General features: G+C 35.4%; 4 protein-coding genes across 4 annotated transcripts; 3 read left to right on the top strand and 1 right to left on the bottom strand.

Annotated features, from left to right (window-relative positions):
- The first annotated feature begins 2,716 nt into the window (after positions 1 to 2,716).
- Positions 2,717 to 5,786, top strand: LOC123537949 (serine protease inhibitor Cvsi-2-like). Its single transcript, XM_053529434.1, has 3 exons — positions 2,717 to 2,777; positions 4,061 to 4,177; positions 5,596 to 5,786. Exons 1-3 carry the CDS (start codon positions 2,741 to 2,743, stop codon positions 5,703 to 5,705), a joined length of 264 nt encoding a protein of 87 aa, XP_053385409.1. The 5' UTR covers positions 2,717 to 2,740; the 3' UTR covers positions 5,706 to 5,786.
- Positions 5,787 to 20,714: 14,928 nt separating this feature from the next.
- Positions 20,715 to 25,099, top strand: LOC123539290 (receptor tyrosine-protein kinase erbB-4-like). Its single transcript, XM_045323858.2, has 5 exons — positions 20,715 to 21,052; positions 22,433 to 22,549; positions 22,983 to 23,063; positions 23,484 to 23,605; positions 24,189 to 25,099. Exons 1-5 carry the CDS (start codon positions 20,773 to 20,775, stop codon positions 24,312 to 24,314), a joined length of 726 nt encoding a protein of 241 aa, XP_045179793.2. The 5' UTR covers positions 20,715 to 20,772; the 3' UTR covers positions 24,315 to 25,099.
- Positions 25,100 to 32,329: 7,230 nt separating this feature from the next.
- LOC123539451 (Golgi reassembly-stacking protein 2-like) lies at positions 32,330 to 59,743 on the top strand. The gene is made up of 12 exons (XM_045324081.2): positions 32,330 to 32,485; positions 38,100 to 38,180; positions 39,039 to 39,196; positions 40,606 to 40,651; positions 41,025 to 41,111; positions 42,015 to 42,145; positions 44,039 to 44,168; positions 44,783 to 44,846; positions 45,399 to 45,521; positions 52,448 to 52,567; positions 53,281 to 53,379; positions 54,966 to 59,743. The coding sequence occupies exons 1-12, from the start codon at positions 32,423 to 32,425 to the stop codon at positions 55,205 to 55,207; spliced, it is 1,344 nt and encodes a 447-aa protein (XP_045180016.2). The 5' UTR covers positions 32,330 to 32,422; the 3' UTR covers positions 55,208 to 59,743.
- Positions 59,744 to 64,998: 5,255 nt separating this feature from the next.
- Positions 64,999 to 71,134, bottom strand: LOC123538399 (uncharacterized). Its single transcript, XM_045322480.2, has 4 exons — positions 70,991 to 71,134; positions 69,373 to 69,747; positions 68,204 to 68,757; positions 64,999 to 67,722 (listed from the first exon to the last, which is right to left on the bottom strand). The coding sequence occupies exons 2-4, from the start codon at positions 69,729 to 69,731 to the stop codon at positions 66,893 to 66,895; spliced, it is 1,743 nt and encodes a 580-aa protein (XP_045178415.2). The 5' UTR covers positions 69,732 to 69,747; positions 70,991 to 71,134; the 3' UTR covers positions 64,999 to 66,892.
- Between the last annotated feature and the right edge of the window lie 955 nt (positions 71,135 to 72,089).

Below are 72,089 nucleotides of genomic sequence, written 5' to 3'. Positions count from 1 at the left end.
CCCAGACATGGTGTATGTTGTCCGTGACGACTTTACGTCACGTATTACAGCTCTTTTTGCCAATTAATAGATGTGTTCCAAATATCAATCTTTCCCAGTCGTTTATCACAATCAATGTCATTAACGGAAAGTAACGCCTCAAAAATGCACGAAAGTAAACCTAATATATAAAACGAAATGGACAAAAAACAAGTAGGCACCGTGAATCTCTCAGTTCCCTGCATAAAGAGAAATTGAGTTTTAATCCCGTCTGTGACATACCAGTGTCATACTTATACTAGTTCCAAGTAGTTAGACTTGTAGTGGTGACAGTGTAGATAAAGTAATTCCCCATTAGGTTAGACTCTAAGTTAAGTTACAAGATAACAGAAATGACTGAATTGTAGTTTTGCTTTGTTGATGTTTGATAATTCTATGACTAGTCATTGTCCTACAATAAGTTTGATGCTAATTATGCGTCCAATATAGTGCTAATTTATTGCTTTAACCTTAGGAAAAAAATAACTGTAATTCTGCTTTAACTTTTCTGGAGTAAATATAGATTAACCGCATCAACACTTGTTGAAAACAGCACTTTAATTCCAATATATAATGAATCAAAGTGCTGATTTACAGAAGTGTTGATGTGTTTTATCTTACTACAGTAAAGTTATTTCATTTATAAAAATAAAAACAAAAACAACCCTTGCCAGTAATTCGCTGTAGCCAAAATAAGAAAAAGCTATTAAAGTCACACAAACATATTGTTTGAAATTGCAAAACGAACCATCAAAATTGTGGCCAAAGTGGCATTTCATTGGCTACAATGGCTAATGGCAGAGCCTGTCCTGACCTACAATAAGTGTAATGCTGTTTATGCATCCGATATAGTGCTACTAGTAATTTATTGCTTTACTTTGGAAAAAAAATTAACTGTAATACTTAAATTATTAACGACAATTTATACTAATTTAATGCCGAATTTGACCCAGCTTCTGCTAATTTTGTGCTTTACTTTGGAAAAATATTGCCAATAATGCTAATTGAATGCCGAAGTTGACCAATCTAATGCTAATATTTTTATTAGAACAGATTCACTGACGTTTATCGATAGTCTAAAATGTGTCTGGAGCTATGCTTTGGTGCAAGCATCATAACGTCTGTTTGATTAGCATTTAGCTTAGCTTTACGCAGTTCTCTCTTAGTACGCTTCAAGTACTTACTCGTAGTTACTTGAATAACTGGGAATCGTCAACGTAGAAATTATTTGACCGGATATTTATGTATGATTTGTCTTTAAGTTAGCTCTTGTGTTTAGTTAAGTGTGAGGTAGGGGGTCCTTGGCCTGGTGGAAAAGGTCACTGACGTCGTATCACTTACCCCTCACCACTGTGTTTTCGAAACTTAGATTTAGATGTTGAATGTTTCCTACGAAGAATATTAAGCGAAACGACAAGCAACTATCCGTGGTTGCTCTAAAACTATGTAAACCCAATGTGCTAGCCCATGCTTAAAGTCTTTATTATTGTTATGCTTACATTATTTACTTTATAAAATAGAATATAGGAGTGACCTGCTATAAGTTCAAATAGGTACTGAAGTTAGTGAATTATATGTAATACCTGTAGACCTTTATCAAAAATATTAAAGTGTTATTTCATTATACGACTATCTTCATAGTATTTTGCCATACATTTGTTTTGTTTGTTTGTTTGTTTTGGGTTTAACGCCGTTTTTCAACAATATTTCAGTTATGTGACGGCGGACAGTTAACCCAACCAGTTTTCCTGGATTCTGTACCAGTACAAACCTGTTCTCCGCAAGTAACTGCCAACTTCCCCACATGAATGATCAGAGGTTGAAGACTAATGATTTCAGACACAATGTCGTTTATCAAATAGTCACGGAGAACATACGCCCCGCCCGAGGATCGAACTCGCGACCCGTAGACCAACGCTCTTACCTACTGAGCTAAGCGGGCGGGTTGCCATACATTTGTAGTACGTAACTTATATTCTATTATTTTCATGCTTTTATCATATATTAACTTTTTGAAACTTTGTTTATTTACCATCGTATTACAATGTTATATTCCATGTTCTGTAATAAGCATATTGTAAGATTTGGTCTAAATTAAGTATCTCGTAAAAAAGTTCAACTGAATAAATTTAGCGTTTCGTTCATTGCATTTTCTTTGTCTTTTAATATTCGTATGTTTACACATTTTAGCTAAAAGGATTAAATTTCAGAATGGTAAAAGCCATTAATATCCCTAATGCTGAATAACAGCTGTGTGGTAACTGTAATTTCTGTTTGCAAGAAGTATGGTTTAGGACCGCAATGTCGCTTTACAATAATTACCTAAGTAATTTAAAAGCCGAATGCGCTCAGGTTTATCACTCTTTAAACATATATTTTATCATACTCCGTTATATTTTTATATTATTGTTTCCTGTGAAATTACGACAAAACTCGTCATTTTAGTGACACAACGACAGAATGAAACAAAGACGAAATGACGACAAAAAAAGTTTGCCAAAAAAAAAAAAAAAAAATACATACACATACATAGAATCGTACCGAACTGGTATCGATATGAGGTAATAACTAGGTCTTTTCTTATCGTTCAATGTGACAGTGTGCTATGACGCAGGACCTACATGAAGTATACACTTTCCTTTTAAAGATAAAATGTTTTCCATGGTAACATATAAACATTTGAACTCACACCAGAAAGGCACTTCAATCAAAAACAGTCGGCATGAGGATTGCAGTATATTTTGTGTTATTCTGTACTGGTAAGATGTGTTCTTATAGTAATACAAACGTAAAACTGAACTATATATATGAGCCGTGCCATGAGAAAACCAACATAGTGGCTTTGCGACCAGCATGGATCCAGACCAGCCTGCGCATCCGCGCAGTTTGGTCAGGACCCATGCTGTTCGCTAACGATTTCTATAATTGTAATAGGCTTTGAAAGTAAACAGCATGGATCCTGAACAGACTGCGCGGATGCGCAGGCTGGTCTGGATCCATGCTGGTCGCAAACCCACTATGTTGGTTTTCCCATGGCACGGCTCATATATAATATGTTGTTATTATAACCATTAAGATTGTGGGGTACTTAAATAGTAGAGCAGCCATTTAAGTTAAACAATATGAACTTTAAACAATTAATTGGATATAATTAAGGATTAATGTTAAACTAAGATGGGTAAATGTAATTAGTTTATCGCTTTACTGAATACTTGTGGACATCCGTCCATCATATAAATATACTCTTCAAATGTTATCCATATGATATCAGTTGTATAGTCATTGATATATCACCAGCCTCTGTGGCAAAGTGGTTAAGCCTTAACATGCTGGACACGACTGGTTCTACCTTTGCGACCGGTGCAGATCTTGATCAGCCTGCAAGTCTGATTAAGGTCTGCACTGTTCGACATTCTATTTGTATCGTTTTAGTTAGCAACCCTTAAACAATAAATCGTGCTGTCTACTATAATAGAAATACAAGTCTACTATAATAGAAATTTTGCAGGGTAAAGGTTACTAAAAATTGAAAGGTCATTTGAAAGCATTTTGAACGCAGTAAAATGATAGCAGACTCGGTTTGACTTAATCTATTCTAGACCGTAGACTTGTAATTTTACTTGTTTTCCAGCTGTGGGTTTCAAAACTCACCCAGAATCACATTATCTTCAAGTTTAGTTTTCACTTCTTAATTCCATATTTTAAACATTGTTTTAATGGTATGATTTGGTTTGGGTAGGGCGCGGGAGTTTTACTACCATGAAAGCTGGAAAGTGTGTCGGTGCGAAATTAAACCCAACAAAAATAAGTTACTGTAAATAAATTTATAAGTTTAACATTAATCGTCAAGTTATCTCCCTGCAACTGTACAAGTTTTAACAATGTTTATAGTTGTGTATAATATTTTAGCCAAGCTATTATTCGCCATCTATATATTATGCCTACTTCCACCTGTTGATGTACAAAAGTTTCTTTAAGCATGTTAAGCCTTTATAATGAGAATTTATATTATTTCAAATATAACATACCATTTCACATTCAGGATATGCCGCGGGTGAATCATGTTTGAGTCTGCCCGAGTGCACGAATACTTTGTGCAAAAATGGTTTTGAAATGCATTGTGTAGATGCCATCTGTACGTGTTTGTCGCCATCTACAGGTTAGTGAAATGTTTGATTTTTGCGACGAAACGACAATTCAATAGTTCGAAATACAAAAGGGCGTAAAACGACATTTTTCTTATCTGCTAACACATCACCTTGACAAAAATATCTGCCGAGCTGACCTTTATTTTTCATGCCAGATCTAATATCAATGCAAACTTATGATATGTACTTAAGTCATGACTTATGGTGAAAAAAAAAGAATTGTAGAGACACAGAAGTGTAATGTCAAGTAAATTTCATACATTGTGCTATTCATCCTAATAACTAGGCTACAAGAAAAATGCCAGTTTGTTGATAAACCCACGACTTCTTTTTATCAAGAGAAACAGTTTGAATTTTACGTATGGATTTTAGCCAGCTTTCTGTTGCCCATTATTATATGAACAGATAACATATTATCTGCGTAATGGTATTAGAAATATGCACGAAATAAATTTGAGCCGCGCCATGAGAAAACCAACATAGTGCGACAAGCATTGATCCAGACCAGCCTGCGCATCCGCGCAGTCTGGTCAGGATCCATGCTGTTCACTTTGAAAGCCTATCTTAATTAGAGAAACCGTTAGCGAACAGCATGGATCCTGACCAGACTGCGCGGATGCGCAGGCTGGTCTGGATCCATGCTGGTTGCAAACGCACTATGTTGGTTTTCTCATGACGCGGCTCATTTGTTCTTTCTTTCCAGTAGCCTTTAATAAATCGCCACACATTAAATTGGCGTCATATACCCGATAAGAGACTGGATGCCAATAACAATGTTGGAAAAATATTGACGCCTCAGGTCCAATTCTAATAAAATTGACATTGAAAATACGTATGAGGTAATACCCAATGTAAATTACATGAAAAGTTTTTATTATAAACATAATCATAGCAAAATCTACTGCATTTAAGAAAATTCTTTGGTAACAAAGAATACAACCAAGAAAAGTATAGCACGAAGACTCGGTCCGAGTGTTTGTCCGAGTGTTTGTCCATTAACTTAATTTAGATACCGTAATGGAGACTCATGATGCCAAAGTACCATGAAATAGGACAAACTGAGTCCAAAGGATACATACTTTTTACGGCCGCCAAATGGTACACAAAGACTACTGTTTTGATATTCAAGAAAATCTATATGAAGGTTCTTTTTCAACATACATCGCAACCAAGAAAAGTGTTAAAAGAATTAGTTTGGTCAAGTCTATTATTCCTCTGCCACTGTAGGACAACTCTTTATCAATACAAAATCTAAACACTTAAGGAACATTATTGTTTCCAAATGACCAGAAAATATAACTAGTCTAAGTCGCAATAACTAATGACTATTTGAAATTTAAAAAGAAAAAATTAACACTTCTATACAACATACAATCATCAATGCTTTTGCAACGTCCAGTGAACTAACACCGATGTCTTTTTGTTGCAGGATTTTCATGCACTACGAAATACGAATGTTTCGGGAACCCGTTACACGTATCTTGTAACAAAGACGGCACAAACTGGCACTGTGTTGACTCAAGATGTCGCTGTTATTGACGAGAAACAGCGATGAATGTTATACAAGTGTCTAAACTACAGCTGAATATCTGCATTATAATATACTAATTATTTTATCTATTTGAAACTTCTTTGTGAATAAGCAGCCGATACCTGCGTTCAATTTTACTTTCAAAAATCTCTGAGCGTTACAGCCCACCCACTTAGCTCAGTAGAGAGAGCGGAGACCTTTGGACCGCCGGGTCGTGAGTTCGATCCCCGGACGAGGTGTATGTTGTCCGTGACGACTTTATAAAGACATTGTGTCTGAAATCATTCGTTGTCCGCCTTTGATTCGTATGGATAAATTGGCATTTTCTTGCGGATAACAGATTTATACTGGTGCAGAATCTAGGAACACTGGTTAGGTTAACTGTCTGCCTTACACAACTGAAATACAGTTGAAGAAAAGTGCGCTTAAGCCAAACACAAAAAAAAACAAAACAAACGTCACTCATTACAGCAACAGATGTGTTCCAAATGTCAATCTATCCCCGTCATTTATCATTATTTATGTCATTAACCATATAAAAACCTAGTATCTCCTTTGCAGTTCCCCCTCTGCATTCCTCCCATCAATTTTATTATTTGTTTTGGTATATAATGATATGGAGACGTTTACATACTTGAGTATAATAAGATAGACGTGAAAAGCTATCATCAACTGCATAAGGGACAGGGAGCGCGAGGTGTGAAAGGTGGGGGCGCGGTGTCGAAGGCGAAAGTCTTAGAGTATGCAAAAGGGGGCATAAATTGAGGGAAATAAAAATGGGATGAGTAACGGAAAGTAAAGCCTCTAACATGCACGAAAATAAACCTAACACATAAAACGAAATGGAGCTGTTGTCTAGTGGATAAGGTGTCGGCCGCTCAATCAAGGGATCGTGGGTTCGAGCCCCACTGGGGTCACGACCAGTACTGGTTTTTCCAGGAAGCGGACTCGGGAGTGGTTACAATAAGCTTGAAGCTTTCATCACAATCGAGCTAAAACAAATTAGTATAAACTGAACGAAATGGACAAAAAACAAATAGGCACCGTGGAACTGTCAGTGCCCTGCATAAATGGAAACAGGAGATTCAAACGCGTTTGTGGCATGCCAGCCTCACACTTACTCTATTTCCTGGTAGTTAGACAAGACAGTGTAGATAAAGTAGATCCCCTAAGTTTAGTTAAAAAATATCAGAAATGACTAAATTGCAGGTTTGCTTTGTTGATGTTTGATAATTATCAAATTTATAATGCATCAAAGTGCTGACTTCCACAAATTTAAAGTTATTTCATCTATAAAATAAAAACCTCAAACGTGTAGATATATGACATGTGTAATGCTATTTATGCGTCCAATATAGTGCTAATTTATTGCTTTACCTTGGAAAAATAATTAACTGTAATTCTGCTGTAATAGTACCGAATTTGACCCACCTCATGCTAAGAAAGGGTTTTAAATTGGAAAATTATTAACGACAATGCTAATTTAATGCCGAATTTGACCCAGCTACTGCTAATGTGGTGCTTTACTTCGGAAAAGTATTGACGATAATGCTAATTTAATGCCGAATTTGACCAATCTAATGCGATTTTAATGCATTACATTACTTTTACAAGTAACTGACTAAAAGTCTGTTTTCACTGCCATCAGACTCCTCAAACAGTTTGTTGATCTTTATTATAACAGATTCACTGACGTTTATCGATAGTCTAAAATGTGTCTAGAGCTATGCTTTGATGTGAGCATCATTACGTCTGTTTGATCAGCATTCAGCTTCTCTCTTAGTACGCTGCAATTACTCACTCGTGGTTACTTGAATAACTGGGAATCGTCAACGTAGAAATAATTCGTGCGGAGATTTATGTATGATTCGTGTTCACGTCAGCTCTATTATGTGTAGTAAGGGTGGGGTAGGGTGTACATAGCTTGGGGGTTAAGGTCGCTGACATCGTATATTTACTTCTCACCACTTTGGGTTCGAAACCTTTCCTAAGATGTAGAATTTTTTCATATGAAGAAGCCATCAACTGGCCGAAGGAAGGTCGTCGGTTCGACTGTGGTGTAATAATGACCGGATAAGTACCTTCGTTATTCCTACGCTGTCAAAAGCTGGAATGTCACCTAACTACCTATAATTACGTGCGTGGAAAGTTTTACCTAAGGAGGTAGGTTACCTTGTTACCAGGGTAAATTCAGATTAGTTGAGCCACAGCAATTTTTTGTATTTCGTGTAATTTAATGTTTTAACTGCTACAATCTCAATTCCGTTTATCTCTGTCCCTTCAAGTACAAGTTTTATCCAGGTTTGAAGTACATGACCTTCCAAATGTATTTTATATTGAAAGAAGAAGGAAAATACAAATATTTAACAATTTTCAGTGTATTTTGGGTTCATTGCTATCCGTAGAAGTCTGCATAATTGATAATTTTACTAATATGCGCGTTAGCTGTCTAATATAAGCTCAAAATGTATATGTCGCGGGGCTCGTGTTTCCATGGTAAAGCATTTTCTCTCATTTTTAAACAACTAAGTATGAAAACGGGTTTTTCGACGCCTTCAGTGCCATTCTGTTAATGACCAACATGGAATATTTGGGTAAAATAATTAGCAAAATACCAAGCACTGTACCTGGTACCCTATTTTTCTTATATTTTAAAGTAACCATGGCAACAGATATGTTTAAAATAGCTTATATCTTGCTTTTTATCGTAATTTCTTATAAAAAATATTAAATAAAATTATCTTCCTAGTTAATGTAGCTTTAAAACATCTTATTTCTAACGTAAGTAATATTTTCGTGTTTTTTGTATTTATTTAAACAAATTTCACAACTTAAAATACTTACAGCAGTACCCATCGTCTGACATTTTTTATGGAAAAATCGTTCTGCATGCTGCTATTATTGTCATGGACATTGTTGAAATGCAAATAAAAAGCCGAAGCTGTGTTCCTTAAATAGACCAGTATCAACGCTTTTGAATTTTACATTTAGATATATAGGTCACGGGCTTCGTTTCCATGGTATCATCAATTTAATTCAAGAAACCACAATTTTCTACTGAAATTTGAACAATTTTAGAGCTTCGTATAAGTAACAAATTATCAACGGAAACTGGAAAATAGGTATTACAAATCAAACTGCCCAATTTTTATTTGAAAATGGCCGTATTAAATAACCTTTCACCCAGCTATATTCCCAATAAAATCAGTTACCATCATCCATTTTCTTACATTCCGCATAACATTTCGATATAACTACATAAAAGAAGCAAAATATTGATCATTATTCTGAGCGAAATATTCATAAAAGATATTTCAGCAAATATCTGGCTGTTTAAAAATAGTTCAAATAAAGAAAATGCACAGAATTACGTACTTTCAAAATAAAACCTATTCATTTTGCGCGGTAACTGACACGTAACGTCATGACGTTAATGACGTCATTTTAAGGCAACAATGTTTTGAAGCGTTTCTGCGGCAATTTATTCATATTTTCTGCATTATTGAACCATTAATCATCACATTGAAGGCAGGTTCATGATTTTTTCCAGTTCTTTTAAGGATGTTTACCCCTCGCAAATTGATCTCTGATAAAAATGGTGATCGATTAAAAGACTGGTTTAGCCATATGCTTCCAAGTTTTCCTGTTAGATGTTTGCCGGTAGACCAGAAAAATCTGGGTCCCTCTGAATAAAAAAAACGTTTTTGTTTTGAGTAGAGCATGTCTATCAATCAACTAACACATTCCAGTTGAATATGCATTCTCTAGCTTAGACATGTCTATTCCTGACGGAGATATACTTATTGAATTTAAGACTGATATGTCTTGAGAGAATATACGTCAATATAGCGTAGTTTTCCAAAGGACACTGTTTCCCGAACCGGAACTGGTTTGGCAGTCTTTCAAGTCACGTGACATACTGACAGTAAGATCACAAAGGCCAGGGTCATTGAGGTCAACATTATCTATACAAAAAAGCATGTACTTATGACCGGATAAGTCCGCTAACATTATTAGTGGTTGATGCAGTCCTGATCTAAAGGTATATCAAAATGACAATTTAGGTCCGCTACAATGGAAATACCCATATTAATTAAGTGTTTCCAGATTTGGTTTGATTGAGTCTGTTCTCTGAATCAAACTATATCCAACCCACGTTTCTTTTCATACCTAGGTGAATGTTGTGCAATTTATTATGTGTATGCACCGAGCTATATCTCTACAAGCGTGTGGTATTAGTTTACTCAAAATGGAATGAGGTATCACTCAAAATGGAATGAGGTAGCACTCAAAATGGAATGAGGCTGCACTCAAAATACTCAAAATGGAATGAGGCAGCACTCAAAATACTCAAAATGGAATGAGGTAGCACTGAAAATAGAATGAGGTAGCAAAGTGAATATAATTGGATCAATTCTCTTAAAGGTAATTTACAAAGTAATTTCAAAACTATGTTTTCAGAAAAAAAAACGTTATACATATATTCAATGTAAAGAAGGCTTGAAAAAAGTCTTTATTTTACGTTTATCACAAAGGTATATGTCTAGTATATATTGCTGATGAAATAAATTCTTTGTTTGCCTCTACACCTATTGCTCCATATGTTACATAGTTAAAGCTCGCGCTCATGCAATGTAGAATGTACTGACTGAAAGCCAATTTGTTCAATGTTTAATTATGTTTTCAAGTTCTTTGATCATTGCATTCATTACAGTGCACTTGATAAATAAAGCGGTACATTTAGATGTCTGTATCGAAGTGTTTTATTTCATTAGTTTTCATGTTGAAGAAGATTTATGAATCATTACGCTGTAGTTCGTTCAGAACACAACGACATGTAGTTCTGTCCTGGATTTCAGAAAAGATCAATTTTCTGTGCAAGTAAATAACTTTTCCGGATTTAAAACGAAATGTTGCGTTCCAGGCGTAGCCTTTGTCATCCAAGAAGTAAACGAATCGAGCTCTGTCTGGAATCACAGGTGCACGTCCTTCATTCCTGTGCCCATAATAGACTTTCCTCTTTCGTCCCTCCACATGCCACCTGACCCCTCACTCCTACTCCAAAAAACGAAGAAAACGTATTATAACTTAAAAGTTCAGAGATGCACTTATTGAAATATCGTTTTCGTTTCAGTGTTAAAATACCGACATATTTTTATTTGTTTTTAAGTGTTAATACCAACATATTTTTGTTTGTTTGTATTTCTGTTTGGTGGGTCGTTGTGGGTACATTATGAACACAGGTAGTGATCGAGCACCTATACTTTGAACACAACAATTGGAAGGACGTGCATGTTGCATGCACTGTGATTTACGTTAAGGCGGCAATCAAAATTTTCATATGCCTCCACTGTTAAATCTGAGGCAATCGTTTACGTGGCGATTTGCTTAGGGACACTGTATCTGCAGAAAACATGTGACAACATACAAAGGTTAATAACGTTTAAGGTAGTTCTGCGTGTTAAAATCAATGTAGAATTTGATTAAACTACATTTCGTTTGCTCGAACTCGGATAATTTGTACACCATCATCGTCAGGTTCCGGTCAAATCATCTATATTGCTCGATAGATCGAACTACCTATAATTCTAATACATTTTGCCGGTCCCGTCGAGTCCGAGATAACAAAGTTTGGACGTACTGAAAAATCCAAAATAAAATTGATAAGATCGTGCACTTGATTATTTTGCTACACTTACTTGAAACATATTTATACCTCTATCAAGTTTTCATAATGGAAGTCAGTGAGAAATTACAATTTCGGTGACATTTTTGGATACAAAAAAAAATCTCAAAATGTAGATAATGAAACTCCTCACAGTTGTAAATTGACCTGCTGTCTTTCACTTGGTTAAATAAAATGTGTAGGTCCGTTGCCAGCGATTACAGAGATCCGGAGATTTCAAGCTGATTTAACGGCCTGATAGGATTTTTGTTCACCCATCAAATAATTTTTGTTTAATCTATAGAAAGCTAGAAACGTTGCTGTTTTAATCAGTTGGCACAAAGTTTGCCACTGACTCATGGGTAGATTAACTCAATACTTTTTCAAGTATACTTTATAAAATAAAATTATTTCTAGTGACAATCAGCTTGTAAGCTAGATCAAAAGCGTCGAAGTGCCGCTTTTTGTAAAAAAAAAGTTGACTTGCTTCAAACATAATTAATAATGAGCAATGGCGTATTCATGTTCGTGTTTTCGTTATATTAACTGATATATTCCAAAGAAATCGGCTGATCTTATTTAGATGTGTATAATTGAAAACATTCATATTTCAGTGCACGTATTCAACACATGAACCTACGACAGAGTTCGTTTTCTAATTAACTGGTTTAGAAGCCGTGAAATCGATCGTTTGGAACAGATTTAAGTACAATATTGACCTACCTAATCCGAGACTGAAATGAGATATAATATTATTACGCAATAAACAGGTAATGAAAACCTATAAAAATGCAAGCCACGTTGTAATGCTTTTATGGTCGTAGCCCTATAATAACGATCGGAAAGTTACGAATTTCCATATACGCTTTCGGCTGTTTCCACATTTTTACAGCAAGTTATGTGAGTGTTCCAAAGAATATGGACGAAAATACGTTATCGCACGGATATTGCCGAACCACCCCCGGATAACTTTCGAACTTTTTACTTATAGGGGATGAAAATCCCCAAGACGGTAACGTTATTTGTCTTTGTTGTCTGAATATGGATACCGAGGCAATTTTTTCGATGTCTTCCGTTTCCGTTTTATGTCTTTTCCGCAGACTGGTTGTCTGCATGAGTAACAGAGCACACCGAATCAGTTGCAGAAATTCGTAAACCGTGCCAACACGTTTCTGTTATTTCCTTTTCGATTTGAAAATGTATAATATGCAATTGAAAATATTTTTTTAAACAGTAAGGAAGTGTAAAGCCTGTCAAGTTTCTGCGCGGATTGCAAAAAAAAAAAACACACACACACAAACAGTATTATACCGACATCGCAGGTGCTCGGCCAATAGGCCTACAGTAGGTACGTCATCATGATAACGCACGCGTGTTGCCACACTTCCTGTCGCCTGTTTGTTTACAAACAAAAGGATTGCACTACTCACAGCTAACTTAAAACTCCAATCAGTATTCGCTTTGTTATATAAGACGAAGTAGACAACAAGGTAAACTGAACAATGTCTGAATTATCCGAATTTTTTCATGATGAAATTGCTATTGAAAGGTATATCAACGATAAATCCCCATTCTAGGCGGTGCCTTAATATACTGCACTTGTTCGATTAAACAGTTTGTGTCATTTTTTACTTACTTTAATCGAAATACTATTCACTTTGAACAAATCGGATAAATAGTTAAATTTCTATAAATTAGTATATTTTCCAAATAACTTTGTTGAAAAAACTTACTTACCAAAACATTGTTTCTTTTTATTGCTTTTGTTTGCTTTAGTAGCCTGGGAAATCAGAAACGCAATTAATGCCGGTATGATTTATTTTGTAAACCGTATGAACTATCAAAGACTTCGCAGGGCAGAAGTCAAAAAGGCTGCTATCATTGTGTATGTGATCAATTGAATATTAAAGCACCCCTTGATAAAATATAAACTCGTATCTTATACATAATAAATAGAGCGGGAAAAGACTTCCAGGAAAACCTTCTTAGGATGATTTCTACCCAAAGGAGAGGACAACCGTAATAAGCTAACATAGCTTTCTGTTTATAACCTCAGAATTTCAGAGTTGCCCTACATATGTATACATGTCACTTCTTCAGTTGAGTGAACAAACAAACTTCAAATCGATATAATATACAAGTGTGATGCACTGTCTGTCCTTCAACGTCTGTTGTTGATTATAATGATTTTTTTCTGAAATCTCTAATCAGTGATCTAATATCATTAAACCAAATACACGGACATTTTGTTTTTTGATCACTCGTGCTTGTTTATCACATGCTATCCATTCATTGATTTACAAAACATCAATTGTCTCAAACCTTTGATCTAATATACATTACATGGCATTTTCATGCTTCCTTGATATATATAAAAGCAAGCTCTCGCTTTCTGCAGTTTATTTAATTGATAATTTGGTTTTTATTCGTTTTATTACAATTGCCTGTCTGATGTTGTGAGCTTTCGATAAAAAGGTATCAAGATGAAAAAACACCTTTAGCTATTACCAGTCTTACGACTTTTGGGCGTAACAAATCAAAGAGCATAGCATTTTATAACGAAATATTGTAAGTTCCTATGACGGGACTCGATTCCGGGTCGCTCGAGTGCTAGTCCAGTGCTCCAACCACTGAGCCAAAGAGTCGAGTTCTTGACTCAGTTGTCAGAGATTGGCTTTTAAGGTGAAGGCTCTGCGTAAGTGACCGTAACACAAGCTGTGTTGAAATATCATGGCCCTTATGCATCATGGATTCCATTCAATTTTATAACAATAGAATTTCGCTTGAACTGGTGCTAGGGGAGGTGATAAGTGGATCACGTTACATTACCTCACATGGACAGACTCAATGTAAGCGAGTATGCTTACAAAGGATCTTCTTACAGATTTTATTGTCCCTACATTTATATACGAGATGTGTTCGTCTTATCGTCTTATGACTGAACACTTTTGAATTAGAATCTGAAAGACGTACACAATAATTTCAAAATTCGTGCATTGCATTTTTTGTTGTTGTTTTTCTTTTTTTTTTTTTTTTTGGGTTTTTTTTTTTTTTTTTTTTTTTTTTGTTGTTGTTTTTTGTTACAATATCTCATAGATACATGTGCTTTGATTAAAAAAAATCTAGGATGAACTCGCGAAAATAGATGACAAATTAGACAGCACAGCACTGGGGCTTTTCACGTAGTAATATGAAAATAGCGGTAAAGGAGTGCAAATATAACATTTGGCTGTTCAAAATCAACGTCATGGCATTGAGTTGCAGTGCATTAAAATAGTATTGGTGGAATTCAAGAATTATGCCAATTTGAAAGTACCTACAGTTGCAACACCTACGGTTATTAAAATCCATCGCATCTTACGATTTACATACATAAAATGTATGCCAACCAAGTAAGGACTTTCTCCTTTGAACTTTGAATCGTGTTATTTTTAAATTAGGATGCAAAGTTATCGAAATATGCATGTTTTACAACACAACATTGCACAAATGAGTAAAGAAAAGACCCGTTCCTGGAGGTTGTATTAGAAAATATGCAATTGAATTTGGAAAATATTTAGTTCTTCTAATCTTAAAAGTAGGAAAGTCAATGGCATTCATGCCGAGTCTGTGTAGCCAAAAATAACCTACGTATATAAGGAATCCTGGAGACAAAGTTCTTCAGAAGAGGCTTATAAAGACCAAAAGATGACTTAGAATTAATACTAAGGGCATTTGGAAGAATCTGGACCAGTAAGCTATCAATATAGCTTTGACGTCTTGGTATAAGAGTTCCAGAATAGTCTATTACTTCAGCGAATCTCATATAAAACTTTGTTACTATTACACACATATTTAATCAAATATGCACGCATGTTTGTAAAGTGTTCAAATATAAGCAGAACACCTCTCATATTATGAATGCTTTTTTCTTTCAAAATAAAGAAAATAAGACCAAACAATTAGCCCAATATAAACTTTTGCTAATATTTATACAGAAATATTGAGAAAAGTGCCACTTAATTTGGAATTTTTAGTACTTATACACTCGAAGTATGATAATTTGATTTAAATGTATTTTGTAAACAATTTATTTCAACTAAAATAATCGCATTCATTCATTCTGTAACAAAGTGACGATTGCAATGATTTGCTTGACATGCGGAAGGATATTCATAGGTCAATAACATTAGAAAAATAAAATTGTACGTAAAACACTAAATCCTCGGTCGCCAACGCTCAGTGTGGCACGATAATGATGGCGTCATATTTTAGATGAGAAAATCAGCTTATCTCCAAATAATATAATTTTGTACAATTGACTCAAGCTCTGGCAAATATAAAAAAATACTTTCTAACGTTTGAAACAGTGAAATCAGCTTTAAAAAGGGAGGGATGATCAAACGTTTTACCTCTTTATAGAATATACGGTTATCGCATCGAAATAAATCTCCTTTTGAAAGTTGCTTCACAAAGCTACTTTTGCAAACATTCTAGTGTTCTTTATACATCTCAAAATATACACACCCTCAAAATTATAAAAATTATATATATTTCAAAATATACACATCCCAAAAAATATATACATCTTAAAATATACTAATCTCAAAGTTTACTAGTCTCAAAATATACACATCCCCAAATTTATACACGTCTCAAAATACTAGTATACTGATCTCAAAAGTCACTCATCTCAAAATATACATATCCAAAAACTTATACACATCTCAAAATATACTGATATCAAAATTCTCTCATCTGAAAATATACGCATCCCAAAACTTATACACATCTTAAAATATACTCATCTCAAAATAGACACATCTAAAGACAGACACAAAGACGTTGGCAGGAAGTTCTTACAAAGTCAGCAAACTGCCCTTCCTTCAAAGAATACATACAATAAATTGTATTGTATTTGTATATACAAAGAATAAAATTATTTGTAGTAAAGTAAATCTACAATTAGTAATCAATCCATTAAATCGGTACCATAAAATTAAGGTTAATAATAGCGACAACAGCAGGTAATGTAAACAAATATTGATTGAATTTAAATCAGAAACAGACAAATAAATCGTTAGGCATGTCTTATGCAGAAAACAAGAACAAGTATTATTTTCTCAAACTTTCTATTGCGCTAAACAGTTTTTGATAAGCATTAGCCAATGGCATGTATCTGATAATTTTGCTAAATAAAAGTTGTTGTTATTGTTTTGTTTGAACGAAATTGATATATAGATGAATAAGAAATAGCACGAACAATATACGAAGTAATAGAAACAAAAGAAATTTTACATTATGACCACCCCGTTATAAATTCAAAATTTAATAGCTCACTTTTATCTATTGAAACTGCATTTATTTCAAAAGTGAAATCTTTATGTTACAGTGCGTAGAACGGGCTGTTGAATGATGATGTTCAATTGGCTTGTGCACCAGTCCGTTTGTAACATTGAAGTAACATTAACAAGAAAACACCATTTAAGTACAAGTTATAAATTCAGAATATCAAACTATTTAGTATGCTCCATTACCATATATGTATCATACTTCAAAACAAAAATGGTCTTTAAGCAAAGTTTGTGACGATTAACATTCTTTTACGATGCTACGAACCTTTGATTCACAGAGTCAATGATACGACAATTTTAGGAAGTGTATCAGCCAGATAGTATGTCATTAATATTATTACTAAATAATCGAGGCTTGAACAAAGATGATAATAGATACTGGCGTCAGTGTTGACATTTTGCTTCAGATGAAATAGTCTGGTGTTATAAATATAGGCAATATTACAACAAATGGACTATTTTTCGGTCATTTGTGTATCACTACACCATATAAGTGCTAGTCATAATTGCTAGCCAATCGTTGTCTAGCTACTGTGAGTCTCATTGATTTGTACGATAATAAAGTTGACTACAGTACGTAGTTTTAGTGTTTGATATCTGCCGTTGAGTTAACTGAAACGTTGGAATCTCTGAGAAGATTAAAACATACATTAAAAATAAAAATGAAAAATACTTACGATAGAACTTTTTTCAAAAATGGACTAAAATTAATACTTTTAGCAGCATTTGCGGGTTTTGGACTAGCGGCGCAAGAAGGGACACTTTTAAGAGGAAAAGGTATATTTCTTTTTATAAACTAAAAATTATTATCATTTTACAGATTATATACTTCCGATAAAAGATTCACTTTTTCAAATTACTAGAGTTCTGATGTCAACAATGTACTATTTCCAAGCTTTGTGTATCTATAAAATCTTTTTTTCTACATAACTAACAGACATCAAAATAAACATATGTGTTACGTAAAAAGAACTTATATTCTATATTTTTGGGAACATTGATTCTTTGAAGTTATTTAATCTTATTTTAATTTAGCAGACAATTTCGTAGTTTTGGCCAAATCGACTATTCCTTAGGAACAAATAGAGCTAAAATATAGTAAATATATGTATTTTTGAGAAAGATATGGACGTTTGCATGCATTTCAAAGCCTTTTAACATCATACCTATGTTTTGAAAAAAAAGTAGGTACTATCTCTACAAGAGGTAGAGGATTTCGGACATTAAATATATACAGAAATACTGAAAGTAGTAATTCAACTTGTTCATTGGAAATTAATTGTTGTGGACCAGCGAAAGTACGAACTCAATGAAAATTATTCTCCCAATAATAAATAATCAGAAGTAAAACTGCTACAGTAGATTCATGTTAATCAAAATTACAATAGCATTGCTTATCTTTGGTTAGAAAACAAATTAAATATCAAAATGAGAGGTTTGGAAAATAATTACCACACCTTTTATTCTATATACCTCAGACATATTTGAAATTTAGGAGACAGCCATAACAGCATTTAATTTAAGGTAATGGAGCCGTAATGACACTCGTCAATTTCCGTCATCTTCCGTCAATTTCCGTCATCTTCCGTTCGTTTTCTCTGTACTCGGTTTCAGCATAAAAACGAATTTTCTGCTATGACCGAATGATGCCGAAATCTCATACGGAGAATTCATAATCACACGTTAATTGCCGAGCATTGCCTCAAACTGTAGTCCTTTATATACTAAATAAAAGTTGCTGGTTTGAATAAAATCATTTTACGACAAACGCGATTTTACTCTAGAGTATAATACCATTGTTGACAAAATCAATGTAGAACATTAGCTACAGGCTACAAAGAGCAGCGACTGTATGAAGTGTATATATAATGGAACTGGAATTGATAATTTTGATATTTAACGATGTTGTCCACTGAATTGCTCAATTTACTTGCAAGCATATTTGTATGTGCGTGTGCGTGATGAAAGAGTGTAAACTTTTATACTTAGTAATGTCATTGCATCAAACTGTAATGTAACGTTGGCATACAATACACCAAGCAGAATCTTTAATTGCAGCTGCACATGATCTTTGAATCGCTTTGCACCGAAGGCGAATATAAGCACTGCCATACCTATAAAATATTCATTGAAATATTTAATTGAAACTTTTACCTTACATACTTACTTCCTTTGAAAATTTCGTATTAATTTTGATACAGTTAAAACAGAGTTATATTTTGAGTTGGTTGTCGGACTTAAAATTCTTTATTTACTAAATGTTACCAGCTAATAATTTCAATATTTGTTAATTCGAGCAATTTGACAGGATCGTCCGAGACTTTTATACAGTCACGAACCCCTTGTTTTACATTTTTGCCTTCATGGGCATATTTCAACTTTGCGTTAATGAGAGCAGTAATATTCGACAAATGGCGATAACTTTCTCATTTTTGAACGAGACGTCATTTCATTAATAAGATCAATTCATATCCGATTAGCATGATTTCGATTCAAAATTTGATGACAGTTGTTCTCGAAAATTTTGATGTTGAGAGCGAAATCATTAAAAAATGACGTATCAGGGCGGAAACTTATTTACTTGGAATTAGATATAAGGATTAAACCATATTTCTGGTGTTAATGAATATCTAAACCCGGCCTTTTGATATTCAACATAAAACTCCTCGGAGCTTTATGTTTTTTGTTGTTTTTTTTTTTGTTGTTGTTGTTGTTTTTTTGCAATTACAGAGGTAGAGTTTATGAGGCTTCATGTTGAATGTGAACAATCATCAAAGGCCGGGTCTACAGGTCTGGACATCAGAAGAAATGTAATCCTATATTGTGCGATACTTTGTAATGCTACCTAACTCTAAGATAAAAATTACAAACAACATTATTTTTACCTCCGTAATGACAGTACCAGTTTGTTATTATTAATTCGGCAAGTCACACTTGACTGAGCTACTGATATCGAAAGCTGTTGTCATTACAAGCTGGCCAATTAAACTCCGTGACCTTAGAAATAACCTCTGACGTTAAACTATTCTTTCCTAATTGAGGCGACTCTCTGACTGAACGCGTTCCGTGGATTACATATTACTAAACCCGATGATGATTGATTGATTCTTTTATTTCCTCCATTCTTGAAGGACATAACATAATGTACATTCAGTCGACCAGATTGACATATATCAGCAAATTTAAATGTAAACAATTAAATATTATCGTTACCTTCAAATGCATGGTTAATATGTGAAAACAAACCCCATTGCAAAACAAGACCCTCTAATTATGCGCAACAAATTCACGCTTCGAATCGTAATGGATTGACCGGGTAAATGTCTTATTGCCGTATTTACTCTACTGTAGTGGTAACAGATTTACACATGATAGGTCATATGGCGACTTTAACAATGTATGTTAAATAACTAGCGTAAATACTTACTTGACACTTTTTGGCAGTATAAAACAAACATTGCAACCAAAATTTTACAAGATGATCATTTTATATTTATACAGATGTGCCCTAGAAGGAACTTTTGCTATGCTTTAACGTGTAATAACAATGTTTACACCACTTTCTCTCATTTTCCTCACACACAGCATGTATAATTATCATCCTGGAAACAAAGATGAACACACTGGGAGGTTAAGCTGTTAAGGCCGCTCACATCTAAAGCTCCGCTCATCTCTTGTAACTTACAAAATGATGAAAATCTCTTTAAAGATCAAGGTTAAATAGCGGGCAAAGAACTCGCCTGACTTTTTAAGAAATATCGTGTTTAATCTTTTGTTCATCTTACTGTCTATTACGTGCAATATTTCTCGCAAGTGTGACACATATTTGCGTGACTTATACTTCTAAACGTCTAAAAAATGGGAATTAGTTACAGGAAATATGAAGGAAGGTAATAGATCTAGATCTCCAAATATAAATGCATTCGTTTTGTTAAAGCATATGACATTATTCTTTGTTTGTTGTTGTTGTTGTTGTTGTTGTTTTTGTTCGAGCATATGACCTCGTTGGTTTCAGTTTGTTATGGAACAGCAAATGGATTCTCCCGGTCGGGTGGGCTTCTCTATCATTATAGAAGGATGCGACGACTTTATTCTGGCTGCACGTTTGTCCATGGTAACCTGGAAATAACGCACATGGAGAGTAGAGGTGATACGACCTTTGACCTTAGTTTCCTGGAAACCATAGAAGTGGTAACCGGATACGTTCTAATCCTAAACAACGATGCTGACGTCATTCCGCTGACAAATTTGGTTCAGATAAGAGGGGAAAGCCTGTTTCAGTACAAGGGAAATCACTACGCCTTCAGTGTAATACTATCACAGAATAAGGGAGGTTTACAAATGCCTTCTTTGAAAGGTAATTCAATTTTCTTTGTTATAAAGTTAAGGACACGAAAAAACAAAAAATCAAAACAAAACAAACAAAAAAAATGCATTTTGTTGAGCAGTGAATATGCAGACAGCTTAACGGTTGCTTAAGAATACATTGTTGTGTCTTGTAAGGGTTCCAATCGCATATATGTTAGCATCACAAAACAAAAACAATTGTACACAGTTTCGTTTCAAAAATATATATTTATGTACATGCATGATATTGTAAAATACGTTGCACATCATTATCAGTTTCAGTTACATGCAGAGCCATAATAATTTTACGTCTAAGTATATTTTATTTCATTCTAACGTATACATTTTAATGTCGAAATTACTGCGAAACGTTAAATATTCAACGAACCGGGTTCTCAATACTTGTGCTCTTAAAAATACCCATTTTAGACTTTGCAGTGATTTTAAAGCAGACTATAAACTTTTGAGATGCCTATATAGATTTACCATGTGTGTAGTAAAATGACAGAAAATTCTGAGCAAATCTCTCGTTCAATTTTTGCGATGCCTACGTAGTGTATATATATATATTTGTATTTTCTCATTCACATAAACATCATTAGTAAAATTGTATGACTTTCTATTTTTTATTGCCAGGCTTTTTGTTGGTGCTTTAGGAAATCGTCTTAAAATACACTTTGTTTTCTTAAAATTATTTGATATATGAATGGTTGCATTCTTTGGGCGTGTTTTTACCTGTGAGTTTTGTTTGTTTGTTTGATTGGATTCTGAACCAGTACAAACCTGTTCTCAGCAAGTAACTGCCAACTTGCATACATGAATCGGAGGTGGAGGCGATTGATGTCAGACTCAATGTCTTCTATCAAAACGCCACTGAGAAAATACGCCCCGCCCGTGGATCGAACTCGTGAACCTGAGATCCGTAGATCGGCGCTTTCCCTATGGAGCTAACCGGAAGGGCTTTTACCTGTTGGAGATGTATAGTCCTTGTTTTTTTTAATGATATAATGTACATATCAATGACGAAGAAGCATATGAAAGTCAAAATGTTTTACATTCACTAACTGTTACTGTAACAATGACGTTTATATGGTGGCTGATTCGTGCCATTTCGTTATTTCTTTTTGTCGCAGCGGAGAGACGTTCAAAAGTTTAAAAGTACCTTTTGTGATAACTATTTAATACTCATTCGTATGAGTTTTGTAAAATTGCCTGTGAAATTTCATGCTAAGAAGATTATAAAACAAGTCCAGTCACATGAATTTCTGCATAGATGTTTCCACGTAGCTTTTAAGTAACCACAGTTAATTATTGTTTGTCCATTAGACAGACATTGTGATTTGCGTGAGAAATATGCACTACTCAGCTGTTTATTTACATTCGATTGCAGAAATAAATGGTAATGTTATGATATCACACTGGTCTGTCTGCTTTACAAACACAATTGAATGGGATGTACTGGCAAAAGGTTCGGTCACACAAATCTACGAGAGAAAACCCGACGATTGTAAGTGACTCGTTATTTTCTGTAACACACACCGTTATACTCTTAAATTTATTGAGAAAATGCTATAAACAAGGTAAATTTTATTAATACTGTCCTGTAACTTGATGGAAGATGGTGGAGTTTAACAGTCAAGAGTTTGTTTGCAATTTATCGGTTTAATCTCCCAAGGGAGAGAGTTTGGCCACCAACCGTCCTAAAGTGGTGTCCCGGTGTGTTCATTTTATGTGTTCGTTTCTTTGGTTTCTTTCATTATACGTGCTCCCATTGTAATGTTAAACAAAAGTATGGGAATTATTGTATCATTGACTCAGTGCACTAGGAAGAAACAAATGACGTATAAAAAAAGCTCTTTAGATAATACATTTTACCAAATTGATATGATACATTTTACCAAATTGATATGATACATTTTTACCAATTTGATATGATACAGGTGATGAATGCGATGCTGCATGTACGGATGAGGAAGGAACTCGAAGATGTTGGGGACCCGGGCCTGACCTCTGTCAGACTGGTAAATAAGCTGTGGGCTAAACAGAGCAAAAGAAATTTCTTTGAAAATATCATTTTTCGCTAGTTTCATATAAAACCTATAAATAAGCAATTCAAACGTTCGTCGACTGGTATACACAAAATATAAAAACATGTATACAGGCGTATCCAAATGTTACCGACATTTGTACAAATGTTATTTACGAAGACTCGATTTGAAATTTCTAGTATATTCTTATCTCACGGAATAAATAAAAAAGAACGCTTCAGTTACCGTTTCAGATTTACGTCCAGCGAGTTTAGCAATGAGCAAACTTTAAGAGAACGTAATTTTGAGAATTTGAAAAACACATGTCATTGTAATACCAAAAACATGCCTACAAATGACAATATAACAAAAAAATATAATATATAATAATGTATGCTTCACTTTTTTCCCCAGTAAACCGGATGGAATGTGCCTGGTTTTGCCAGAATGGTACTTGTTTTGAGGAGGGCATGCTGGGATGTTGTCATCCGGAATGTCTCGGCTGCAATGATGGGTGGATAGACACGGCGTGTGAGGTAGGTATATCTCAAATTGTCTCCACTGGTCGCCGTATTACGTGTCATTTCCAGTATAAAATTTGCTGTTAATTGTTCAATGACTCATTAAGTTACACATTTTGAGTCCAATACACTATCCTATGTCAAGATGGAAACTTGCTGAGAACAAAGCTTGAATTTTACACAGAAGTGTCCTTTCGGCATTAACGGATTTCAAGATAGTGATGTTGTCAACAGCCAATTAAGACAAAAGTGTCTGTATGTAGTTATTTTCTAACATTTGTCTACACATTCTCATTAACATTAGCTTTCTTTCAACAAGGAAAGGTCTAAAAATCTTTAAATAATTCATTTTAACAACTTTTTCATACATTCATACTTTATGGCATATACATTCATATGTATATATTTGCAATAATAGATTTATCATTTCATATCATAAGCTCATAAATCAAATGATTTTACTGTTTCAAATCAGTTTCAATCAATGTTCCCAAGTCTTCGTCTAAAATTGCAGACTTTTAAAAGTTCATAAATACGGACTCTGATAGTTGTTCTATTAGACTGAACCTGCAGACCTCGAATCATTCCTTTGTTTCAGTACTGCCGGCACTACCGTTACCAGGGACACTGCATCCCAAACTGCCCACCGGAGACCTTCCCCTACATGGACCAGTGTATCCGCTATGAGGATTACTACGAGGCGCATGATATTAACAACACTTAATCTGGCTTATTATATGTATACTAAATCAAGCTAAATATTTGTACGCTGATACTAAATCAAGCTAAATATTTGTACGCTGATACTAAATCAAGCTAAATATTTGTACGCTGATACTAAATCAAGCTTAATACCTGTTAGCTGTTATCAGAGCATGCTTAATACTTGTGAACTTATACCTTTCTAGCTACACTTATACTGAAGCAAACTAAGTACCAACAAACTAATACTAAATCTATCTAAATATATGTAAACTGATACTAAATAGAGACTGTTATAAGAACACTGATACTTAAATATATGTAAACTGATAGTGACTCAAGAGAAGTATAAGTAAACTGACCCTAAATCAGGTTATGTATATGTAAAATGAAAGTAAATTGAGATAAATATATGTAAACTGACAATACATGGAACCAAAGTTTTGTACACTTTACTGATACACTGAAATTAAAAAGATGTAGGCTGATATCTCATCAAGCTAACGGTGAATAAGCAGATACCACATCAACTCTATGTCTGTAACTGATATCCTTTGGAAGAAAAGAATGTATCTTAACAAAATTATATCAAACTTAGTTTGATTTAATTTGTCTTTTGCAAGTAACGAAATTTATACAACATCCGCCATGTCTCTTTTGCGCCAGCTTAAGCTTTCGTAGCGTGTAGTCCTATCAAGCTTAAACTCCATAGAATCATTTTTCCTAAAGAAATTTGTCTAATGAAATATATAAGACTCTATTTGATCAGAAGTAATGAAACGTGTATGACTTCTCATGCGACCTAGCACCGCTGTAAACAAACCCTACTATGGCTTCCGCGATCCCAGTGGACCAGAAAACATTACAACACTAAGTTCGAGTACGGACTGCAAGTGCTTAATCATTTTTAAATGAAATCTTCCGAAGAAAGCTTCTCTTTTTACAGGATGAATGTATTCTCTACGAAAATTTTTACACAGCGCATAATGTATAAATACCGGTACTTACTTTCTTGCATACCGGACAGGATCCCGGGTTGTAAAATGACTCGCTTGCTGAAATTCATAAATGAATGCGTAAAGCCATGTGCTAGTATGTTGAAAAAGGCGCACAAAAGAACATAATTCATTCAATTCCTTCTACTAATTGAAGAATACGGCTAGTCTGTGTTCAGACCGTATGTTTTGTTCATAGGAGATAACTCCGGAGGCTATTCAAATTTTGTATAATTATGTCCCTTTTCTTCTATAAAAAAGATTATCTGGTCGGTAGCCAGACTAGAATACGACATGCGAGAAAGAGAATCTATCAATAGTTGAAGATGCGGATGGAAATTTCTACATCTCGGGTAACTGTTTTGTAGCTAACTCGGCAAAGCCTCGTTACCGCATAAACAGTTTCTATCGAGCCAGATATTTCTGACCTTACCTCCAGTCAATGAAGGATTCTTAAAACGAATAAAGACTCAAAAACCAAACACGTGTTGTCTGTATTGTCTCCCGTTTCATTGATATTAGAAATGACCGATAAAGTTATATTCTTTTCAGTTGTCATATGCTTAGATAATTTTCATGTAACATTTGGATGTGCAAGATGTACTTTTATAGGAGCTTTGATTTTTTATATATATTTAATAAACGTTCCTCGTAATGTATGTTGTTTTCATCAAGGTTGAAGTATTCTTTTGTAAAACTTGTATTAATGAAGTAGTCAACCAGAAAACAAAAAAGTGTCTAAGAGATAGGTTCTAAAACGTAGTAGTAATGCTATTTGTGCATACGTGTAATGAATTGCGCAATATAAATTTTATGTATGCATGTATATGTGTAATAAAGTATACTGTGTGACATACTGTTACAGTTCTTCATAGTATTTTTTATTTGTTTTGCTAGACGTTAATTTTCCAGTGCATTCCAAACTCGCAACACACTTTTTTAAAACGCGTGACAGACTTTATATACTTGCGGGCTTGACTTGGCCGGAACAAAAAAAATGTTACCTAAAAACACACAACGGTGGGAAGATATTTAGCCTAGGCGAGATATATGTTCTATAAGGGAAAAGCTACATCTCTGTTTCGAGGGGACACACCAGCTTCCGTATTTTACTAAAGGCACACAGGCGATAACTCATTAACTTCAAGTAACACATTGGTCAGTAAATGAAAATGTTTTCAAAAGGTTAATATGGTGTAAGTTTGTTAGGCTTTAATGTTGAAAATGTTTAAACAGTTCATAACAAAATGAAATATTTTTCCCACTGCAGTTTGATACAATTCTTGCCTTTTGAATAGGTCAATACATCTTTAAATTGACCAAAATTCTAAAAGGAAACATTTGTTTTATTATTATATCGGTTATTTGAGAAAAAAACAAATATTTGCAGCGGTGAGAAATGTTCACATTTTCACTCGCGCTACGCGCTCATGAAAATATTTCATTTCTCACTTCACAGTGAGATATATTCAATATTCATTCAAGACAAACAAATATCCTCTATGTATTATTAATTATGTGACATTGTTTAGACCAGTTCAAGTGGATATAAATATATATTTTAGAAATGATATACATGTATCCCAAACAGTGATTTGTTGTTGAATAAAATCATTGTTTGAAGTTCAGCATACATGAAAAGCTCGCTTGCGCTCGGTTTTCCGTTCCAAACTGCCCCTTGGGTTTGGGAAAAACCCTTCCTACACAGGCAGTCATATAAAATCTTCATATTCTCTTTCAACGATTCTCCTTTTTTAAATTTTCTGTCCTTCCCGTATATTTCCTGTTGACCAAAACATCCTTTGACGTTCAATGTTGATGTTATAGTGCCCATCTATGGCCATCACAGCATGTGAAACACTCAAAACAACGAAAGTACGATACTAAAATGTTGAAAAGTTGAAACAGCGAAACTAATTTGCTGAAAAGTCGAATCTACGATGGCGAAAAGTCGAAATTGTACGATGGTGAACATTCGAAACAACGAGTTTACTATGGTGAAAAGTTGAAATTATTTAGTATACTTTTATCATCATCATAGTTTCGATGTTTCGTCTTTTCTCCTTCTTGTCTTGCATGTGCAGCTTTGTAGGTTAAGTGAATTATAATATAGCCCAATTGCACGCAAATAACTGTTTGAAGTTTGTTGTCGTATTGAAGGCTGTATACAAAAATGAATAAAACACATTGACGCCCAGATGAACGCAAAAATATTTCCATGTATCATGTAACAAAACTCAAATACAGATCTTGTTTCTACATAATAAAGGGGCTAAAGTTTTAGTGTTTGATTTCTGTAAGAGTGCCCTCGCAGTTCTGTCAATGACGTCCGTATAAAATGATGTTTAGTGTTGAGAAAGTGTAAAAATATTATTATTTAATCTATATTTAAAGTCCATTGGTTAAGATGTAGTCACATGATCAATGATAAAAAGTCATATTAACTAGAAGGCGGAGCCAAGAACACGTATTGACCTCCAGCTGTGACGTCATTTACGGTTTGACGTCAAAACAATGCGACGTCGTACACAATTAATTTGCCACGAAAAATGACCAAAGGCTGCAGATATTTGTTTTTAATGTTTATAAGTAGGTTGGATTTAATAATAAAACAATTGTTGCCTTTTAGGTCCGGTCGATATGTGGATTTATCGACCTGAAAAATCCACATATCGACCTCACCAAAAGGCAATCATTGTACATGTATAATCATTCTACAAGGTTTTGTCTTTTTAATAAAATTACAAAAAGGCGAAACTATGATGTTGTAAATTTAAAACTATAATGGTGAAATATTTGAACCATGATGTTAGACAATCGACAGACTTTGGTAAAAAGTGAAAAACTACGATGGTGGGAAGACGAAACCACGAAACAATGAAACTACGATTGAAACAACGATGGAAAAAACACAAAAAGACGAAACTATGATGTTGAAAAGTGTAAATACGAAACATTGAAAAACGATGGCGAAAATTCAAATATACGATGCTGATGTAACGATATAACTTTGACTTTTCACCACCGTTAGTTTCGATGATTCGTTATTACATCTTCATAATTTCTACTTATACAGCATGATAGACGAAAAACTTAGTCATTGAAAGTGACACTGGGAAAAACGAGGTGTTTATTCAGTGGGCTGAAGTAGATAAAGCCAACAACCTTTTTTCTTTTAGTTTTTCTATAGTAGGGATACATTTCTTGATGGGAATATGCGTTACTGAAAAACTGATATTTTATGTAGAGAATGACGAAAAACGTCAACTTTACAAGAGAATTGAATGACGAAGGAGACCATTGTGGGTAGAGATTGGCACAGTGTAATTAGATTATCCCAAAGAATAAAGAATAAATTTGAAACGGGCATGCACAATGTGTGTGTAACATTCTTCAGGCATACAGACACTAAATGGAGAAATGGCGCAGACAAATGGTAGATTAAAATAATTCCCGGTTACTTTTCCGTGTTTTCCTGCCATATTTGATGAATCACATGACAGATCTATACTTGATATGTAGGTAGCATTTATGTAATGAAATAATTGCATTGTAAAATTTATCATGGCCCACTAGGTCATACATCACCACTCAGTTTGAGGTAACATTTTAAAAAGCATTTTGGATCTTTTCAAATCAAACATTAACATATCCAATGCAGACATTTTTATGAGTTATACCCACGCTTTAGACACGCTTTAAATACATAGCACATCATTCAATCCGGTATTCAAAAATAGTAAGAGTCAAAAATATACGTAGTAAAAGACCTGCCTTCCTTTAACCTTTAGCCTGCTCTTGGCAAGTGATTCTGCCTTTGGGACCAGTAGTTTGCACTGTTCGCTGTTCAGTGGGTAAATTTTCAGTTCAATGAAAACCCGTTCGAATAATATATGCTATTGCCAAACTGATTGATAGATCAGTCCATTTTAGAACTTTAGCAGGGTAAGGGTTGAAAAAAGAATATTAAAAGGCTGATTAGGGCTAGGAATACGATTAAACTTGAATAACTCAGGTCAAATGACTCTCTACACAAAAAGTGCAAATCATTCAAATTACTACTTAAAAGTGAAATTTTTGAAAAAAATCTATGAACATTTCCAGGCAAGATTTTCAGGGTATTGTAACTCTAAAGGGACACACACATCAGTAAAGACAGCACAAATAGCAACAAAACATTGTCGATGTTCATCTGCAGAGAAGTGTTACTAAAAGTAAAAATACCCAATCCCTTGCTCACAAAACCATTGTCCATCCCCAACTGGGTCTCGTCACGTCACTCAGGGTTTTTCAAAAATAAATATTTTGAGTGACCAAGTCTCTCTTTAAAAAGAACACAAATAACCTTGAGATGGTGTGTAATATCATGGATAAAATGACTAATCCACTGATTTCAGTGTTTCCAAGATGCATTTTTTTATTTTGCATTTATTATTTTGGAGGTCCCTTGAAAACCTCATTTTTTGACGTCGTACCGACATAATTCTGGATCATATGGCGACTTTCCAGCTTTGTTGGTGGAGGAAGATCCCAGTTGCCCCTCCTTGCATTATTTCATTACAAGCGGGAACCAGTGTAGAACCACCGACCTTCCGTATACCAGCTGGATGGCTTCCTCGCATGAAGTAATCAACGCCCCGAGTGAGGCTCGAACCCACATCGAGGAGGGGGCAAGTGATTTGAAGTCAGCGACTTTAACCACTCTTAACTACCCTTAGCCCCCCCCCCCCCCCCCCCCCCCCCCACCCCAACACACACCCTTGAAAACCTCAGGAATGATGCTTGGTATAATATGTGTAATAAAATAATTATTTACAAAAGACTTGGTCGCTAAACAACTCCCCCATTATCTCCTATCTTCTGTTAGAATTACTTGCCATTGGCACACTTATTGCCAGATTCATGTTTGCACAGATTATTTCGTATTCATACTTTTTTCAGCCTGTCACATTTCTCTGGAATGATCTGTTTGGTCATGTTACTATTATGCCTAGTTTTAAGTCAGCAAAGTATGCCTGAACTAACACTTTTAACTTCATCCTATTTCTACACATGTACATTATTTAACAATTTTATTAACATGCTCTCTGAATTTATTTTACTTTCTCATATCTACTAGGAATTTTCATACTAGCATTTTGATATTTCCTGTCACTAATCTTGACACGCACTCCTGTTCATAAAATTCGAAAGAGGAGCGTGACGATAAGAAGATAGATGGGTTCAACAGGTTAGAGACCGCCAATGAGGAAAAAGTACAGGAACCTTACTGCATGGAAAGCGTATAGCTTGCCAGGGGAATAAGGTAATGTTTGTCCATTCTGGTTGTTCAATCAAGAATGATGATATTTTTCAAAATTGATTTTTGGGAAGCGAAGCCTTCCCAAAATCGCAAACTACGTATACCGACATTGCTGAAATTGTACTTACAAATGCCATTACTTCCTTCCTCCGTACATACGCTATATAAGTAGTTCAGTGCTTCAATGAAATTCAAGGGTCTGAGAGTAAACAGACCGATGCCATTTATTTAGCATATGCAATAAATAAGAACACTTACAATTTGTAAATGAAAAATATGGCAGGTCTCTGTTATTCTTTTAGATAGCATTAGAAAGTTTTACATATTTTTTAACATAACGAAGGTAAATCAATTCGCACCACAACCCCTGACCCCATGAATGAAACTTTTTCGTCTTTGGTAAGGTAAAAACTCATTGACAAATTACATAGATTACATACAATGTGTAATATGCAGAGATAAAGCTATAAATCATGCGAAATGTAAGACGTATTATCGAATTAAAATTTAATCGAAACACTTAGATGATGTTATTGAAATGGAAACGGGATTCCAGCGACCACTTAGTTATAGCTTATGACCTCGGTCTATTATAGCTCATTTAATCTAACACTGGTTCTGAGCAAAGTGGGCGACACTGGGTGGGGGTGGGGGGATTTGGGAGGGGGATGGGGGGGGGGGAGTTGGTTCCAAGTAATAGTCAGTGGTTGCAGTAATTAACCTATAACTTAGGGAATGGACATAGCGGACACAATGGGTCATTGGGGTCAAGTAATCTACGATTGGGATGACATGGGTAACCTTCCGTTCCTCCGCCTGAAGATCTGCAGTGGGGCACTCATATCACCAACATCTGCAAGAAAGCCAATTCCAACTTGGGCTTCTTACGACGCAACCTTCGAAACTGTCTGCAAGACTGCAGGGAGCTTGCATACATCTCCCTCGTACGCTCTACGTTGGAGTATGGATCTGCCATCTGGGACCCATATCTTGGGAAGGACGTGAACGCATCGAACGAATACAACAACAAGCGGCACGCTTCATCAAGAACTACTATAGATCTTGCGGCGAGGGCTGTGTCACAAGGATGCTTCAGGAGCTACGACTCCCAACATTACAGCAACGGCGAGAGTACAACAGACTGGCGCTGCTTTTCAAGATAGTGGAGGGTATGGTACCGGCAATAGACACCTGTGATTACTTAGTTAGGCTAAAACGCCGACGTAAAAACCAATCCGTGAAATATAAAGACTGTGTGACCAAAAACATTTTGAAAACCATGTTACAAACTTGAATTTGATAATGCGAGCAGTGATCAATATAAAAATTCTTTCGTTGAAAGAACAGTGGTGGACTGGAACCATCTGGAAGAGAGCACTGTATGTGCCGGATCAGTCGAGGCATTCAAGAGTGCCATTCAGGCTCACGATTAGAGCGCACACACTCCCGAAGTCATACGCCAGTATTGGTTTCTGCTTCGTTACCTACAGATATTAATGTTGAATACAGAACTTCAGCGCTATGAGAACCGCCCATGATTTTTGTACAAAACCGTCAAAATTTACAATAATTCTCCCGTTAATACATGGGCAGATCCAGTAAAAAGTAGTTTTTATGCAAGAATGTTTAATGCAGCTAATTTATACGACAAGCTATTTAGTGTGTTCATGCCTACAGCCGTCGGGTGATCTTAGTGTTCTACAGCCTATATAAGAATCTCATGACAAGAATTTCATATGACACCGTGTATCTGCATCCCGTCATGCACTAGCTTGCCACGAATTCACATTTTTCGCCGGCAGTTGTAAATTTCAAAGGTTTTGTACAAAAATCATGGGAGGTTCTCATAGCGCTGAAGTTCCAGGCGGAGGAACGGAAGGCTACCACGTTCTGCGAGTATGTCATTCAATTAGAATGGACGTCTTGCCGTTGCGAGGCTTCACAAACACTTGACAAGTTTTTGCGATTTTTTTGTTTTTTTGCACGTTTGACGGTCATAAACCTTAAGTAAATGTGTAGTCTTATTTGCTTATCAAGCCTGTGTCTAAACGCATATGTTATATTCGCACATGTAGTTATGAATAAAACTCTGATGATTAAATATTTGCAACACTTTGTTTTAAAAAATTCTAGCAGTCCGGTTACCGGATGCTTGGCCTGCGTTGTAGCCATCCGGTTACCGGACGACTAGCAAATTCTCGGGGAATTTTCTAGCCATCCGGTAATTGACTTCTTTATGATTTAGTTATGATTTTGTATAGTTTTAAAAGTTATTTACTAAAGATGTCAATAATTATCTGATTTTTCTGTCAGTAAAACGAATGAGATCGTGTTTATGCATGTATACAAATCCATTGATATTCTATTTTTAGAATTGATAAAACATTGTTCTCCGAACGTCCATGTTATTTTGTAAACGTGATGGTTTTCTAACAGCCTAAACTTTAATTCTTAAAACACAAAATATATTTGTTTCGAAGAATAGAAAGCTTATAAAACAAGCAATTCATTCTCGATATCGACATTATGGATAAAATCCCGTTTTCCGGTATTAACCACTAATAAACGCCCGTTCCCGTTTTTACGATGAGGAGGGTATCGGCCATTACGCTACATGGCGGTAGTGTTAAGATTATCCTTTTTAGCTCACCTGAGCACGAAGTGCTCAAAGGTGAGCTTTAGTGATCACCCTGTGTCCGGCGTCCGTCGTCGTCCGTCCGTCCGTCCGTCCGTCCGTCGTCAACAATTTGACTGTTAACACTCTAGAGGTCACATTTTTGACCCAATCTTAATGAAACTTGGTCAGAATGTTACCCTCAATAAAATCTTGGACGAGTTCGATATTGGGTCATCTGGGATCAAAAACTAGGTCATCAGGTCAAATCAAAGGAAAAGCTTGTTAACACTCTAGAGGTCACATTTTTGGCCCAATCTTAATGAAACTTGGTCAGAATGTTACCCTCAATAAAATCTTGGATGAGTTCGATATTAAGTCATCTGGGGTCAAAAACTAGGTCATCAGGTCAAATCAAAGGAAAAGCTTGTTAACACTCTAGAGGTCACAATTTTGGCCCAATCTTAATGAAACTTGGTCAGGATGTTACCCTCAATAAAATCTTGGACGAGTTCGATATTGGGTCATCTGGGGTCAAAAACTAGGTCACCAGGTCAAATCAAAGAAAAAGCTTGTTAACACTCTAGAGGTCACATTTTTGGCCCAATCTTAATGAAACTTGGTCAGAATGTTACCCTTAATAAAATCTTGGACGAGTTCGATATTTGGTTATCTGGGATCATAAACTAGGTCACCAGGTCAAATCAAAGGAAAAGCTTGTTAACACTGTTGAAGCTGCATTTATGACTGTATCTTCATGAAACTTGGTCAGATTGTTAATATTGATGATCTTAAGGTCCAGTTTGTATCTGGGTCATGTAGGATAAAAAACTAGGTCACCAAGCCAAATCAAATGAAAAGCTAGTTGACACTAGAGGCCACATTTATGACCATACCTTAATGAAACTTGGTCAAATCTTGATGATCTATAGCTCAAGTTCAAATCTGGGTTAGGTGGGGTCAAAAACTAGGTCACTAGGTCATATCAAAGGAAAAGCTTGTTAACACTCTAGAGGCCACATTTATGACTATATCTTCATGAAACTTAGTCAGAATGTTAAACTTGATGATCTTTAGGGCAATTTGAATCTGGGTCATGTCGGGTCAAAAACTAGGTCACCGGGTCAAATCAAAGGAAAAGCTAATTAACACTGTAGAGGCCACGTTTATGACCATATCTTAATGAAACTTGGTCAGAATGTTAATCTTGATAATCTTTAGGTCAAGTTTAAATCTGGGTCAGATGGAGTCAAAAACTAGGTCACTAGGTCATATCAAAGGAAAAGCTTGTTAACACTCTAGAGGCCACATTTTTGACTATATCTTCATGAAACTTAGTCAGAATGTTAAACTTGATGGTCTTTAGGTCAAGTTCGAATCTGGGTCATGTCGGGTCAAAAACTAGGTCACGGGGGTCAAATAAAAGGAATAGTTAGTTAACACTTTAGAGGCCACATTTATGACCATATCTTAATGAAACTTGGTCAGAATGTTAATCTTGATGATCTATAGGTCAAGTTTAAATCTGGGTCAGGTGTGTTAAAAAACTAGGTCACTAGGTCAAATCAAAGGAAAAGCTTGTTAAGACTCTAGAGGCCAGATTTATGACTGTATCTTCATGAAACTTAATCAGAATGTTAATCTTGATGATCTTTAGGTCAAGTTCGAATCTGGGTCATGTGGGGGCAAAAACTAGGTCACCGGGTCAAATCAAAGGAAAAGCTAGTTAACACTTTAGAGGCTACATTTATGACCATATCTTAATGAAACTTGGTCAGAATGTTGATCTTGATGATCTTTAGGTCAATAGGTCAGGTGAGCGATACAGGGCCTTCATGGCCCTCTTGTTTAAAGTTTTAAACAAAGAAAATGAATAAAAAAAGTATTGCAGATTATCATTAAACATTGTTGTAATTAAGATATAGCAAAAATATTATCAAAGTTTACTTTATTTTTAAAATTTTATCTTTTATTCTACACTGCCGCTTCCGTGACTCAATCCGAAGGTGTGAAATTATTTGCATTTTTCAAGATAAACAGATTATTTTTGCAAAAAAATGTTGCCGAAGTCATAGAATAGTATTTCTTATTGTGAGAAAATAAGATCTTCAAAAATTCTAATCTTCTGGCAAAAATAACCGCTAATATTGTACACGGTCTTTATATCGGTTAATCTCGCCAACCCCCCTGACCCTATGTATGGAAATACCGGAAAACAGGATTTATCAATAATGTTGATATGGTCAATTAATTAATTTTGACATTATTTCGAAATAAAATGGACTTATTATAAACGTTAAACTACTGTTTTACTAAAGTTTAAAGTTAGTAAAAGTTTTGAACATCACACTGCTGCTATTGAAATTAAATGTCATTTGAAACAGTTATTCATTAAAAAATATTTGAATACTAAATATAAAAATTGTAAATACAATCTATTTCAATACTGTTTTGATTTTGAAAATCCAGTGAAAAAGTTGTTAAAATTTAAATATTCCGAAAATAAAAGCCATCAGATGAACAGATTTTAATGAATGACGTCACGGCGATCTCGCCATTCCGTTTTAATTATCGGCAGATTAGTGCAGTGATTTATTGTAAATCTTCAATATGTATTCACTCAAAGTCAAAATTTTGTTTACAGATAACTATCGATATCTTAAATAAATAACATTAAGACTAGATCAAATCATTATAAATTTATTCATTCGGAAATCTATTACCGGACGGCTAGAAAATCCCCCGAGGATTTGCTAGGCGTCCAGTTTCCGGACGGCTAGACACTTCCTTTAAAAATTGGCAGTGGCTAAGACTCAAAGTCCGGTACCCAGTCAGGGGTGTGTAACTGTTTCAAGTTATCACAGTTTATAACCCATTTGAGTTTTTGCTTTTACTTTCATAACTTGTTTCAGTTATCATAAAATGTTACAACAGACTTAGGAAAGTTGGAAAAAATGGCCAGACATTTGGTCCAGCAATGCCTAAAAGTCTGCCGGACCAAAAAATGTCAGACCGAAGAAAAACTATATCAGTGTACAGCATATGTTGCTTTTCTTCATTATATACAGTCAACCCTTTAATTTTCGTACATTTGTTTCTTAAAATTCCTTTCACTACGCTTGGGCATTAATTTACGTTTCTTTCCCAGTTCTGCCATGGCATAACTGGTCCTATTAATAACATATTTTGACGTCTATCGGTTATGTCAGGTCGTATTGGATCGCCCTTAATAAAAAACATGTAGTGAGAAGCGAACACACTTCATGTTGCCTTCAATCTTCAAATTATGAACAATATTATAAATTAAACCCAATCGAAGTGAAGAACTCACATTGAAAACAATCCTTTCTCCAACAGCATAATTATGTAAATAGTTACTTTTCATGTATAAATATCGAGTTGTTTCTTTCCATTGTATGTATCGCCGTGTATCTGTGTTATGGTGTGCTACATTACCGGACTATTCCTAATTTGTTTAAACAAAGTTTATTTTGAGAATCAATTTTAGACTAAATATTTCCCCTCTAGATCACTTGGCAAATAGTTCACATGGAAAATTGTTTAACATCCCATTAATGCTTATCAGGTCATGATCAGACTAAAAGAGAATTTGATTAACCACAGTTTGCTACTAATTTCATTTTAAGATCACTTTGTGAGAACAGCAAAAAAACTTGTTTGAATAACTTACCTGAGTTAACTGTATTTTAACCCTAAAACGGGTTATAAAATGCTTAAAAAAAGTAACAGAAATACCCGGTAGGTAACATAAGTTTACTTAAAACAGTTACGCCCCTGACTGGTAACCAGACCTCAAGACCCATAGTATAAAGGTCTGGTTACAGGACCTCTAGACAACCCGTACAAGGCTGGCTAGAGGTCAGCAGGTCAGGGAATCAATATGAATGCTGATTATGATATTTACAAAGAGGAGACTTTATCTTTGAAAACGGGTCCGGAGGTGATTTCAGAGTTTGCTCTCATTCATTTTTCTTGCCCTTTTAAATGCATTGTACTTTTTTTGTAAGTGACAGAAACATTTTGAAGTATTTAGAAAAACGTACAATCTCAAATTCGATAAATGGTGAAAAGCAATTTGTGCACTATAATCAGAAGCTTTTAAAAAAGTTTTATAAATCAAATTCTTGCTTTTCTCATGGCTGATGGATTAGAAGTAACAAACCTATTTTTTTCAGTATGTATTTAAGACATTGATGAACTGTTGAATCCATTTTATTGATTGAGAAAATAAATAACGATGACTACCGAAAATCACTGTTAAAATCTCATAGTCAATAAGTCTAGGGCCGAAGTGACAGCTGATGTCTCCCACCACGCAGTAGTGTGGGAGACATATTGGTTTACTCCAGTCTGTGTGTGTGTGTGTCTGTCACAACGCTTGTCCGCACTCCAAATCCGCCCAGGCACTTTTGAATTATGGCCCTTGAATAACTGATTGAGTTCATTCATCCAAGCCGTCCAATTGGGTCCATTCATCCAATCTATCTAGAGAAACTAGACATTTTTCATAGGGGCAGTTGTGGGAGACATGCGCTTAGGTGCGCAAGATAAAAGAAACTTGAGTATTTACCATCTTTTAACAAAAAGACAATCTTAAGAGCTATTTTAAATCTGCACAAAAAAGCAAAATGTTTACTATTATAGCACATAAAACAGAAGTAAAATATCAGGAAAGTACTTAAGAATTCCATGCTGAGCTCAGGCAAATAAAATGAACAGACACAGCTACAAAAGAAACTGAAAAGATATTTACTCTGAAAAAGTATTTAACCTAAAGTCGTCAAGACTTGTAGGATATTTTTTAAACAACAGGTAAAAAATGTTCTGAATAAACATCAAGTACAGACTACAGTGTTTCAATTCTTTCCTTTTCAGGTGCAAGATAACTCACCAGGTCATGCTGCTGGACTTGAAGCTTTCTTTGATTTTATTGTTGCTATTGGTAACACCAGACTGGTACGTTTATTTACTTGTTGTGTCACAATGTGAGAAGAAATTCAGCCTGACCTGGACTCGAACCTTCGGCCTCTGAATACCCTTATGATGCTCTACCCACGGAGCTACCCAGCCGTCTACACCCTTCACACTTTCTCCCAAATGAAATTTAATTAAGAACAAATGAAAGTGCGCGAGACTTGATTTACAAGTGTCAGGATAAAAATTGATTAAGAACATATTAGTGATCTATTATGATCAGACAGAATGATGTACAAGCGAGAAGAGTAGGTTTAAAATTGATGCCTTGTTACAGTAACACTAACACCAGATTTTCAAATATAATAAGTCATTTTTTTGGGTATTAAACATGTTAAACAGAACACAGTATATTTTTTTTATAGTATTTATAAATTTGTACGTTACAAAAGTTTCCATGGAAACAAAATAGCTGCTCCTTTTGTAAGACTTTTTAATAGCTTTACAATTACTTACTTGCTTTACTGCATCGGTAGCTTAGTGGTAGAGCGTCCCCTTCGAGAGCGGGAGGTCGTAGGTTCGATGCCCGGCCACGTCATACCAAAGATGCAAAAAATGGTACTAGTAGCTTCCGCGCTTGGCGCTCACCATTAGAAAGTTGGGCATTGTGCTCACTGCTACAAGTAGACACCGTCGTTTATATGACTGAAAAATTGTTGAAAAAGACGTTAAACCCGAACACACACACACACACTTATTTGCTTTGCTGATTTTGAGAATTTGTTCAGTATCGAGTTACTTAGGCTCGGTGAAAATAGGACGTAGTTTTGATCAATATTTGCCTTTCCTTTTAAAATGTAACCACTAAAATGTTCCAGCAAGTTCTCAAATATTTTGCAGAATCAGGACAATGATACGCTGAAAGAATTGTTGAAAACAAACTTGGAGAAACCAGTCCAGATGACTGTGTACAGTTCAAAAACACAGTCTGTGAGAGAGGTGTTTATTACACCTAGTCATAACTGGGGTGGACAGGGATTACTTGGAGTCAGCATCAGGTAAAATAACAGCTTGGAATCTTATTTATTGAAAAAGAGGTATATTCTGGCAAAATCTAAAGTTTATTTACAATTTTTATCGCCAGTGTGTGTCTTCAGTCTTGAAATCTCACATGCAGGAAAAATGAGAAGACTGCTTATCTACAATATAATGTACATGTAACATGTGTAATGCAGGCACATGATCGGAATTTACACAGTACTCAATTTTTTTATACGTTTAATTATTATCATCAATGGGTATTTACAGTTGAAACATTGAAAGTCTGCAATCTGACTAAAGTACTTGATCTTCTAAACGAAGATCTGAGAACGGCCTATTCACATTCGTCTTCTGTATATTTTGGATTTCCAATATTGCTATTTTTATTTAAACCAATCAGACGACTTGATCGAATGTCAGTGAATAAGAAAAATGTGCAGTCATTCCAAGGCTCGAACCCAGGACCCCTCGCTTACAAAGCAAGTGGCCTACCGACTGAGCTATCCGGCTATCTGATTCATTACGACATAAGAATTGTAAATATCAAAAGTAAAAGCTACGGGTAGATTTACAAATTGTTGTAAGTTAAGCTCTGATTGGCTAGCGAAAGGGTTGTCAGAACGAGGCCATGAATAGGTCGTTCTCAGATCCTATGCGTAGCGTAGTAGGAGATGTACTTTAGTCAGATTGGAAAGTCTGTTACCCCCTGATACATGTGATGAAATCATACACAGTGGGGCATCTGGTTTCTTCCTCAGTCAACAAAGCTGGAATGTCATATGGCCTACAGTTGTGTCAATGGGACGTTAAAACCAACACAAAGAAAACAGCAAGTCAGTTGTAGGAAGTCTTACAGCTTTCTTTAAAAGAAGAGGAAAGATTTCTTGACAAAATTAATAACTAAAATGCATTCATAAAAACTTTTGCTGGTCTTGTCAGTTGATTAATTTTTATGCCCCCAGCATCTACTGATGTGGAAGGCGTATAGTGATTGTCCTGTCTGTCCGTCCGTACGAGGTTAACCAAATGGGACCGTTTCATCTATGATCTAGCATCAAAACCCCTTACTACAATGACTTGATACTAATGCAGATGTAACCTGTGACCATTCCTTATCTTCAGACATCAGTTTGACCTTGTCATTGACCTCATTTTGGACTTAGGTTGCTTTCAATTGGCCATCTCTTGGTTAACCAAATGGGACCGTTTTGTCTAGCATCATTATCCCTTACTAGAATGAATTGATACTAATGCAGATGTAACCTGTGACCATTCCTCGTCTTCAGACATCACCTGACCTCAGTTTGACCTTCACCTCGTTTTGGACTTGGATGCAAAATCTGTCGACAAGGATGCCACTGTGGGCATCAAGCATTTATTGAATGCAGCTCCTTGTTAACTGTTATATTTACATTGTACCTTTCAGATTCTGTTCATTTGAAGGAGCAAATGAAAATGTGTGGCATGTCTTGGTAAGTAAACAGATTATTCCATCTTAAGGCATTTAAAACCTAATTGGGAGAATTTTGTTATAGCCTTGTATTATTCTGATATGGGCAGATTTTGTTTCCATGAAACATTCCTAATATATTTTTTTGTGATTTAATAGAGGCTGTGTGTTATGTAAAATAGATTTTATTTAAAGACAATATTAGACTGTTGAAAAAATATTTGATTCAAAAATAGATGTGAATGTTTAGATTTATGATTTTGATTTTTTTGTTACATACTTTCTATTGTTCTATTTCCAATAGTTAAATGTTTTCCAGTATCACGATTTTAAATTCTTCCTGACTAAGATACTTTTGAAATATTTCTGAATGTGTTACCTCAATGTTTAAACAGGAAGTGCAGCCAAATTCTCCAGCAGATTTAGCTGGTCTAAGATCAAACACAGATTACATTATAGGAGCCGACTCTGTTTTACATGAGGTAAGTTTATTCCATTGTCATAATTTTGTTTGAGCTGTTCAGTGCACAAGTCCTGAAGATACATTTTAATTATTCACTCTCCAAATGAAGAAATATATGAACTTTATTGATAAAATACAAATGTAGTCTGACAAAACATGGCCGTTTGCAGGTTCGGCCCAACATTAGATTTCTGCTTCAGTATGAACTAGTTATTTGTGTACATAGTTAAGAACATGTTTGATTTCGATACATACATTTCTATTCTTTTTTCTTTGACAAGATACACAAATATGTCAATATTTTTAAGTTTCTGGTAACATACATAAGTAAACAATGACTGAATACAGTATGTGTTAGCCTGACAAACTACTTTAGGTGGTCAGTAGGAGCAAGGGGGAATAGTCTGAAGACTAATTATGTCTCCCACCACACAGTGATGTGGGAGACATATTGATTTACTCCTGTCTGTCTGTCTGTGTGTCACAAAGCTTGTCCGCACTCTAAGTCGAACATTTCTCATCCGATCTTCACCAAACTTGAACGAAAAGTGTTTGCACATAAGTGCTTGACCAAGTTCGATAACTAGCCAAATCGGCCCAGGCACTTCAGAATTGTGGCCCTTGAATTACCGAAAAACACAGATTTCTTGCGAATTTTTTACCTCAAAAGGACCCCTATACTACTTCTAAAAGTAGTATAGGGGATCCTTTTGGTGTCAAAAAAGCACATGCGCATGTGCTCTTAAGTGAACAGTACATAAAGACTGACTTACTATTTAGATGATTAGGCAGTTGTGGGGAGACTTGCGCTTTTCTCAAAAGCATCTCTAGTTTTGGTACTGAATCTATTATGCCATCCAGTTACCTAGGTACATGCATATCTTGTTGCTTTTTTGTTACATCTGTATTTTAAATATTTCAGTCAGAAGATCTGTTCACATTAATTGAGTCACATGAAGGAAAACCTCTGAAGTTATACGTGTATAACAGTGAATCAGATTCCTGTAGAGAAGTTACAATTACACCAAATTCATCATGGGGCGGTGAAGGCAGGTATGTAATAATGGATAAAGGGTCCGCACAGTCTGAAAATGGACATAAAGGCGCTGACCTCCAGATTTGGCTAAAAATAATCTCTTTCAAATTGAAGTTTTGTCTTGTTATGAACATCAGAATTCTAAAATGTAAAAATTCCAAATGAAGAAAAAAGATGACTGCATTGGGAATCGAAAGCCGGACTGTTGCGGCAATAAAGACATTTTCTGGTCCTCATAACCAATAGCGCTATAATGGAACTAGTGAATTATGACTTCAAAATATAGTTTTTTATAATCGAGACAGTTAACCTGGAGTAAAGCATTACAGATGTTTTTCGATTGTCATTGTAAAAAGTAGTAAAAACTGCAAGTTTTCATGTGTTTCAGTAAAAGCCTTCTTAAGAAATGTAGCATTTATAACCAGATATATCTAAAAAAAAAATAAAAGAATTTGTTGTCAAAATGAGCTGGAGGCCAGTCCCTTTAAATTTGATGGCAATTTTCAAAAACGTCCTGAAAATAATTGTCCTGTAAAGGGCTTTTTTGCATAACTATTGAAAATTCTTAAAATTGTCATTAAAACTACAAAAGTCGTTAAGTTTAGTTATATTTAAGTGTTGTAGTCTTGACTGAATTCTTCATTAGGTTTAAATGTATTTTTAGCTCATCTGATTTTTTGAAAAAAAAATGATGAGTTATTGTCATCACTTGAGCGGTTGTCGGCGTCGGCGTTGCCTGGTTAAGTTTTATGTTTTGGTCAGCTTTTCTCCTAAACTATCAAAGCTATTGCTTTGAAACTTGGAAGACTTGTTCACCATCATAAGCTGACCCTGTATAGCAAGAAACATAACTCCATCTTGCTTTTTGCAAGATTTATGGCCCCTTTTGTACTTAGAAAATATCAGATTTCTTGGTTAAGTTTTATGTTTAGGTCAACTTTCTCCTAAACTATCAAAGCTATTGCTTTGAAACTTGGAATACTTGTTCACCATCATTAGCAGAACCCTGTACATCAAGAACATAACTCCATCTTGCTTTTGCAAGAATTATTGCCCCTTTTGGACTTAGAAAATCAGTTTTCTTGGTTAAGTTTTATGTTTAGGTCAGCTTTTATCCTAAACTATCAAAGCTATTGCTTTAAAACTTGCAACACTTGTTCACCATCATAAGCTGACCCTGTACAGCAAGAAACATAACTCCATCCTGCTTTTGCAAGATTTATGGCCCCTTTTGGACTTAGAAAATATCAGATTTCTTGGTTAAGTTTTATGTTTAGGTCAACTTTTTCTCTTAAAACTATCAAAGCTATTGCTTTGAAACTTGCAACACTTGTTCACCATCATAAGCTGACCTGTACAGCAAGCAACATAACTCCATCCTGCTTTTTGCAATAATTATGCCCCTTTTGGACTTAGAAAATCATTTTCTTGGTTGAGTATTATGTTTAAGGCAACTTTTCTCATAAACTATCAAAGCTATTGCTTTAAAACTTGCAACAGTTTTTCACAATCATAAGTGGACACTGTACATCAAGAAACATAACTCTATCCTGCTTTTTGCAAGAATGATGGCCCTTTTTAGACTTAGAAAATCATGGGTAGGACAATATTTCTATTATACAAAAAAAATCAGATGAGCGTCAGCACCCGCAAGGCGGTGCTCTTGTTTTTTAAATATGGTAAACAAAATATTTTGTAATGAAATATGTTATATGTAGTTTTGTACAGGGATTCAAGTAACTGATGGCTGAGCTGGTATATATTGCTTCTGTGGTTATGAAACTGTTTCATGATTGAAAATGTATGAAAAAATCTTTGCTTAACCTTTATCATAGCAATGCAAACAGCATTTAACAATAAAGTTTAATATTGTTTAGTATAAAGTATAGTGGTATAGTGTTTGTTTTCAGCTTGGGATGTGGAATCGGATATGGATATCTTCACAGAATACCAAAATGTCAGTTTCCTTCCTCACACTCGGTTCAGCTTCCTCCACATGTCCATGCACAAACTTCAGCTGCTAAAATGCCACTTACAAATGTAAGTCATATATCTTGTTGTAAAAAATCATTCTTTAATCATGGGGTCCTCCGTGGCCAAGTGGTTAAGGTGACTGACTGCGAATCACTAGCCCCTCTCTGATACAGGTTTGAGCTTCACTCGGGTGTTGAATTCTTCATGTGGGGACTTCATCCAGTTGGCTTACAGAAGGTACGCAGGTGCTCGCTTGTAATGAAATAATGTAGTGGAGGGGTATCTGAGGTTTTGCTCCAGCATCAAAGCTGGAAAGTCACCATATGACCTATAATTGTGTTGGTGTGATGTTTAACACCACAAAAAACAAACAACCAGACTTTAAGATAAATAATCATGCTTTGTTTTTTTTTAAACAGGTAATTCTTTAACTGCCAGCTGTGTTATATGCAGCATTAAAATACTACTTGTAAATTCACTTAGATAGCAAAATTTTTTGATCAGGAATTAATTAGACAATGTACAGGTATTTAATCGTATGTTCAAAATAAAAGGATATTTAGTGTAATAAGATTTTTCATATTTCATAACTTTAGCAACACTTCACATGTATTGGCTGTAAAATGAAAGCAACAGACAAACACTGGGTTGTATTTCATATTGAGTTGTATAATTTACAGGTATCTATGGCTAATTCTGCAGCTGGGGCTACACAAGGAATTGCTAATCTCTCTTTAAATACAGGTAAATTTACTGTTTAAAATATACAGTAAGTGTTACTGCCAGAAATAAATCTTTCTAAACAAAGGAATGAAAGGAAAGTATTGACAGGTCAAGATCACAGAATTTATAATGGTTAAAAGATTTTTCGAGGTATTTAAAGCCCTAATGCTGACCACAGAAATGTTTTTCCCTCTTCCCTAGGATTCTACCAGGACTGAATTGTATCCAGAAGTAGCTAAATGTTAGAATCATTTTAACAAAAAGCAGCTTACTGAATCTAGTAAAACTGACAATAAGTCTGTTAAAAACCACTTTAGAAATCAGTTGTTACAACCTTTATTATCATGCATTTTAATCAATAAATGATGCATAGATGAAAAACAAAGATTTCATGCGGACAACTAATTTGCTGATAAACTTGAGCTGTGATTACTGTGGTAAAATTCCGGCAGAACTTGAAAAATTTTGCTACCCCAAATAGTTAGAAATCTTTCTTAGACCATTTCTCATCTTCATCTGTGCATATTCCATGAGTCATAACTGTTAATAATGTAAATTGTTATAATATTGCAGGAACACCAACTATTCCAGTGATTCCACAGTCGACAGGAGGTCAGGGGTTACCTGGTATGGGTGGTTTACCGTCACAACCGGCACCTTTACCAAATTTCTCACAATCTCCTTTAGGTGGCGCAGGTCAGTCAACAGAAATTATATCTTTATTAATTAGAGACTGTCATTGTTTATCACAATATTGATGATATGATTCAGTCAGTATGTATCAGTGGAGAATTTTTGAATATTGAAACAGTTATAAATAGTAAAATGTAGCCAAAAATTCAAAGATTAACGAAAATATTTCCTTTAATTATTCTATAAAAAGTGATTTTGTTAAAACTTTATACATTTTTAGCTCACCTGTCACAAAGTGACAAGGTGAGCTTTTGTGATCGCGCGGTGTCCGTCGTCCGTCCGTGCGTCCGTAAACTTTTGCTTGTGACCACTCTAGAGGTCACATTTTTTGTGGGATCTTTATGAAAGTTAGAATGTTCATCATGATGATATCTAGATCAAGTTCGAAACTGGGTCACGTGCCATCAAAAATTAGGTCATTAGGTCTAAAAATAGAAAAACCTTGTGACCTCTCTAGAGGCCATATATTTCAAAAGATCTTCATGAAAATTGGTCAGAATGTTCATCTTGATGATATCTAGGTCAAGTTCGAAAGTGGGTGACGTGCCATCAAAAACTGGGTCAGTAGGTCTAAAAATAGAAAAACCTTGTGACCTCTCTAGAGGCCATATATTTCACAAGATCTTCATGAAAATTGGTCAGAACGTTCACCTCGATGATATCTAGGTCAAGTTCGAAACTGGGTCACGTGCCTTCAAAAACTAGGTCAGTAGGTCAAATAATAGAAAAACCTTGTGACCTCTCTAAAGGCCATATTTTTCATGGGATCTGTATGAAAGTTGGTCTGAATGTTCAACTTGATGATATCTAGGTCAAGTTCGAAACTGGGTCACGTGCCTTCAAAAATTAGGTCAGTAGGTGTAAAAATAGAAAAACCTTGTGACCTCTCTAGAGGCCATATATTTCATGAGATCTTCATGAAAATTGGTCAGAATGTTCACCTTGATGATATCTAGGTCAAGTTCAAAAGTGGGTCACGTGCCATCAAAATCTAGGTCAGTAGGTCAAATAATAGAAAAACCTTGTGACCTCTCTTGAGGCCATATTTTTCATGGGATCTGTATGAAAGTTAGTCTGAATGTTCTTCTTGATGATATCTAGATCAGTTTCGAAAGTGGGTCACGTGCCATCAAAAACTAGGTCAGTAGGTCAAATAATAGAAAAACCTTGTGACCTCTCTAAAGGCCATATTTTTCATGGGATCTGTATGAAAGTTGGTCTGAATGTTCGTCTTGATGATATCTAGGTCAAGTTCGAAACAGGGTCATGTGCGGTCTAAAACTAGGTCAGTAGGTCTAAAAATAGAAAAACCTTGTGACCTCTCTAGAGGCCATTCTTGTGAATAAATCTCCATAAAAATTGGTCAGAATGTTCATCTTGATGATATCTAGGTGAAATTCGAAAGTGGGTCACGTGCCTTCAAAAAGTAGGTCAGTAGGTCAAATAATGAAAAAAACGTTGTGACCTCTCTAGAGGCCATATTTTTCATGGGATCTGTATGAAAGTTGGTCTGAATGTTTATCTTGATGATATATAGGTCAAGTTTGAAACTGGGTCAACTGCAATCAAAAACTAGGTCAGTAGATCTTGAAATAGAAAAACCTTGTGACCTCTCTAGAGGCCATACCCTTGAATGGATCTTCATGAAATTGGTCAGAATGTTCACCTTGATGATATCTAGGTCAAGTTTGAAACTAGGTCACGTGCCATAAAAAACTAGGTCAGTAGGTCAAATAATAAAAAAACCTTGTGACCTCTCTAGAGGCCATACTTTTCATGGGATCTGTATGAAAGTTGGTCTGAATATTCATCTTGAAGATATCTAGGTCAAGTTTGAAACTGGGTCAACTGCGGTCAAAAACTAGGTCAGCAGGTCTAAAATTAGAAAAATCTTTTGACCTCTCTAGAGGCCATATTTTTCAATGGATCTTCATGAAAATTGATCTGAATGTTCACCTTGATGATATCTAGGTCATTTTCGAAACTGGGTCACGTTTGGTCAAAAACTAGGCCAGTAGGTATAAAAATAGAAAAACCTTGAGACCTCTCTAGAGGCCATATTTTTCATGAGATCTTCATGAAAATTAGTGAGAATGTTCACCTTGATGATATCTAGGTAAAGTTCAAAACAGGTTCACATACCTTCGAAAACTAGGTCAATAAGTCAAATAATAGAAAAACCTTGTGACCTCTCTAGAGACCATATTTTTCAATGGATCTTCATGAAAATTGGTCAGAATTTTTATCTTGATAATATCTAGGTCAAGTTCAAAACTGGGTCACATGAGCTCAAAAACTAGGTCACTATGTCAAATAATAGAAAAAACGATGTCATACTCAAAACTGGGTCATGTGTGAAGAGGTGAGCGATTCAGGACCATCATGGTCCTCTTGTTGTATTTATTAGGAGTACTGCAAGTCAGTAATTTCCGTGGGGTGCTAATTGTTGTGGATTTTTTGGTTACATCAATCCATGAAATTGAATACTTAAGAAAATGTAAAAGATCTAAATAAGTTTTCTGTTTAAAATTTAAAGTGCAGAAATTCATTTTGCCATGCAGTAGCCATTATTACCCAACCCACCAAATTTAAAGCGCGCAAAATTAAATGATTCCAGAGTCTCCCCTTACATTTTACCTGGAATTATTATTAGCTCACATGTCACAAAGTGACAATGTGAGCTTTTGTGATCATGCAGCGTCCGTCGTCCGTGCGTGCGTCCGTGCGTGCGTAAACTTTTGCTTGTGACCACTTTAGAGGTCACATTTTTCATGGGATCTTTATGAAAGTTGGTCAGAATGTTTATCTTGATGATATCTAGGTCAAGTTCGAAAACTGGGTCAACTGCGATCAAAAACTAGGTCAGTAGGTCAAATAATAAAAAAAACCTTGTGACCTCCTAGAGGCCATATTTTTCATGGGATCTGTATGAAAATTGGTTTGAATGTTCATCTTGATGATATCTAGGTCAAGTTCGAAACTGGGTCAACTGTGGTCAAAAACTAGGTCAGTAGGTCAAATAATAAAAAAAAACCTTGTGACCTCTCTAGAGGCCATATTTTTCAATGGATCTTCATGAAAGTTATTCAGAATGTTCACCTTGATGATATCTAGGTCAAGTTCGAAACTGGGTCCTGGTGCCGTCAAAAACTAGGTCAGTAGGTCAAATAATAATAAAACCTTGTGACCTCTCTGGAGGCCATATTTTCATGGGATCTGTATGAAAGTTGGTCAGAATGTTCATCTTGATGATATCAGGTCAAGTTCGAAACTGGGTCAACTGCGGTCAAAAAGTAGGTCAGTAGGTCAAATAATAAAAAAACCTTGTGACCTCTCTAGAGGCCATATTTTTCATGGGATCTGTATGAAAATTGGTTTGAATGTTCATCTTGATGATATCTAGGTCAAGTTCGAAACTGGGTCAACTGCGGTCAAAAACTAGGTCAGTAGGTCTAAAAATAGAAAAACCTTGTGACCTCTGTAGAGGCCATACTTGTGAATGGATCTTCATGAAAATTGGTCAGAATGTTCACCTTGATGATATTTAGGTCAAGTTCGAAACTGGGTCACATGCCATCAATAACTAGGTCAGTAGGTCAGATAACAAAAAATACCTTGTGACCTCTCTAGAGGCCATATTTTCATGGGATCTGTATGAAAATTGGTCAGAATTTTTATCTTGATGATATCTAGGTCAAGTTCGAAACTGGTTCAACTGCGGTCAAAAACTAGGTCAGTAGGTCTAAAAATAGAAAAACCTTGGACCTCTCTAGAGGCCATACTTTTCAAGGGATCTTCATGAAAGTAAGTCAGAATGTTCACCTTGATGATATCTAGGTCTTGTTCGAAACTTGGTCACATGTTTTAATAACTAGGTCAGTAGGTCAAATAACAAAAAAGCCTTGTGACCTCTCTAGAGGCCATATTTTCACGGAACTATATGAAAATTGGTCTGAATGTTCATCTTGATGATATCTAGGTCAGGTTTGAAACTGGATCAACTGCGGTCAAAAACTAGGTCAGTAGGTCTAAAAATAGAAAAACCTTGTGACCTCTCTAGAGGCCATACTTTTGAATGGATCTTCATGAAAATTGGTCAGAATGTTCACCTTGATGATATCTAGATCAATTTCGAAACTGGGTCACGTGCCTTCAATAACTAGGTCAGTAGGTCAAATAATAAAAAATCTTGTGACCTCTCTGGAGGCCATATTTTTCAGTGGATCTTCATGAGAATTGGTTAGAATTTTTATCTTGATGATATCTAGGTCAGATTCAACACTGGGTCACATGAGCTCAAAAACTAGGTCACAATGTCAAATAATAGAAAAAAACGACATCATACTCGGTTTAAAACTGGGTCATGTGGGGACAGGTGAGCGATTCAGGACCATCATGGTCCTCTTGTTATATTACAGGGACAAAAATATTTCCTACTAGCACTTTCTTTCTGTTAAAATTTCTCATTAAATTTCCTTTACGAGAGTCATCTTGATATATCCATGTATTGTTGACATACGCTAGTCGTTTAGGATTCATATTGCTACTTTGCAAATATGAATAGTTTAATAGATCCGCATTTACTTCTGTAGGCATTTATAGGACCTTTCCTTGAACAAAGGATATCACATCTAATTATATTTTGTTAGCCCACCATCATGATGATGGTGGGCTATTAAAATCACTCTGCGTCCGTGGTCCGTCCGTCCGTCATTCCGTCCGTCCGTCCGTCCGTCCGTCCGTTAACAATTTCTCGTTATCGCATCTCCTCAGAAACTACTGGAGGGATTTTGACCAAACTGTGTCAGAATGATGTATTGGTACCCTAGTTGTGTCCCCCTGAAAAACAGACTGGTTCAACAATTTATGAGTGAGTTATGGCCCTTTGTTTATTTCTATAATTTATATAGATTTATATAGGGAAAAACTTTGAAAACCTTCTTGTCCAAAACCACAGAGCGTAGGGCTTTGATATTTGGTATGAAGCATCATCTAGTGGTCCTCTACCAAGATGATTCAAATTATTTTTCTGGGGTCAAATATGGCCCCGCCCTGGGGGTCACATGGTTTATATAGACTTATATAGGGAAAAACTTTGAATAACCTCTTGTCCAAAACCACAGGGCCTAGGGCTTTGATATTTTGTATGTGACATCATCTAGTGGTCTTCAACTAAGATTGTTCAAATTATACCCCAAAGGTCAAATATGGCCCCGCCCTGGGGGTCATATGGTTTACATAGACTTATATAGGGAAAAACTTTGAAAATCTTCTTGTCAAAACCACAAAGCCTAGGGCTTTGATACTTGTAATGTAGCATCATCTAGTGGTTCTCTACCAAGTTTGTTGAAATTATCCTCCTAGGGTTAAATATGGCCCCGCCCCGGGGGTCACATGGTTCATACAGACTTATATAGGGAAAAGCTTTTAAAATGTTCTTGACAGTAACTACAACATTCAAACTTGGACCACATGTATATTTTTGAGTGGCAAGATGAACCTTGACATGAGTTGACCTTGATTTTGACCTAGTGACCTACTTTCACATTTCTGTAGCTACAGCCTTCAAATTTGGACCACATGCATAATTTTGTGCACTGGAAAAAACTTTGACCTTTATTTTGACCTAGTGACCTACTTTCACATTTTTGAAGGTACAGGCATCAAATTTGGACCATATGCATAGTTTCCTGTTTCAAAATGAAATTTGACATTGATTTTGACCTAGTGACCTACTTTCACATTTCTCAAGCTACAGCCTTCAAATTTGGACTACATGCATAGTTTTGTGTACCGAAAAAAACTTTGACCTTGACATTGACCTAGTGACCTGCTTTCACATTTTTGAAGGTACAGGCTTCAAATTTGGACCACATGCATAGTTCTGTATTCTGAAATAAAATTTGACCTTGATTTTGACCTAGTGACCTACTTTTACATTTCTCAAGCTACAGCCTTCAAATTTGGACCACTTGCATAGTTTTGTGTACTGAAATTACCTTTGACCTTTACATTGACCTAGTGACCTACTTTCACATTTTTAAGGTACAGGCTTCAAATTTGGACCACATGCATAGTTTTGTATTCCGAAATAAAATTTGACCTTGATTTTGACCTAGTGACCTACTTTTACATTTCTCAAGCTACAGCCTTCAGGTTTGGACCACATGCATAGTTTTGTGTACCGAAACAAACTTTGACCTTTACATTGACCTAGTAACCTACTTTCACATTTTTGAAGATACAGGCTTCAAATTTGGACCACATGCATAGTTTGTATTCCAAAGTAAAATTTGACCTTGATTTTGACCTAGTGACCTACTTTTACATTTCTCAAGCTACAGCCTTCAAATTTGAACCACTTGCATAGATTTGTGTTGTGTACGGAAATGAAATTTGACCTTGAGCTAGTCAGTAAGTCTTGAAATTTGGAACACTCAAAAATGGCACATTGGTGGGCGCCAAGATCACTCTGTGATCTCTTGTTAGACTTGAAGTTTCAGAAAGAATTCCAAGAAGTTGTCACTTGATTGGCATAAATGAATTGTTTTCTTTTAGTAACGATGATACATACATGTTTATAGGCAAAATTTGGAGAGTTGAAGTTACATGTAGTTTAATTGTTTCTAAAATTAACCACCAGCCCGGGTGTCGAAGACCCTTGAGGCAAACGATATCCGTCGTCCGTCGGGCCTTCACCGTGATAACTGTCAGTTTTAGTTCCTTTTACTGTTTTCATTCAAATCAAACAAAACTTGATGTAAATTATTTTTTTACAATTTTTTCTTTTTACAGTTTTCAAGAGACGCCTCCACAGTCAACTAAGTTTGTTTCTAAAAAAGGAATAAATGCAATGCAAAATTAAAATAATGAGTACTTGTTAATATGCAAAAGTTTTATATTTTACTTTATATTTTATATTGTTTCAGGAGCGCCTCCACAGTCAACATTACCAAATTTAGGAACAATTCCTGGGCCGTTGCCACCCTTACAAGCTCCAATATCAATACCTGGGATGCCACCAATCTCATTGCCTCCTTTTAATCCAGGTAATATTTTATAACTCGACTATTACATTACTGCAGCTATTTGGTGTCAGTCTTTACTGGCGTCTGTAACTGGGTCACAGAAATTTGGCATATAAGCTTGTTAACTATTGGATGGGTTATCCCTAGTCTGCAAGAGACATGTTATGGTAACAAGTCAATTTAGAGGTGCTTCGGGGGATAAAGTGTCATAGCAGAAGAGAGGTTGGGCAGAGCTGTGCCTTTGAAATTTAGCCAGGCAGTATCCAACAAGGAATTCCAATTGTCACAGGATGCTAAATACAGACATATATGCTAAGTATAGACATAATTATAAATAAAATGGAATACTTATACTAAACACAGACTAGAAACAAAAAACAAATTTATTGGGCTTCTTTGCCTGTTTTGCTAAGGTCACAGACTTCAAATCACTTGCTCCTTACTGCTGTGGGTAAGAAACACTACTTACAGTGTAGCAGCTTTAGGTTACAAAAGGTTGTTAGCTCCACCCAGGTGTCCTTCATTAAAAGTTTCAGTTTGACTTAAAACCCAGTAAGAAAGAATTAAAACTTTGAGGAGGAAATACTTGGTAATCGAGATACATTTATTTACATTACAAGCATTAAAAGTTTCAGTTTGACTTAAAACCCAGTAAGAAAGAATTAAGACTTTGAGGAGGAAATACTTGGTAATCGAGATACATTTATTTACATTACATTTATTGTTGATTTTAGGTACGACAGCTCCGTTACCTGCTGGCTTTACTTTACCAATGAATTTAGCTGGACCAACATCTTTACCAACTTTCCCCACAGGTGAACCGGCTCTTTCAGGTATGTATCTACGGTATCTAATATTTATTTTCTGTCAAGCCTACCAGTTCCGCTTTTTGGGAGTTTAGAGATTGCAGTCTGCATGCTTGAAGTATATTCGCTGAAGACATTACATTGGTCCTCTAACCTATGATTTATGTGTGGATTTATCCGTTACTTGTGTAGGACAATCTGTTGCAGAATCCAGTAACATTGAATAGGTAAACAGTGCTTTCAGGAATGAAATACTGCTGAAAAATAAAGTTCACCCATTCATGCAATCAGATACAATGCAGTAAGTTGGAAAAAGTGTAAAATATACTTTGGTTTCCATCACCGAATCATATGCAGATAATGTCAGTTACATATAAGCTACAGTCAACAAACAAGATACAGTGAAACACCGCTCGCTCGAGCATCGATGACTCAAGCACCCGGGGTCGCTCGAGCAATTCATGTGGTCCCGGCCGATTTCCTTCTATCTTCTATGTGAAAATACCATAGCTGGGTCGAGCATCGATAACTCGATCGCTCGAGCATGACACCTGATCCTGTGTATTAATTTATTCTGCGTCTCTTCTGGCAAACTTGAGCAGAGGTGTCAAAATTTTTCACACTTTCGGCGGTCAGAATGTATCGGTTAATTAAACATTTTCACACACCGTGAGAATTGCGTGGTCTACTCCCCAACTATCTTAGATGTTTGTTTGTCGGTAATTTCATCTTATAAAGAGATTAATTATTAATAAAAGGTTGAAGAAAAGTTTTATTGATCAATTTCGATTTCAGTTACTGATTACTTAAAACATCTTTTCTTCTGGATGATAGTTATGAGATCTTAGTATTTTAATCAGCAGTTATTTGCATGCAAATGAAGGAAATAATAAAGCCTTTTCATACAATTGAGACGATAATTCTAATATGCACTTGTTGATGAATAAAAATAAAAAAAGTCTTAGTTGTTTCTTCACATGTGCCATTTACAAATTACATATTGAAACGTCTGTCATAGATAACGTTTGTAATACATTTTTTTTTTTAAATGTCACAAGTATGTTATTATTACGCATCACCGTTTGCAAATGGTCCCAATTACAATTAGTAAAGCAAATTTTCTTCGTATGTTGGTCAATGTATGTGTCGCTCGAAACCATGGATAACTCGAGCATTTTGCTCATCCCCTTGCGACCTCGAGCGAGCGGTGTTTTACTGTAGAACCAGCTCCACATGGGATGGTGCAAAAAAAAACTTGATAAATGGTTACTAACATTAATCATATCTTTTCTACAATAGTGGTAGCCTTTCATTATAGCTTTATTGGTAGTTCATTCGTATACCAGTATATTTAGGGAGTATACATCAGTTTGCTGATAGCTCTTGTTTTAAGTTGTCAGACTCAAATATGAAGAAAACTTTTGTGTTTAAGTCACTGAAACTTGTTTTCTTCCTATCTTAACTAATTTCAATGTCTTCCCAGGTCCAGTTGCAGGTATCAACATCATTTTCCTATTCTTTCAAGGTTAAAGGACAGATGTTCACACAGTTTGCTTTTTCTCTCCAAGCCCAATGATAAATATCCCAATAATTACTTTTTGTTTTCTTCCCAGGTCCAATGACAACTACTCAAGTGCCTGGTCAGTCTGTGGGTGCAGCTGCTCCTACGACAGTGACCCAAGGAACACCACTCCAAAACACTGCAATGCAAGGGACATCATTCCCAGTAAATTCCATTCAAGGGACATCACCATTAACAAATGATAGCCAAGGGGCGCAACTGCAGAATGCCTCACAGGCAGGGGAGAACACTGAAGCAAAGCCTGTTCAAAGTGAAGATGCTGCAGCGTCTTAACAGTTTTGAAAACAAAAAACGCTTTAGGATGTAATATAATTATAAAATGAAATAAATTATTAATATTTGACAGAAAACTGTTACACAGTGACATAGTTTTCGTCGTGGGATTCTTTCATTTGAGATTGACAAAAAACAAGATGTAAAAAAGAAAAAAGGGTATATAAACACGAGAGATTTGACAAGTGAATTAATGGTATGGACAGACTCCAAATGTTGCTATATATACAAAGATCGCAATGCAGAGTGTTATGGAGCAGAATTGACATACATAAGCATCGTACTGTTACTCTAGATTATTGTGATAATTTTTTTATGAATATTTGATGCATTTAAAGCTATGATCAGTAGTGTCAGTGTTGTTCTAATTGTGTATTATTTTTGGGGGAATTTGTGTAACATTCTACAAGCAATGGAAATAGATCATGTTGGATATGCATTAGGTTTTTTGTTTCACTTCAAGACCAGAATGATTTCACATGTGACTGCCTAATTTTCAGTTTTTAAAGTTTAAAGTGTCTAAATGTTTTACACCAACTGTACATAGGTGGTTTGCAGAAGGTTGATGGTTAAGCCCAGGTCCTCTCTTGTACCTGAAGTAATGTCTGGAGGGAGACCTAGGGTTTGTCTCCACCATTAAAACTGTAAAGTTGCATCTATGTTTTGTAGGTGCGATAATCTGTAAAAGCAGAAATGTTCGCGAGGGTTTAATTTTCGCTATAATCAAGAAACCCTACATCTCGCAAAAGTTAATCTTTGCGTAAATATTCACCTTCAGTATAATTCAAGTAGTGACCAGTTTTACCATCTCGCGGACATACTCAAAATTTCAAATTCGCAAAATTTTGACCCAGCGAAAATATGTGCTTTTACAGTAACATTCAGCAAGCAAAGAGATTAGTTGTCAAAACCATGTCAGCAGTGCGAACTCAATATGACATTTAACTTAATAAAGGAGATTTCAATACAAACAGTGAAGATGTTGGGAGTCCTGATCAATTATATTGTTATTTCATGTATGACGAAGGGGTTACAATTGTTGCCTCCAAATTACTTGCCCTTCATCTTTAGTTTACACTACTACTTGTGTAATAATGTAAGTAAACCATCATGGCTTGAGGAAGTTGGTGGTTTGTCTCAGATGCAGAAGTGCCAGAAAAAAATGCCCTAAGAGGCACCTTAAGTGTTCTATCAATGCTGCAGCTGTAAAGTTGCTATATAACTTCAGTTGTGTTGGTGTAACCTTAAACACTCTTGTGCGGGAACGTTATCAGATACTTGCTGGTTACACTATAAAGTAACAGGGAATAACCCATGGAACACTGGTAGATTCATATATACATTTATAGAAAATGAAAAATATTTATAGCGACTCTTATAACATATTTCAGGTGAAATGGATTCACTCTCAAAAATGTGACTGACCTGTGGTACAAACTTACTGGCATACATGTATGAATTCTGCAAAATATCCCGATGAACAATTAGTTACAAAAATATTGTTCAGATTGGAATAAATTGTTGTAGCACTTTTAAAATAATTGAGAACATCAACATTCTTGCTTTTTTACCAATATCAAACACTTATTTTCACTTCTTTATCATTTTTCAGTGTCATTTATACATTCTTTGCCAAACTGTTTTGTTCTTATTGTAGAATCTCTATTCAGAAGTTTGTGAAGCAAAGTAGTCTATAAAACAGAAAAAGCAAATATATTGTAATTTTCATGAATTATCAGTTTTTTCTCTTGACAAGCAAAATTCTATCTTCTTTTAAAAAAGCAATGACAAGTATTTCTGATATATATATTAACCTGTAACCTGTTAAATTTCAATAATGAACTTGTCCATCTTCCAGTTTGGACAGTACCATTAATGTTAAAAGGGATGCTTACCAAAAAGATAATGACTGCATAGCAAACAGTGCAGATCATGATCAGACATGCACGGATGTGCTGACTGATCTTGATCCACTCTGGTTGCAAAGGCAAAATCGGTTATGTCCAGCATGGTATGAGTTAAGTACAAGAGAAAGATGTCAAATAAATCTGCAGGGAGAGGTGGTCTTAAGCTGACAAAATCTTGGCAGCTCAACACTGGTGGTCCATTTAATTTGAAATCCTACTTGGTTCACAATTACACCAGTTATGCAACAGAAACTGTGATTTTCAGAAGTGATTGAAATTTGATGAAAACTATTATTGATAAATCTGCTGTTCTTTCTTGAATGAGCTGCAGTAACTTTGTTGATACATGTACTTGAAATAAAGTAGACTTAAAAGTTTTTCTTTGCATGGAAGGCTTGTTATTGTGTGTGACACTTGTAAAAAGAAAATATATTGTTGGTTTTATTAAGACACAACATCACTGGGTATCTTTTTGTTACATATATCATGTTTTGGTTGTATTTCTTAGTGTTCAGTTACATTAAGTATATTTCTTATACTGTTAACTACGAGTGCTCTTGAGGGCAATATTTTTACGATTATTTATCCATTTTGACCTGTTGGAGACTATTAATATATGCATTTCGACAGTGGTAGTAATAAGGCATTGGAATGAATTGTTTGGACGATACAAGTTTGCCAATATGCTGACCTCAAGAATTTCGCAACCTTTAAAGCCGGAAAGAATTTCTGGTTTTATTGTTATTGCTTTAGTAAAATATACTGTCCTCTTACCATGTGTACCATAATGTTTAAATAACTTTTTTATGACTGGTTCATATTTTCCGAGAGTTTGTGCAATATAGTAAGTTTAAAACAACTCGAGCTTGAATGTCTCATTAAATCTTGTTGAATTTCACAATGTTTTGAAGAATTCAAATCTTTCTTTTGACAAGAAACTGTAAATATTCTCTCACTCTCTGTTTTTCTTGCAAGTTTTTCTTTAAAAAAGTTCACTGTTAGTATGATACATGTTTGTTAACAGTTTGTCATACAGTTTTATACATATCTTGACATTTTTACCTGTCATATGGAGTACTCTCGTATTGCTTTATCTTAATTCTGTGGTGTAAAAACTCCTGTTTTGTAATCAAGATTTCATCATTCCATTGGCAGCAACTGTATATCTGTTCATCTTTAACATTTGCATATTCGAATAAGACATAATAATTTCCTTGTTAACAGTGAATAGTATAGAATATCTGTAAATTATAGTGGCTTATGAATACACCCTGATGTTTGTGAAGCTTAAATTGATAGAAAAGCTTTAAATTAACAGTGGAACAACAGTTACAGTGTTTCATTACCTTATGCATCATTACCTTATGCAAGTGTAAGCTGTTTAGAAGTTGTATATTAACATCAAAATTTATTTGTGAAACCAAAATTTGTAAGCCTGTTTGGCGCCATATAACTTATACTGTGTTGGTGTGCCCTAAAACCCAAATTGGGGCATCTGCGGCTAAGTGGTTAAGGTCACTGATTTCAAATCACTTGCCCCTAATCAATGTGAGCTTGAGCCTCACTCGGGAGTTGAATTCTTCATGTGTGGAAGCTATCCAGCTGGTTTACAGAATGTCGGTGGTTCTACCCAGGTGCCTGTTTGTGATGAAATAATGCACAGAGGGGCACCTGTGGTCTTCCTCCACCATCAAAGCTGGAAAGCTGCCATATGACTTAAAATCGTGTCAGTGCGACGTTAAAACCAACAAAATAAAACCCAAATCAATTCCGTCAATTAGTTTACATACATTAAACATTTTCTCACCTTGTGTCAGCAGAATTGGTTCGAATAAAGTCTGTTCTTTAAGACAGCAAAGAAGTAAGCTTTTTTAAGGTATTATGAAAATTCGATGATATGTAAAATTCTAGAAATGATTACTTGTGGAAGTTGGTTTTTTTGAATCTCCTGTTATGATTAACCCTTCCTGTACAAGAAAGTTGATCAATTGATGTACAGCACTACACATAATTTTAGCCTCTTCACTTCAGTTACAATGTAAATTGAAACATTTGACATGTTCTTAGAGAAAAAAAATCAACATTTTAACAGTAAACATTCATTTCACCTAAATACAATTACTGTGTTCATATATTATATAGTCTTCTCATATACTGGTTTAAACATCGCGACAGTCTTGTATAGTCAGTTCTAATTAAATACTGCAATTTTTTAAGAGATAGCACATGTATTGCTATTGTATATTACTGTTAACAACTTTTGATACTAGTGGGATGTGTAATATTTCCATAAGCAAAGAGAAGAGCTTTGTTAAAGAAAACAGATTGTTCCTATAAATGTTCAGTTAGTGACCAATTGATGAAATTGAAATTGACCTATTGAACTATGTTCAGTTTCTAGATAAAACAAAATTGTATTTTCGTTCCAGTTTTAAAAAAGAAACAACAAAAAACACTATTTTATGACATTTTGTTAGAATTTGCAGTGTTGTCTTGTGTGGAAGTAACAAAAAATTTCACTCTGAAAATTTACAGTTTGCTTTATTGAACATGTTATTTCTAATAACCATCTGTGCAGCTTTCAGTTGTGAGTATTTGTTATCTTCAAATGAATAAAATATTTGAAATGAACTCTGCTTTAAATTTATATTTTCAGGGTAAATAAAATCCTATTGAATTCACGTTTTTAGCTCACCTGAGCCAAAGGCTCATGGTTAGCTTTTGTGACCGCTCAATGTCTGTTGTGCGTAGTGTGTCGTGTGTCCATCAACAATTTCTAAATAAAAATCTTGAAAACCACTGGACAGAATTACACCAAACTTTACAGGAATGATCCTTGGGTGGTCCCCTTTCAAAATTGTTCAAAGAATTGAATTCCAAGCAGAACTCGGGCTGGCATGACAACCAAAAGGAAAAGCTTAAAAAATCGTCTTGTCCAAAACCACAGGACCTAGGGCTTCGATATTTGGTATGTAGCATCATATAGTAGTTCTCTACCAAGATTATTCAAATTATTCCCGAAGGATCAAATATGGCCCCGCCCCGGGGGTCACATTGTTTATATAGACTTGTATAGGAAACAACTTCTCATCTGAAACCATAAGACCTAGGCCTTTGATATTTGGTATGTAGCATTGCGTGATAGTCTTCTACTAAGATTGTTCAAATTATGGCCCTTGGGTGAAAAGAGGTCCTGCCTCGAGGGGGGGCGGGGGTACCAAGATATGCATAAACTTCTATTAGGCATAGGAAATAGAGATCAATATAATTGCACCTTTACTAATCCTACCAGGTGTTCTGTATTACAAAAAGTGGATCTATTGTGACATTTTGATACAAGCAAAACTGTATTATCTGCACTATTATTTACCTACAGGTACTTCGTTTTATTATTGGCTTGTTAAAAGTTAATTTTTTACCATATGTAAGTTGACAGAATCATAGGAACCATGTCTTGAGGGGTAAATCAAACACAAATGAATAAATCCTTAATGATTTTGTTGTGCAAAAAAGTATGATATTGTGTTTAAAACAGTTTTCATTTTCCACTCAATTGTGTAATTGCAAGGGAAGTAAACTAATAGATCTCTACTTATAAGTACTAGCCTAAGGCAAGAGTTGTCATTTTTTGTGGATCACAACTTTAAATTAAAAATTAAAACTTCTGTTATTGATAATAACAAAACTATCATAAACTCCACATTTGTGAAATCATTTTTGGTTATTTCAAGGACTTGGAAGTTACTTTCTAGACTTTATTTAATATAATATTATCATTGGAAATTTTAGGGCCTATCTCTACTTCTATAGGAAAATCTTTAAAAATCTTTTTGTCTGGAACTGCAAGGCCTAAGCTTTTGATATTTGGTATGTAGCATTGCCTAGTCGTCCTTTACAAAGATTATTCAGAATATGCCTCTGAGGTGAAAAGAGGCCCTATCCAAGGGGTCCCAAGTTTTACATAGACTTACATAAGAAAAAAACTTTAAAAATCTTCTTGCCTGAAACTGCAAGGCCAAGGCTTTTGATATTTGGTATGTTGCATTGCCTAGTGGTCCTGTACCACAATTGTTCAGATTATTCCCCTGGGGTGAAAAGAGACCCTGCCCCGGGGCCACCAGGTTTTACATAGACTTGCATAGGAGAATTTTTAGCTCATCTGATTTTTAACTCTACTATTCAAAGTCTAGCTTTTCTACTCACCCTGGCGTCGGCGTCACACCTCGGTTAAGTTTTTGCATGCAAGTACATACAGCTATCATTTAAAGGCATATAGCTTTGAAGCTTATTTTTTTTTTTCTAGGTCAATTACCAACCTCACTGGGTCAAGTTCCAGAACTAACATGTATTTTGAGCAAATTATGTCCCCTTTTGGTCATAGAAAATTCTGGTTAAAGTTTTACATGCAAGTCACTATCTCCAAAACTAATGCAGATATTGAATTTAAACTTCACGTGTCCCACAACTCTGACCTTCATTTTGGGCAAATTATGCCCTCTTTTGGACTTAGAAAATACTGGTTAAAGTTTTGCATGCAAGTACATACAGCTATTACCAAAAGGCATATAGCTTTGAAACATATTTATTCGTTTTCTAGGTTAATTACTAACCTCACTGGGTCAAGTTCTATAACTCTAACATGTATTTTGAGCAAATTATGCCCCCTTTTGGGCTTAGAAAATTCTGGTTAAAGTTTTACATGCAAGTTACTATCTCCAATACTAATGCAGATATGGCATTGAAACTTAACATCGAGGGCTGAGCGCGAAACTATTGTATCTTGTTCTTTATTTATATACAGTTACAATAGTTTCGCGCTCAGCCCACGACATGTTTCCTCGGGGTTATAAAACTAATTGATAGCATCAAGTCCCATAACTCTGATATGCATTTTGGTCAAATTATGTCCCCTTTCGAACTTAAAACTCTTGATACTTAACATTTTGGGTAATAATTTCCTGCTTTTGAGACAATATTTGGAATAGTCGCGCTTGGCTGTCTTAGGACAGCTCTTGTTTGAAAAAAAAATTATGAGTTATTGTCATCACTTGATCGGCATCGGTGTTGCCTGGTTAAGTTTTATGTTTAGGTCAGCTTTTCTCCTAAACTATTAAAGCTTTGAAACTTGCAATACTTGTTCACCATCATAAGCTGACCCTGTACAGCAAGAAACTTAACTCCATCCTGCTTTTTGCAATAACTATTGCCCCTTTTGGACTTAGAAAATCAACGGTAGGAATGTATTTCTATCATACAAAAAAAAACAGATGAGCGTCAGCACCCGCAAGGCGGTGCTCTTGTTTAAAAATCTTCTTGTCTGAAAGTTCAAGGCTTAGACCTTTGATATTTGGTATGTAGCATTGCTTAGTGATTCTCTAACAAGATTATTCAAATTATGCCCCTTGGGTGAAAAAAGGCCCCACCCCGGGGGTCAGATGTAAATGAGTTATATAGGAAAATACTTAAAAAATTATCTGATCATATTTCTGTTTAATTATAATTACCTGATGACCCCAAGTAATTAGGAGTCCCTTGACCTACTGACCTACATTTTTGTTTTTTAAGATACAGCCTTGAAATTTGGATGACCTATACAGTTTTGCACACCGATCTTAACAGCATAGAAATTCGGACCACGTCAATAACTTTCGATAAAGATTTCAATACTCATCTTTAATGTTCTTAGTCCTCCCCTACTGACCTACTTTCTTGTTTTTGAAGCAACATCAAAACGATTTGGACCACATATATAATGTTTGATACAGATTTCAATACTCATCTTGAATAGTCTTAATAGACCTGACCTACTTTTTGAAGATACAGCATGGAAATTTGGACTACATGCAAAACTTTTGATACAGATTTCAATACACATCTTAATATTATTAACCCAGACCTACTGACCTACTTTCTTGTTTTTGAAGCTACAGCAAAGAGATTTGGACCACCTGTATAATTTTTTAACAGATTTCAATACTTATCTTGAAGCATCTTTTTTGTTTGTTTTTGAAGCTTCAGCAAAGAAATTTGTTCAAGCAAGCAATTAAACTCAGGTGAGCGGTATAGGGCCATCATGACCTTCTTGTTTAATTCATTGTTTTTGTTGTGTTTATATATGAACATTATCAGAATTCAAAGGACTTAAAAGTGAACTATGACGGGTATAACTTAGCTGAATTATTATGAAATAACTGGCACACAGAAAAGTGCTTTGTTTGAAAATTGTTTAGAAATATTAATCAAGGTTGTTTGAACGGTGCAGAGCTTGTGTTATATTGTTGTGATATCCGACACAGGCACGGGTCCAGTGATTTTTTGTTTAATATAAAAAAAAGGTTGTTTTTTTTATATTAAACAAAAAATATACACTGGACCCGTGCCTGTGATATCCGACTTTAAATAAATTTTGCTTGACTTTACTTGAACAGGGGATAGACCTTACATGTAGTTTAGTTTAGTTTAAATGTTTATTATAGTCTCATCTATGTACAAACAACGTCAGAAACATAATATACACTACATCAATACATTGTATATAGCCATTCAATATAGAAGAATTATAAAAGACTTATCACAGTAAATATATCCACATCGCATCATATAACAGTAAAAGGTATATACAGCATAAAAATGTATATGCTGCTCATCACTATAATCTGACAAGTCTCTTCTTCATATTTCAATCATTTTAGTGACCCCTTAATTCTTTTGATGGGGGTATACTTGAGAGTTGCACTGTTACACCAGCTTGTACGTCCGTACGTTCAAATTTTTGTTGTTCATATCTCTAAATGTATTTGACCGAGAGACGTTGAACCTCGCAGGATTGTGATTCAACATGTGAAATTATGCGTGTGACGTTTTAATTAGATTTCACACAACCATACTAGAGTCATGGCCCTTGATATGCATAAAAAATACCAAAATGTTTGTGTCGTATGTATCTCAAAAAGTATTTTACCTAGGATTATAGGCGTGTGATGTTGTGCACCTGGGGTTGTGTTTGAGATTTCACTCAGCCAGGCCAGAGTTATGCCCCTTTGTCAAAAAAATGCAAGTTTGTATCGCATGAACCTTAAAATACCTTGCATAAGGATATAATTTGGCATGTTTTGTACCTTGCTTTAATTCTGTCAGTCTGATCAACGTAATGGTCCTTGACTAAGTGAAAGATATGCATTAAAGCTATTCACAGTTTGGGTGAAATTTTCAATATGTTCATTTCCACCAAATTTTGCATGGAATTTACATATGGCGCATAAAAATGAGTAAGCAGATGAAAATAAAAGTTAGATTTTGGTAAAAATTCAAGAAGGATGTAAATTTTTAAAATTATTTCAAAGGCGTTGCAACGGTTTACTACCTTCTGAACACTATTTTTAGGGTATTCACGAGAATATCGTGCAAAGACTTACGACAATAAGTTTGTACCCATTAGTCACTTTAAAGATACTCACTTTTTATAGACTTTTGATAGAAACTATCTATGGATTAGTCGCTTTAAGGGCAAAAAGTTCGTGTCACAAGTATCTCAAAAATATTTGACACAGGAGTCGTAAAACATTACAGGATTGCTAGAAAACTTACGTGCATATAGTGTTCTGATTGGGATTATAGCAGATAGACCAGAGTTTTTGGTCCTTGACCAAGTTACAAATACATATTTAAAAAGCCTAAATATTTGTTGCAGTTATCTAAAAACATTTCAAATCACGAAACCATCTACAGTGACTGGAAGTAGGGGATATCAGTGTCCTATGGACACACACCTGGTTTATTAGAGTTTTGTTTCGGCTAACGTTGCCTGCAAAACATCAGAAGTAATTATCCTTAATGAAATTATGCGTCTTAACAACAGTAAAGAATAAATGGAAATGAACAGTAATTGTTTCAGATTTATCTTTTGAAGATTTACAAATTGGAAAATGACGTGCCAGATGTAAACTGGTAAAAAGTCCTCAATGCGCTTCTTTGGTAGGACATTTGCAGATGTACAAAATTTTTCATTCGAATGATTGATCATTGTTATACATTGTAAGCACGGAAGTGCAATTTGTTTTGTTATCCCTCGAGGAAGATGGAGGGGTATTATATGTTTTCGTGAAATTCTGTAGAATGTGAGCTACAGACTTGCAGATATGACGTGCATCAACTGAATGAAACTCGAAACGCAACAGGATATATAAGACTTGAAAGCACAAAAACATTTTCTCAACATTAATTTGGAAATTAAAAAAAAAAACGTTAATAAATATTCAAAACATAACGCTTAGTTAGAAAATTAAAACAAAAAGGACATAAAAGCAATTTTCGTAAGAATGTTTAAAACGCAATATTAATAAAAATTCAAAACAAAACATTAATACAAATATTCAAAAACAACGGTCATAAAAACGATGCTCATAAATGTGCCCAAAACGCAGCGTTGATACATGTAAAAGATTAAAAACAAATGTGTTAAGGTTTACGTGTATATCCTCAACTAAAGAAATATTTGACATGTAAAACAATCTATCTGACCATTACATATTCTAAGGTAGTTTCCCGTATAATAGATACTGCACATTCTTGGAAATATTTGTCTCCCTTTGAAAATGAATATCATTTGTAAAGAAATAAAAACGTAATTGCTGAAATCAACAACCGCATAGTTATGTGAAGTTTCTGCACTTGGACTTTATTGCAAATGCATCAAAAGATAAGTAACAGTTGTTTATGGTGTTTCTAATGGCGTTGTACTGTCCGAGAGCGTGGCCCCTATGCAGTCCTTTTCCGGAATTCAAAATTCAAATACCGTCGCCAGAGTAAGGGCGTCTTAACTGGCTGTTAACGCTTTATTTTCATTGCTCAGGTCAACCACTTCAGTAAAATCTTTTTGAAAATCCTCTGAGATCCTTTAACGTAACCAAACAAAGATATAATAGACTTGATTTGACCGAGTCTGTTCGAGAGGTGACAGAGAGGTTAAGGTCACTGACTTTAAATCATATGTTCCCCACAGTGTTAGGTTTTAGCCCGCCTCGGGCGTAGATTTCTTTATATGATGAGGAAGACATACAGCTAGTTTTGCGGAAGGCCAGCGCCTGTTCTTGATGAAATAATATTCGGTGGACATAAGAGGCCTACCTCCACTATCAAAAGCTGGGAAAACGCAATATGATCTATAATTGTATCGGCGTAAAAATGAAATCACGTCCACGGTCGCCTAACACCACCAAGAGAAACCGAAACTCTGTTATAATGATAATTAATGTATACTTTGATAACAAAGAATCAGAAAATATAATAAATCTTTAGTCCAGCTGTCTGTGCTAACCAAAACATAGCGTTTAGATTTGCCTCAGTTTTTTGTTGTTTGAGCTTTTATCCTATTTTGTGGCTAAGAGCATCAACACTACAGAGATGCTGCCGGCAAGAGTCTGCTTGTAGTAACAGGTGCTCCAAAAACACTGTTTGAAGTAAATGATGTGCCAAAGCTGCTCCTTAAGGTTGCTTCAGGAAGTAACAGGTGCTGCAAAAATACTGCTAGCAGTAAGTGGTGTTCTAAAGAGGCTTTTTTACAGTTGGAAAGGCACTGTCCGAAGAAAATGGTGTTTCAGAGAGGGTGTTTGCAATAACTGGTGTTCCAAAGACGTAACTTGAAGCAATTGAGGATACAAGGAGGCTGTTGATTTGCAGAATGTAGTGTTCCAGATAGGCTGCCTGAATCAACTGGTGTTCCAAAGAGTCTGCTTGAAGTAAATGAAATTCAAAAGAGGTTGCTTGAAGTAACTGGTGTTCAAAAATGGTTGTTTGCAGTGACTGGCGCTTCAAAGATGCTCCTAGAAGTATCTGGTGCTCCAAAGGGGCTTGCAGCACCTGGCGTTCCAAAAAGGCTGTTTTGGGAAACGGGTGTTCCAAAGTGGCTGTTTGCAGCACCTGGCGTTCCAAAAAGGCTGTTTTGGGAAACTGGTGTTCCAAAGTGGCTGTTAGCAGCACCTGGCGTGCCAAAGAGGCTGCTTTGGGCAAATGGTGTTCCAGAGGGACCAAAAGACCTGTTTTCAGCACCTGGCGCTCCAAAGTGGCCACTCTGGGTAACCGGTGTTCCAGAGAAATCAAAGAGATTGCTTGCAGCACCTGACGTTCCAAAGAGACCGCTTCTGGTAACTGGTGTTCCAAAGTGGCTATTTGCAGCACTTGGTGTTCCAAAGAGGCCGTTTGAAGTAACAGGTGGTCCAAAGGGACTGTTTGCAAAGTGTCTACTTGATGTAGCTGGTGCTCCAAAGAGGCTGCTTGAAGTAACTGGTTTTTCAAAAATATTTCTTCTAGAAGGTTGACGTGTGGACCTTGAACCAAACATTGGTCCACCAGATGAAGTAGTTGTAGATGTAACTGCTTTGGGATTTATTCTTGAGCCGTTACTGGCCGTTGTCGTAGGAGAGTCAAAAGAAAATGAGGGAGACGGGCAACTGTTGTAATCAGTATGGGCTGTTGATTTACTGTTTACACCAAGATATGTTTGCCGTTCATCGGGAACGCATGGAATTGGGCTTGTAACAGAGTTCCCATACTGTTCCGTGTGTTGCGGTAGTGCATTTTGTTCTGGAAAGTCATCCATTGATAAGCTACCTGGAACACAAAAGAAGGTAATAATGCGGCATACAATACACACAAACACGGTTTAAAATGTCCAATAGATATAGGAAACAAGCAGAACACTAGCCTTTTAGAACTGCCTTTTCAGAGAAAGTCTACATAAACACTTTCAAGTTTTTTTCTGTCCAAATTATGTTTTAAAAAGAACTATGAAGGGATGACTAAAGAACAACTGAGGACGGGCATTCACAATTATCCACACTAATAACCTTCCGAAAATATCAAATTCAAACAATTAACTTCATAGAAACGATGTCTTTACATTATGTTCCTTATATGCATACGTCTTTATTTTATTTATATAAAAATTAAAGAAAACGGAAAATATAATATGCTGTCGATGAGCTTTACTTAAACGTTAGATACATTTGTACTTAGTACCATTTCACATCTGGAATACATGACTTTGAAAAAGATATTTAGAGAAAAAAAGCGACTAATATTAATTTATTACCAAGAACGTTATCTGTGATCCCAACTGTAAGTTTACCAAGACACTGCAACGCATTTAAACAAGTATCTATGCTATTGTTCACTTCAAATTCCAAGGTCTCCGATACTGTGGCAAGATATTTTTTGACGCAATCATTTACGTCTGAAAGCGTCTTTTCCCCATACTTTATGTCCACAAATGTCTGAGCTTCGTTGTCACTATTTGAATGTCTGAATTTTTCGAGTTCCAGTTCCACATCTTTCATCATGCCATCGATGTTATTGATGCTAACAGTTACAGCATCATCTATCTCTTTATGCTTATCCTGTACCTCTTTTATTGATATCTTCGCTAACTCTTCAACTCTTTCAAAAGTACGTTTCTTAGACTGATGTATTTCGTCAATTATATCATCACGTTGCGTACGTAGCTTTTTCAATTCATTTTGCCTCCTGGACTTCAGACTCTGCAAATCGTCTTTAACCTTTTCCAAAGATGTTTTAGTTTTGGCCTTATCCTGTGTCTTGAGAAGACCTTTGGCAATGTTTGGGATATAATCTACGCCTTCACAGGATCTGAAACAAACGGTATGTGATTACAACAGTTATCCTATCCTTTCATCCTTTAGTAATAGAGAAGAACGGTTGTATATGCAAAGAAAGATTAGATGTAATAAAACTTCATGGTTAACTGGGAAGACAGAAATATGACCCATTAATCAGATTTTGTAGTAGTGGCCTTTATTCTGTGATCCTGGCACAGATTTGACTGTATTTCAAATCTTTACGTCTCACCTTAATCTTTTGAACAGCAGCCTCTGTTGAAATATCCTGTCATGTTTTCCAAAAGATGATCAAAAAAATCTAAACATTAGCGTAGGAACGATTTCATAGCTGAGGGAAGCCTAAAGGAGGAGCGAGTTGCCAACAAATGAAGTGGTTGACAAAAAATTATAAACAGTGTAAAACTATTTTACCTGAAGTGTAAACTTTGAGGGAAGTGGCAAAGTTTGTGTCGTCCCCCAAGGCAAAGCCATCCAATCCGCAGCCCCCCCCCCCCCCCCCCCCCCCCACACACACACACACTACCACCAACACCGCTTCATCCATCATATTACTACTATAATTTAGTCCAGAGAAACGTGCCCTGAATTAATATTAAATATCAGATTAAATAGGTTCCTTGATTACCTGTGTTTCACAGCAATGCAGATTGTACAGCACACTGTGTCATGTTGTCCACAGAACATCTGTATAACTTGCCCTAGATGTTCCTCGCACAAATTTGTCGGCAGTGCACTTGATGTAACTGATCCTGTTTGTCTTTTATCTTGACCAAAGAATTTCGAAGCCTTGTCAACTACATTGTGGTTTTTGGTGAATTTGTTGTGACCCGTCACACATCTTTGACAATAGAAGATTTGACAGTCAGTACACTGAAACATAGCCTCCGTGTTTTTGCCGTCGTCAGAACATGGTGCACATGTGTAATCATGTAACGCGTCAGATGCGTCATTCTGTAAACTTCCAAGATTTCCACCCGTTGCCATCTTTTGCCAATCAGACCTAGAATCACAAACATTATTTCTAGTCTTTTAAAGTTAGTAATAGTGTGAGTTCAATTATTTTTAATATGTCTGTAATCTAAGGCTTTATTACCACGCATCTGAAAAGAAGAAAGAAAAAAAACAAAGCAAGAAAACTAAAATCTATTTCCATTCCAATATGCTCGAATTACACCAGGAAGGAATACTTATCCAGAAACCTTTTTAGGTGTAGATGGACGGAGTATTAACCGGAATAGCCAACAGTAGGTTATTTTGCGAAACAAGAAAAAAAAGAAAAAACATAACAACCACTCAAATTTCATTGAACTGAAAATCCCCCGCCGAATAAGATGGTGCTTTTTTTTGTAAATGAGCGTACCCAATATTTTTGAAAGATAAAATGTTCAATTAAAGGACAAGAACTGTCTGTGATTATTATAGTCTAAATATTTGTACTAATGTTCACGGATTTATTTTGCAATATTCAACAGCAGAACTTAGAACTTTTCTGAAGGGATACTGAAGAATGATGTGCATACACCACCGCCCTATAGTCATCTATATTTGTGTTTGATTTCGGGAGTACTTTGTTATGTGGGAATGTATGGACTGTAAAACAATAAAAGGGCTATATGCTATAACTGCAGTTACTGAAATGATCCTGATAAAAGTCAAAGATGCGCGCGAACACCCCCTCCCCCAGTATAGAGTAAACTAAATTCATATTTTTAACCAAATCAAGATGCAAGATTCTGCTTTTACTGGGTCAGTTGGGGTTTCACCATATGTGAGCAGTCAACGTTTGGTCACTCTAGCTACTAGCTTTTTTTATTATAATCATTTTTAACTTCTGACGGATGGACACACGCACTGACGGACGGACAGGATAAGGCCGAATACATATTACTGCACCTTCAGCGGGGAATGAAAACGGAATTTACCTGTGCAGAAAAAATTTAACTGTTAATGTAATTAACTAGGAAAACGAAAGTAGTTAAATTTCTAATGTATTATACTAGGAAAACGAAAGTAGTTAAATTTCTAATGTATTTTACTAGGAAAACAAATTTAAAGTAGGCAAATTCTTATGTATTACTTAAGAAAACAAGTACAGTACTGTAGCTAGTTTGCTAATGCATTAAGCTAAGAAAACGTAATTAGCTTAATACTATAAAAACAAATGTAGTATGTTTTCTATGAAAGCGAAAGTAGCTAAACTGCCTTAGTGAACGAAAGGAACGATATTGCTGGTAAATTTATACCTCGTGTTTAGGTTTGTTAATTATCCTAGTAAATAACTAAAGAAAAATCCTGGTATATTAGAGTTCAGTCCAGAGCAAGAATTTTTACATTTCATTTAGATTAATCTCCATAGTTTACAATCTTGTCTAAAATCTGTACCTTTTGAACGGTAAGGTAAACAGAAAAATAGACAAAGAGCGACTAAAGATATATATATACTTTTGCTATAAACTACATCCTAACGTCATTTCGTCACAAAAATCGTACAGTACTATTTGCTATTGTTTTTTACCTTGACAACTCGGTTCTTAACAATAATTTCATTTCGTTTGTCTGTATTGCTGAAAATGTGGTATTTTTTCTGAATGTATTTTCCCCGTTTAAGCCTGATTCTTACTTTCCAGTCTTTCCTTTTTCAAGAAATTGTGTCAATAACGTTTGAAGAGTTTTTAGCGGGAATGTTCGTTAATTTGCCGGATTGTTTTACACGGTTCATATATAAATTCATTTCATGCAATTTTCAACGCCTTATTCAAGTTATCTTACGGTAAAATATGATAAATGCATTGGAGAAGTTGGAGAGTGGAGGGGAAAGATGGTGAGGAGTGGTGGGAAGGGAAGGTGGAGATAAATTAGGTTGTTAAAGAGAAACAAGCAAATGTATCTAAAATATTTCTATTTTAAATACTGATTAACCAAGCAAAAAAGCAATTCTCGTTTCATATACTTGTTCTAGCTGTTGCAATAAAAATAATTAACCATTAGATCTAACTCCTTTTAAAATAGCCTTTTATTTACTTTTGATATTATATAACCTTCTCAAATGCGCTCATTTGCACGCGCGGGTTTGCATATGTATGAAATATAAGCCAGTCAAATGAGTGCATTTGAGAAGGACATATAATATAACAATTATAGACTTACGTGTCGGCCAATATGTGATTTAGCATGAAAAAGATGAAATTGACCGAGGACGTACAAAATTTGGTTTTGCGGACCTGTTAAAATGATATTGACCGAAACATAAGTCAATAACTGTATAATATACTAGTATACTTTTTCCTGTGAAATCTATTTACACCAAACAGTTGAGGGAGACCAAATCTTATGTTGGATTCT

This window comes from Mercenaria mercenaria, chromosome 18 (assembly GCF_021730395.1).
Source record: "Mercenaria mercenaria strain notata chromosome 18, MADL_Memer_1, whole genome shotgun sequence".
Taxonomy (NCBI): Eukaryota; Metazoa; Mollusca; class Bivalvia; order Venerida; family Veneridae; genus Mercenaria; species Mercenaria mercenaria.
Note: the sequence above shows the minus strand (reverse complement) of the source record. Positions and strands in the feature narration are given on the sequence as shown.

Coding starts and splice junctions, on each gene's coding strand:
- LOC123537949 (XM_053529434.1), top strand. CDS start 2,741: ATGAGGATTGCAGTATATTTTGTGTTATTCTGTACTG. Junction 2,778..4,060: donor TTTTGTGTTATTCTGTACTG/GTAAGATGTGTT, acceptor TTTCACATTCAG/GATATGCCGCGGGTGAATCA. Junction 4,178..5,595: donor GTGTTTGTCGCCATCTACAG/GTTAGTGAAATG, acceptor TTTTTGTTGCAG/GATTTTCATGCACTACGAAA.
- LOC123539290 (XM_045323858.2), top strand. CDS start 20,773: ATGCGACGACTTTATTCTGGCTGCACGTTTGTCCATGGTAACCTGGAA. Junction 21,053..22,432: donor ACAAATGCCTTCTTTGAAAG/GTAATTCAATTT, acceptor ATTCGATTGCAG/AAATAAATGGTAATGTTATG. Junction 22,550..22,982: donor CGAGAGAAAACCCGACGATT/GTAAGTGACTCG, acceptor GATATGATACAG/GTGATGAATGCGATGCTGCA.
- LOC123539451 (XM_045324081.2), top strand. CDS start 32,423: ATGGGAGGTTCTCATAGCGCTGAAGTTCCAGGCGGAGGAACGGAAGGC. Junction 38,181..39,038: donor CTATTGGTAACACCAGACTG/GTACGTTTATTT, acceptor AATATTTTGCAG/AATCAGGACAATGATACGCT. Junction 45,522..52,447: donor ATCTCCTTTAGGTGGCGCAG/GTCAGTCAACAG, acceptor ATATTGTTTCAG/GAGCGCCTCCACAGTCAACA.
- LOC123538399 (XM_045322480.2), bottom strand. CDS start 69,731: ATGGCAACGGGTGGAAATCTTGGAAGTTTACAGAATGACGCATCTGAC. Junction 68,758..69,372: donor TGCATTGCTGTGAAACACAG/GTAATCAAGGAA, acceptor CGTTTGTTTCAG/ATCCTGTGAAGGCGTAGATT. Junction 67,723..68,203: donor GATCACAGATAACGTTCTTG/GTAATAAATTAA, acceptor TTTGTGTTCCAG/GTAGCTTATCAATGGATGAC.